General features: G+C 42.1%; 2 protein-coding genes across 2 annotated transcripts; one reads left to right on the forward strand and one right to left on the reverse strand.

Moving 5' to 3' along the window:
- Positions 1-1,707: 1,707 nt before the first annotated feature.
- TM4SF4 (transmembrane 4 L six family member 4) lies at positions 1,708-5,643 on the forward strand. The gene is made up of 5 exons (XM_010087540.1): positions 1,708-2,038; positions 2,296-2,385; positions 4,436-4,569; positions 5,149-5,338; positions 5,626-5,643. The coding sequence occupies exons 1-5, from the start codon at positions 1,865-1,867 to the stop codon at positions 5,641-5,643; spliced, it is 606 nt and encodes a 201-aa protein (XP_010085842.1). The 5' UTR covers positions 1,708-1,864.
- Positions 5,644-13,421: 7,778 nt separating this feature from the next.
- WWTR1 (WW domain containing transcription regulator 1) lies at positions 13,422-37,843 on the reverse strand. The gene is made up of 5 exons (XM_010087543.1): positions 37,681-37,843; positions 24,367-24,566; positions 15,528-15,661; positions 14,876-14,988; positions 13,422-13,808 (listed from the first exon to the last, which is right to left on the reverse strand). The coding sequence occupies exons 1-5, from the start codon at positions 37,841-37,843 to the stop codon at positions 13,624-13,626; spliced, it is 795 nt and encodes a 264-aa protein (XP_010085845.1). The 3' UTR covers positions 13,422-13,623.
- Between the last annotated feature and the right edge of the window lie 27,574 nt (positions 37,844-65,417).

Raw genomic sequence — 65,417 nt, forward strand, 5'->3', positions numbered from 1 at the left:
GGTGGGGGCGGCGCAGGGGCGTCCGGCCGGCCTCCTGCGGCTTTGCTGGCCCGCGGGGCAGGAGGGACCGAGCGGGACGGCCGTGGGGCACCACTGAGGCCCTGGCCAGAGCCCAGCAGAGGCGCCGGCTGTTGAGGCCCCTCAGCGGGTCAGGACAGCAGGGTGCTGGCTGCAGCGCCGTCTACGCTCCTTCCCCTTGCTCCAAGCCAGGATTCACAACGGCAAAAAAGCCACATCCTAGTCTGAGAGGGAATGGGGAGAAAAAGATTTACGTCCAGCTGCAGCAAATATTTTCCCTGTGCCTGTTACTGAGTCACTGCGCTGTAACTGGGAGAAAAATACAGACGTTCTGTCCCACTGGGAATGTCAAGAAAGTCTATTTAACGTATCAGGTGAAGTACAGAGAGTTTTCAAGTTCGGAATCTTTGACACAGAGGCAACAGCAGGCTGCAGACAGTCACAAAAACCACTTGCACTGGCCTGACGACATCCTGCTGACACCCGCGCAGGCTGTGCTGCCAGGCAGGACTCCTGCGCTCCTCGCTCTCCTCTTCCCCTGCACAACAGCTGGCCTTGGAATGAAATGTTAAGTTTATGAGGGTGAGCCTGTCAAAACGCTCTCCTCAGCAGTCAGGCACACGTTGCTGTTACGCAATACCGGTACTTTCACCTCCTCACAATGGTTTTCACCGTTATCAACCAGAACACCATCAGGGACGCTCCATGATGCCGGTGCCTATTACTGACCTTGGAGAGGTCATGCCCAGTATAAACTTTCTAAGTGATAGCTTACTAGCTTCCCCATGATTTTCTTACTGGTAACTGTTGTCTGTCTCAAAATACTTGGAATTCCCACGTCCGCACGGGAACGGCAATGCAATTGCATCTCTCACGATTTGCTAGGAACGAAGGTTGGTGCGAAAATCATCCCCACACGAGTTCTACAGGACAATGTACCAAGTCTAAATATGAAAGAGAAGGTATGCAGTATCTGTACAAGAGCTGCAGAGCGTGTTTTAAAAGACATGCTTGCTTGAAGAAAACGTTTGGTGCCAAGGGAGTGAGGCTCTGCCCCAGCTCAGCAGCCTGCCTGACACATCAGTGCAACTTCAATGGGAAATTCTGCCTGAGCACAGACGAAACGCTGGGCTTTGAGGGAACACGTTATCCTTAGAGAACACAAAATAACGCTATGTAAGGAGCAAGTCCACTGAAACTTTTTTGGATCACTTGCCTGTATTCAGAGATACCAGCTGCAGAGCACGGCCTCCACAGCAACTCACTGCCCACTGCACATCTCTACCTTACCTGAGTGCTTCAAAACAATGAATGACTAGCTCAACTTTCCCAAAGAAAAGACAATTCACAATAACTTTTCCATTGCACACAGCTGGTATTAACATCAGCTGATCCTGATGGGTGTTTGTATCAGTCTTTACAAAGAAGCACTTTGCAGTGTGAATAAGGACTGCGTGTTGTAAAAACGATGATCCAGAGCTGAGAAGGATATCTACCCATGACCTGAGCCCAGATAATGAAATGGCTCATCCACATTTGTAAAACATTAACAGAGGTTATGGGTTGTCACAGTAAAATGAGAGGCAGCACTGAACGTAATTTCATTTATGGACGTTCAGAAAATTGACATCATGGCTGCGAGAACGTATAAATAACCAGCGCGCTGCACTTCTGATCGACTGCAGCAACGTCTCTGAAGGGAGCATTCTACAGGCTCAGCTCCTCCAAAGGCACAGCAGAAACTGGATTTTGTCAAGTACACAGAGAAGCTCCTTTTTATAAAACAGTTCTGAGAACGTCCAAGAGATTTTTCCTCTGCCTTTGTTTGCCATTTCTTTAAAAAATCATGTGCACGGGAGGTTGTGCCAAGTGCCTGGGAATCACCCTCATCCCCCTGGCTGTGCTGTGTACCCTCGTCAACATTTTGCTGTTTTTCCCTGGAGGACAAGTGGTTGACAACAATCAACATATTACAGATGAGGTTTGGTACTTCGGAGGGATCTTGGGATCTGGTGTACTGGTGAGTATATAAATTCAGACCTTCTCCCCTACCCGCACCATGACTTTGCATTGCTGAATTTCCTCAGAACCTCAAATGCAGGTTCCAACCTGCCAATCATTCTTTGATAAACAAATAAGTTACAAGCCATCCAACAGTTTTGCAATAAGCAACTTAACTTAGTGATAAGAAAAAAAAAAAGACATAGAACTATTATATTTAAAAGCAAATGTAACTTGAATCCATCCCAATTCAAACTGTAATTCTGTTATTGGTAGATGATCTTTCCTGCCTTGGTATTTTTGGGCCTTAAGAACAATGATTGCTGTGGATGCTGTGGCAATGCGAGCTGTGGAAAGAGGTTTGCGGTAAGTGAGAGGAAACGTGGGAAAAAATAAAAGCTAAATTGTAACTGATTGATACATGTACCTTCTGCTCGCAGCCACTGTCCGAGCGCTGGGGAGCAGAACAAGCCGGCTGCTAAAGGGGGCTGCGGCTTTGGCGCTGTGCTACAGGCAGCAGAACTGCACTGCCTCGATGTGCTCCGCTATCACAAGATCCTTACAGTTGCTATCACAATTACAAGTAATTTCTGAAAGATCTGCACTTTGTTTTGCAGAGCGTAACCCTTCTCTCTCTGGAGCCATTTTTTGCTGGCAGTGTTTAACATTATTCTGACAGTCAGGCACCACATTCCCAACTCACTGCAGTCCCACCCAACATGCTGTGAGTCTCCCACCAGGTTCGTAGGAAATTTCAGCCTGGAAGAGACCTCAGGAGGTCACCTAATCCAACCTCCTGCTTAAAGCTGGACAGACCAGGCTCCACTCTGAATTTATAGCTTCCTTTGTCATTAGAACTGAAAAGTTTCAAATGGATACCTTCAGATACTAGTAAGCTTTTCAAGTGTTTTAGTTTAAAAATTAGATTAGGGAAAAAATAAATATATTTCTACTAGGAAAGTCTGTCCTTTGAAATAAATTGATTGGCTCAAGTACATCATTACCCTTTTTTATCAAGGAACAGGTTTCCAATTGAAAAAAAAAAAAAAGAAAAAACCAATAGGAAAAGAATCGTGGCTGTGAGGTTAACCAGGAGCATTCCCTAAACCCCGTCTTTGATGCTGTCTCTGTGCAATCCCAACAAAGCAGGTGGAACTTCGAGGGGTGGGGGCAGCGGAACGGAGCCACATATTTCTCACCACCACCCTGTATTATCAATTTCTGTCAGCAGTGAACATATCTCAGTTTAGCTTTACAGAGCACACACAAGCCGGAGGGTCCCAGACCCCCAGCATTCTGCTGCCGGGCTCCGTGTGCCCCTGCGACGCCGTGGGACGGGGCGCAGGTCACCCCGGGGTCCCGCTGCGCCCACCCGCTGCAGCTGCTGCTGCGGGGGACAGCCTGCAGGCATGGTGCTGCCCGGGGAAGCCACCCAGGATCCGCAGCGCAGCACCCTGCTGACGACTCGTGTTATAACGAGCACAGCTGACTGAGAGACCCGGATATTAGTACAGTCACAAGTGCTAATTACACCGTACTAAACCGAGTCCTGGTGGCCTCACTGCAGCATGACTGAGAGCTGAATTTGTTCTCGTATGTTAGCACAAACACCATTATTAGGGTGTCTGCTACATACACACCACATTTAAGTCAGCCCCATCGGATATATCAACATAAAAATGAACGTTGGCACTCAAGGCAAGAGTCTTGTGATGAGCTCTGAATAAAAGCTCACAGACCTGAAAGCACATTTCTTTATCTACAAACTACTACGGCTGTAAGTGTTTCAGAATTGCAGCAGGGCATTAGTTTTTGCATTATTTACTTACATATTAGTATATATGAAACTGCTGTAAAGGCAAGCCAGGAAAACAAAGCCATCCTTTCCAAGCCGTTCCAACTGCACTGCTACGATGACAAGTTCCAGCGAGGAGATAAAGTAGACTAATCTGAAACATGAAGTGGAGACTCAGGAAGGAAAAATATAATTACTTGGTCCAAATATGACCACGATACCAAAGCTAACTTGCAAAGGGTACCATAGACTTTTTTTTAATGCCTTGAGTGGTCCCAGACTTACTTATAATCTCTTGAGAAAGACAATCCACTTCAGTGAAACACGGGACCTTGAACAGCAACGAGGTCCCTGGGACCGACACTGTCTGGAGGGGAGCAGTGCCATCTACTGTGCCACCATCCACCCCTTGGGGTAAACGGTGCCAATTCCTTTAAAGCTTCTAAATACCAGCGCAGGTATGCATTATAGATTTATTATGCAATTGCAAACTAATATATTTTAGCTGCTCAGTTGACTATTTTGACTGCTAAGAGCTGAATTTAGGGAATGTACATTCACATTAATAGGGTACATTTAATTGTTTGAGAGCAAAAATAACATTATTTTTCTCTTCATCAGATGTTTTCCTCTATAATATTTGCTGCGGTTGGAGTTCTGGGAGCTGGATACTGCTTTGCTGTGTCAGCAGTAGCCCTACACAAAGGCCCCAAGTGCTACACTGGAACAGAGTGGACCTACCCTTTCCAGGATGGGTAAGACAGGACAACCAGAAAAAAAAGAGTTAAACATGGTTTACGTTTGTGGTATGATTCAACTCCCTGTAGCATTTGGTGCTTTGTTAGGAAAACTGAGTTTATTCATCTTTTATCATATTGTTTTGATAACTCACTTGTTTTGTTTTTGTTACAATGTAACACAGTAAATTAAGGCAAATATTTAGGTGCAGACACCCACAAACCCCCACACGCCCCCCGGGGTTCCCAAAGGTGCCGCCTTGAGGGAGACCCCCAGGGTCCGCACCTGGGGCTGTGATGTGCACTGCATCATCCCGACAGACCCACTGGGACAGCCTCGGCCAAACGCCTCGGCAGGGACCAGCACCCCTCGGGCACGTGCTCAGCTGAGATCTCGCGCCCCAAACAGCAGAACTGTTCAGTTTTATCTAGCACACGCTCGTCTCTGATCTCTTGCCTTTTCCAATCCAATTTTGCTTTTCCAATTTTGCTTTTTTGGGGCTCACAGCTCATCCCGGCAGTGGCAGCTCGTCGGCCCCATCAGACCCTCCCTGCCCACTCATGTCATCTGCTTCACAACTGTTTTGTCCCCCCCAGGAATTACCTCACCAACCACACATCGTGGAGCGTGTGTAAGTCACCCGAGAACGTCGTCACATGGAACCTGACCCTCTTCTCGCTGCTGCTCATCATGAGCGGGGTCCAGGTGCTGCTCTGCGCCATCCAGGTGGTGAACGGCCTGATCGGGACCATCTGTGGGGACTGCAAATGCTGCGGGTGTTGCGGGGTGAGCAACCGATGGCTTGCGGTCATTATTTTTTGTTCTGATGATAGTCATATACACACCTGGCTAGCAGTCTGAAAAACTAAACCAGACTTCATTCAGCACCATGATTGCGTTTTCTAAAGTACAGCTGAAACCCTACAGTGTTGTCAGGTGCTGCAAATATGATCTCAGTCCATATTTATGGTGTTCATCTGACAGCTTCCTGTAGCCACTGGGAAATAATAAAAACCTTTGGAAGCCACAGGAATAGTAGCCACTAAATTACCTCCATGTTTTTATTCTTCCAGGGAGATGGAACTGTCTAAAGAATATGAACACCACAGACAATCCTCCTTATCTCGGGGTGCTCCCTTCTGCAGCCGTCCCACTGAGCTGCCCTCAGATGCGTCATCCCTGGCTGAGAAGATGAGAATGAAGGGCACTCCGCCCCACTAACGTCATGAAGCCCTGACTCCCTTTCTATCCTTCCTGAAACTCCTCATCATGGAATAAAATAAGTGAAATCCAACTCTCGCATGCATATTTATTTTTGTAAAACAGTTTCCATTCAAAAAGAGGGTATTCTCAGGCAAAATACCTTCTCTCCCAACTCGGCTTTCCAGCTGGGGAGCATCAGAGGCTGCTGGTACAAGCTCAGCTGTAATGCAGCTGTGTCTGTTTTCTTCTGAGGTTTATCAGATGGAAATATCACAACTCTAACTTTTTGAGTACATGTTTACGTTACCTGGATAAGTGAGGAATTCTCTCTTCCAGACCTGCTATGACTCAAGTGCTTTCTGTAGAGTCTCTGTGACAGAGCAGATCCACAGATCTCATGGTGAGGTCTCTCCTTGTCCGTGTTGGACAGGCAGCACATTCAGCAGTGCTGCTGCGCAGGTCAGTGTAGGGCCAAGGTGACAGCCAGAACAGTGCTGCGGACCCCCCGGTTACCAGTCACCTCGGACACCACGAGACCCTGTGCGACACCGGGAACCCGCTGAGAAAGGCCAGTTCACAGCCATCTCAGCAGGATGGGGATCCCGCTGCTTCACCAATCCCTCATCAGCTTTCCTCGTTCGCTCCCAGCAGAGGGGATGTGACGGCACAGTCCGGCTGTGGGAGGTGACATGAACACAGCAAGTGTGAGAATAGGGGAGGCGTGGAGCCTCCAGCCTGCAGTTTTTGTACTCCAGGGACCTCCTGAGACAAGGGCTCATCTCCGCATTTAACTCTCCCTGAGGGATTCCTTCTCTGTGAAGCTGTCCATTTGTTCCTTGGATCACAACATCCCTTCCATAGTCTAACTCCATGCTGAGGGACGAAACTCCTTTGTCCTGACCCTGCCGCCTGCTCCTTCCATGGGATGCCCCCCAGTTCTCGCCTGCGAGAGAGGACACAGCCAGCCCTGCCCCTCTGCCCCAGGATAACTGATGCCATGGGCTCTCACATCTCCTCGCAGCTGTCTCTTTAGCCTGAAAAGCATTAGTATATTTAGCTATTCCTCGCACAGAAGCTGTTTCGCCTTTATATGAAGTTTTTTCACGCTTCCTGCCTACACGCTGAGATGGGAGGGAGACCCACAGTGTTCCCGGTACAGACACGCTGCCTCGTCCTTCATTCCAACTGCAAAGTTCATGAGCCACAAAGACGGGGATGAGCCACAACCTGACCAGTCACTGCCGTGAATCCCAGCAGGGTCCCAGCTCTGGTCTTGTTAGAGAGCAAGCTGGTCTCACGCAGAACATCACCACCAGACACTGGCTCCACACAGACAGCGAATGAAACGTCATTTTAGAAAAGCAAATAAATTTCCACATCCCTCATACAATATAAAATCGGTACTCATGGGAAGGAGAAGGACATATCCTATTTAAATCCAGCTACACAATGAGAAAACTCAATTAAAACTCCAACATAGGTATCTATTCACATGCAGAAACACGTCCTATGCTGTAATCCTTGTCTTCAATCTTTTACAGAAACTGCACAGCCTGCATAACTTGGTGCAGAAATATCAGCAGTAAGTGACCAAAACTGTTTCTACGTGTGAAGCAAAAGGGCTTTTACCTCCTGTTCACAGCAGCACCTAACCAACTGTGATCTCTTGTCTAACAAAGGCGATGCGCCGGTGCAGTCACAGGTATCAGGTCTGGGAGGCACCGCTGGAGCCCACCTTTGTACACAGAGGCAGTGCAAACAACACTTGAATAATTTGCAAGATGTTTTTAAACTGTTCTTAAAAATCTCAAAGTTCAGGGATCCAACACCTTCAGCATTTTGTAACACTGCTAAGTGTTCTGAAAGTTATAAAGACATTCTTAACACATCATCATGCACCCCTGGTACATGATTCCCACAGAATAATGATCTGTGGCCTGTGCTTTCAGCAAATGTATTTCACATACTCGGTATCTACACTAAAGATATGTGAAGAACTTAAAGTACTCAGAAGCACTAAAAGCCAGTAAGTAATATGCAAAAATGTTAAATAGCTAGATTTAGGTACTAAGAGTTACAATAATAAAAGCAAAGCAGCCTCAGTGGTACACTGTGCAAGATTATAAAAGGAAATATTAAAAAACCCCCCCCTCTTTAGAAACAGCTGTCTCTCCCACCTGTTCTACTGCATTGCTAGGGAATCTGAGAATACCCTTTTTATCACCACCCACTGATGCAACCATCTTACAGCTACTCTTTCATCTGCGGTTAGCAGCTGTCCTGCACCTCATCTCGCATTTGTCTTGCTTTATTTATAAGAAGCCTTTGGGAACATGGAATGTTTCTCATCAGTATTCAGCAAAGGGACGGGTAGCTGCATAGTGCACAATTTTCAAACATTAATAAACAGAAGACACAAATCTTTGTGGGACACTTGGGATAAGAAATAACAGCCAGGAAGCTAAGATACCTAAAACCAAAACCAGTGGGTGTTCCATGAGTCAGTGCTTCTAAGATACCCAGCTACACGGTGGTTTTCTAACACGAGCTAACATACAGCAGACACGGCGACAAGGCGCACACCCTTCATCCTATGGTCTGGGCTGCATGCGCGCCTCGGCCTCGGGGTGGATGGACAAGCGCAAATGAACCAGAACCAGCAGCTCCATGGATCCAGCATTTCAAAGCACCAACACCGTGTTCCTAAACCGCTCATTGATGGTGAACGATAGGGGAGAGCCTCAGATGTTCAATTCCACGGCAATCACACTTATCTCCAGTGCCAGTTCTGCAGTAACTGGAGAGTGCTCTCTGCGCTCCCCTGAGCAAAGTGCCCAGTGCAGCCAAGGAGAGGGACTGACCGCAGATTGCTGGAACTGAGAAAGACACAAAGGGCCAGGGGAGCTGCTGGGAGACGACTCGCCGGTGACGAGCCGACAGTGCCAGGCAGGGACAGAGAGACAACATCAAGAGAGGAACCACGAACAGGGAGAATTGGAAGTGTTGAACCAGACCCCAGCAGTCCCCACGAACGTGAACACCACACTCCGTTTCAGCGTGTACAAACGTCAGCTGTTAGACAGGTGTAGAAATCTTGGCAGGCTAAGGGAAAAATACTGTTTGTAAAATCTCAGAGATGCATGTTACCTGAAGCTTCGTTATTCCCCCCAAAACCCGGCTGCTCAGCCCCCGGGTGCTGAGAGCACGGCGAGCCTGACGTCGTGTGGCACCGCTGCAGCCGGGAGCTCACACAGAACGCAGCACGTGGGTCACGCAGCAACTCTGATCACAACACGGAGCGCGCGCCTGGGACTCGGTCCACGCACTCCAACAAAGCCGGAGCCTCTGCGCGGCCACACCACAGGCGGCTGGAGCCCAAGGCACTGATGGTCTCACACACGGGGGCTGCAGCGAGGCAGCACGTCACCCACCGTGCAGCATGTGACCCGCAGCTCTGTGCCAAAGGCTTGAGCCTAAGGTTGGGCAGCAACGTACACAAAGGGAAAGACATTTGCTCAGCCAAGCACACAGCGGCGGCACCCTGAGCGCACAGCCTCCCCCGCCCGCCCACACCTACCTGGGGGGCTGCTCCTCTTGAAGAATCAGAAGATGCCCGGTGGGGACAGGGCACTGCTGGTGGTACCGGGAGGAGCGAGCTTTGAGGACCAGGCAGAATAAGACTGTAACTGAAGCACCACACTCAAAATGGATTAACAGTTAAATCGCCCGTGTCACGCACCGGGACAGCAGAGACCAGACATTCCAACACACGCCCAGGGTGCTCAGGTGTCGCAGTATTTTCTTAACACAGAAGTTAATAAACTTCTTGAATAAGGAATCAGACTGAAAACAATACACTATTTAAATCCCCAAAACTGAACTTAACAGCAAATGGACTTGGTTCCAACTCTTCTGCTTACAGATAACAAGTTACACAAACCATAACAAAACACATGTGTCAGTGAAAGATGAATGAGGAGGTGCCACAAAAAGAAACAAGCAATGGTGGCATTGGGGAACAGGCTGTAAGCATTGTGAGTGAACTGTAACCATCACTAACAGCCACAACAACCACCAATAAACTGAAACATAATGGTAGAGTAACCCACTCCATCTGCCAGGTGCTAATCACGTAACTCACAATGTAAACGTACGCCTTTTACACAGAACAGGAGCTCTGTGCCTTTACTCCAAGCAGTGTTACACAGCTCCCTGGGAAGCAAATACTAAAAACCTCCAAAGAAAAAAAAGAAACAATTTAATAAACCAACATGCATCCAAAAGTTTTAAGCTCATTTATATTTGTTTTTCATGTACAAGATCAAAGAAATAAAAAAACCAGAACCAAATCCTGGATACACCAGTTTGATTTGATTGCTACCGGTACATACAATCTGTTGCAAGGTACTCAAAATTAAGAACAAATGCTCACACATGTCATATAACAAAATGAAAAAAAGTAAATAAAAAAGTTAAAGTACTAGCATGTACATGGATGTAGTACATTAGGAAACAAGTTTATTTGAACACCCATATTTTTCTGTATTTAAATTAGACATTTTAATCCTTCCTTTCCCCAAATTGCATTTGTTCTCAAAAAGTCAACCCCAGTCCCCCCCTAAGTTACATTCTAACAGCATTACCAAAACACAAACTGTAATTAACAGCGTCCCATTACTCCTGTAACACCAAGACTGAGGTACGCCACCCTCAGTGATGGTCAACAGCAAAGCTGTCCAGCTGGCATATTTACTGTATTGATACTACAAGCAGACAGTGTCCATTTAGTAAAGTAAATATTCAAAACCTGAAACAGCACAGTGAAATATTGTCAGCAATAAATTGTTTTATAAGAATTACATATGCTTTGAATACTTAAAAGTTCTGCCATAAGCCTGCTTAAAGCCAAAAACTTGTAAAAAAAGAAAACTTTAAAAAATAATTTTATTGTAGCTGCATTTCATTTGACACATCCTCTCCATTACAGAAATAAAAAGTGTACAGTGTAACAAATCGTTTTTACCTTAACCATGATTTGGTTGGTGACTGAGTAAAGATCTGACCCTGGATGTTGGCAGCTGTTTTAGATGGGAGTAATGTTCCACATCGCACCCTCCCCTTCCAAATCTGCTGCTGGTTTATTTTGGAAGTAACATGGAAACATCGTTTCTAACTTCTTTACCTCTTTAGCATCTTTGAACCACAACACTTAGCCACATGAAACACCGATGACAGAGGAATCGAATTTGCAGCTTCACGATTCTGACAAACACCTGATGTGACTCTACCAGAAACCCGCACCCGCTCTCACTGAACGAAGCGTGGCCCTGGGCTGCTGAAAAGCAGTGTACCCAACCAGAACTCAACACAGGGCAGCCAGTTCATGCCAGCTGAGGACCTGATCTGCTTGGAATATCTTTTATTACGAGAAAACCTAAATTTACAACAGTACAGACTTACTAGCAAATGAACCAAGTGCATTTTCTAAACATAATGTAATGATGAGCAACACCAACGGAACCACAGCAGAGCTCAGACCTGCAGCTACTGTGAATCGCTGTAGCACCAAAGGCTTTCAGCTTGCCAGGCCAACCCCGCAACGCTGCAATGCTGGCGAGCTGGCCTTGCAAGCCGGCATCACAACCAGATGCCAAAAAATCTCCAATTCTTTCACCAGAGTCAGTCATGTCACTAAAGAACAAAGCCTTAAGACCATCTGTTTTTCGTTTAGGCTGACAACCTGAAGAAATCCTTAAAACAGAGAGATTAATCATAATTACAGTAATATTGGTCAGCCCTGCCCGGTCCCCTGTTTGTTGAAAATAAATTTCTGCTATCTCAACAGTTAGAACTAGCAAAAATAATTACCCCCTCCCCCCAATAGCCCCTCCAAAAAAAAAAAAAAAAAAAAAAGAAACACAATGCCCATTCAGTTATTCAATTCTGTGCAGACACAACTCTGCTGTCACATCTCATTTTCTATTAAAAAAGCAAACAAACAAACACAAAAAGAGCTACCTTTCCCTATGTAATACAACTTCATGACTGTAGGTCTTTGCCTTCCATCTCTCTTCAAAATTTTGGTATGTGTGCTTTTTATTTTCCATCTTCTGACACCATGTACACTCAGCAGTTCATCGCTGACAAGGTAGTTTATTGTACCAAGCTCTTTACCGCGTTTTTTACTGAACACTGGTGATTCGCTTTCTGTGTATCCCTATCTGCAGCCTCCCTTCCCGGCAAGCATCTACATTTGTCACATCTTCCAAACCTACTCCATATTCCCATCACTTAATCACTGACCTTTTCACCTACCTTCACCCAACCAGATGGAAAAAAAATCTTTAGTGATCAATATTCTGGTGCATCAGTAAGATCTTGTGAAGTGTTACTAGACCTGGCAAACACACATTTACACCAAGTGCTACATTCCTTCCTCTCTCTCCATAGCCTGGGTTAAGCTTAGAGAAAAGTTTTAATGCCTCATAAAAAAGATGTGTTTTTTCAATATAAAAAGCTTAAATTCATAATTATAAATAGTATAATTTCGAAATATTTAAGAATTCTAGGACTTCATTTGCATTTCAGGGGAACTGCAAGCTTAATGTCCTTGATGCCTTCTCAGTCCCAAACCTCTGACAAAGAAGTGTTTGTAGGATATACACTAGGTAGGAACACACAGAACACGCCCGGTGTCCTGGACACCCTTTACAGTAAGTGGAAGACTTAAGAACTAAGGAACTTTACCGGTCAGTTTACAACACTGTGTTAGCATTGCCCTGATAAAGTCACCATCTTTTTTCATGTATACAACTACATGTATTTTGACATTGTCAGTTACAAACATTACTGAAAACAGTATGAGCAAGGGTTTTTTCCCCACTACATATGACATTAAAAAGTTGTGCCACGTTTTTCAGACTTGACTTTAAAAGCATGTTTTTGCATTTACTTGCCACAGATTTTATGTATATAAAAAAATTGTTTGTTCATGTGTTAAGTTACAAAATTGTAGTGCTTAATATAATAAACTTCAAAATCTAAGATCTTTTAAAAAATGCTTATTTATAATACACTGGTTTATTTTTAAAAGGCAGCAGTCAGCACCAGTCTGGTTTATTTCGCAACAATATTGTAGTGTAAAAAATGTTGCTCAACAGTTCTGGCACTTTCAGATTGGAAGTATTTATTTTCCAAAAACTATACAGTAATATACTGGAAGAAGAAACTGCAATAGTACTGTTTGTGCCTTTACAAATATATCATGAGAATTACTATGGCTGATATGGATGAGATTTAATCTATATTCCATACAGCACAGTGCTACTAAGAATGAAATAAAGATTTTTAAAGCTTAAGTAAATTGATAAAAAAAGCTTCTGATACTGTTGTTATAAACATAGCAATAAAACTGCTCTCATGGTCTGATGCTGTGCAGGTTTTTTGAACCAAGTGACGCAGTAGTTAGCTTTTGTAATTCATGAAGGGTTTGTGATGTCAATCAATGCCCAGGCATCAGCCAGGGATATGCACAACCACCACCCACTTTCTGTCCTTAAAGTGAAACATTTCTGCCTGGTCTGAAAAGGTAAAGAAGTGTACTGATGTGTAAAGTAGTGTGCTTTTTTTAAAGAAGAAGGGATATATATGCATATATGTATATTTTTATATATATATATATATGTATTTTATACTTAAGTTAGTGTCAATCAAATCCAGGCAGAGATTAACCTCACCATAAAGATGATGTAACAAAAGTCATTAAGGCAGTAAGTCATATCTTTTGAGGATTTTCATATATTCTACCTCTATCTCAAGAGGAAAAAGAAATGCTGAATCGCACTGTAGGCTGAATCAGCATTCAGCGATTACAGCCAGGTAAGGAAGGGCTCGTTTTTGTTGAGTACTGACTCCACATCATTGAGAATAGGGATCAAGTCTTCTGACTCTAGAGTCCCAAGATCAACATTTGTTCCTGGAAGACAGTCGAGGAAATCAGGGAAACGTGTTTGTTGTGGATTGATGTTCATTGTTGTCTGTGCTATAGTTTCTCCTAGGAAAAATAAAGAACAACTTTTGAAATAACCAAACTCTTCTTGTGGGTAGCTTAAAACAACACAATTGATACAAAAATTAGACTCCCCCTTTCCCATATGCACTTGTGAGCAAACACTACCTCAAAACTGGATTTGCTTGCAGAATGCATATTCTTGCAAGAGTTAATTTAATATCCTTGCTTTGCTCTCAGAAGCACAGAAGGCCCTTTCCAGCAGTGTCCAAAGCAATCAGCCTCTGATCTTCCACTTGGGAAGCATGATTGTTCAAAGTTCACTACTCTGCACAGGGAGCAATGCAACTGAGGCTTATGCAAACCCCCTCGCCTGCTCTCTGCACAGGGGTGAATGCAGCCCATGGGGCGTAATGGAAAAAAGTGTTTTACAGCAATTTAGCTCTGCAATATTATATTACTTTTTTCACTAATTAATAATAACAAGCACGAAAATCTTTAATAGAGAAACCTTTCACTCTTTGCATCATCTAGAACTTCTCATGACTTCAAAAGGAAGTTGAGGTGAGAAAGTGCTGAGAATTTCACTGTCTGGAAAAACCCTGTTGATTTCCTAGTAATTTATTTCAGTATTTTAAACACCACAAGAACACCGATATAGAAATAAATACATACTAAAACCCAAACCAGCTAAACACATTCTGTCTGAAGGCAAATACAACTTTGCCATTGGAAGAGACTTATTAATGAGACTGATTTCCCAGAGGTAGAAAATGCAGTGATTTGCACCAAGAATGTAAGCCAAGATGAGATTTTTCCTCCTCCTACCTTGGGACTATGGCATGAAAACACAACTTAAGGCAGACATTTTCCAAGTTTTACTTACTTTGTTTATATCAGTCTAAGGTAAAAGGGTAGAATCTGAACCTAACTTAAAGCTGAGAATCCTTTAGGCACTAAGAACCTTTTAGGCATTTTGCCCCACAGTCTCAGTCTGTTCTCTTGCATAGGAAAGCAAGATTATTGTTGAGTTATGCAATTATAAAACATTACTGGTTGTAACACAAAGTTATTAGTATCTTTATAATTTAAGCTAAATCAGAGTATTCTACCTGTATCCATCTCATCCACGTTGCTGAGGAAATCTTCAGGTGTCGTTGGTATACTGTAGCACCCTAATCCCAAGCCACTGTCTGTACTCTGCTCCCTGGAATGGTATGGCCCACTATAAATTGAAACATGAAAAAGCCTCAGTAAAGATGTTCTGTTAGACAGAGTTCCTGACCAGGGTGTTTGAAAACAGACAGCACAGTAGGTTAGATATTAAATACTGAGTCACTGAGCCTCATTCTCAACTGTTCGCCACTAATGTGGTCATGTCACATTAACCCAAATATAAAGCAACTGAAGTGAGGCCACTCCGAACTTTGGAAATACACACATATGCATGTAACTCTCTAGACAAAACCAGTTCTGAGAGCACAAAAAACCTGCATTTATTTATACCCAGATGATGTATCTATTCCGCATAGAGTCTGCTACATACACCTACAGAGCAATTAAAACCATCTGTTACCATTTGCTTGATTTTTCTAAGATGCCTTCTTGAAGTATAAACAGAAAGATTTCAGGTCAGCCACTCGGCTACACTCCGTTCTCAGTACGTACAAAAGAAGATGATATAGGGAACCGCTTTAGAAAGAGCTTTAAACATGTAGAGAAGGCAACAGAACCAATTGCCTAATGAAGGGGACATGAACTCGCCTGCTCAAGAAAGGGTCGGATCCGTTATTTGTAATAGGTCTCATGTCTTGGGCCATGGCAGGTGCATTCACAGCTGTCTGAACGGGGGCCATGCTTTCTGAGTCCATGGGAAGTTGTCTGCACAGAGCAGCTTCCTGAAAAGGCAAATACACACACGGGAAGGGTTATTCCAACAGCTCAGAAGTACCACAGTCCTGTTACAAGCGAACATGCACTATATACACATCTTCTTATTTAGGAAAGTAGTTGTAAACTATGTAACTGGTCACTGGAGACACTGGTGTGAAGAAAATCAGAATGCAGACAGAGCAACTTTCATGCCCACTTCTGCTGGCTTAAGCGCCGCAGAACCCACCCCTCGGTGACCACCACGGCCAGGAGCCAGCCCCACCACCCAGCTGGCCGCAGACATGCTTCAGGACCTTCCAGTCAGCTTCACAACTCTTTCTGAAAAATGAATCCTTCCAGCATTATCATGTGCGACAACCGTGATATCTAGCGGTGCAGAGATCTACACAAAGGTTATCTGGCTCCACAGGGATGTTCCCAACAAATATCCTAAGACCTTAACGTAATAAATCTGTATCTGTTTTTTACCTAATTTACTCAAGTTTATTTTTTTTATGGAATAAGAAAATAAAATATTTTATCTAAATCCTAATAGAAAACTTTTCTCCACTGAATCAGTCATTCATTCTCCCAAGTACAGAAAAGATTAACATGTTTTTTGAGGCTAGAATATGATGTTTTACTATGTTTTCAACTGATGAGGAGAACTGGTCTGGTCTCTTCATTGAATACTGTAAAAATTATTCATTGGGAATTAACATATTGGTGCTCATTAATGCAATGTTGCCTTTATAATCACATTACCAATATATTCACTGATAAATAATAATTTACATTAGATGGTGCAATTATTTACTAAGTGTTTAGAATAAATAGCCTGAAGGTTCTTAATAGGTTATGCATGATAGCCTGTGCATGTCATTACATTTGTCAAGTGACAATTCTAACGGTGATGTTTCTATTTACAATTAAACCATTTGAACTCAGTGAAAACGTACAAACCTCTGAAAATGGGCAGACTGGTTTCTTTAATGGTCTACATGAAGATACTGAAAGTATTTCTTTAAATATAAGAAGAGCAGCAACTGCAGCAACACAGTAAGGTCAATACTAGAAAGAGAGCAAGAACGAAAAAGAGAAAAGACAGCCATAAAGAAAGAAATACAGGAAGAGAAGAGAAAAAGAAGACAGCCAAATTGAGGCAGGATACACTTAGCTAGGATTTTTCTTTTTTTTGCTAAAGTCCAATCCAGCAATGAAGTTCATGTTTGTGACACTTGAGCAGTGCATTTTTGAATCTCACTAGACGTTGTTTCACACTAATAATTATAAGATCAGAACAGGAAAAAAAGAAGGCAAAAAAACCCTTTCCCCTAGTTTACCAACATGGAAAATACATGTTGGTTATCATTCTGGTTGCTGTCATTTCTAAAAATCAAATGCTATTACTAAAAATAAAATAACTCAGAATATTCTGTTCAAGACCCAAGTATTCACCTCTTTCAGAATATTGTGACTAAGTCTTAATTTGATGGAAATTATTTCTCTTTGCTACTTTGCACATGTATTACCGCACTGAAAATACTGCCCCAATACCACCCTTTGTGATTGTAAGGGCGATCGAATGTTGGGACAGCTTTTCCAGAGAGGTTGTGGAGTCTCCATCCTCAGAGATATTCAAAACCTGACTGGATGCAGCCCTGAGCAACCTGCTGCAGTGGCCCTTGCTCTGAGCAGGGCAGTTGGACCAGACCATCTCCAAAGGTCCCTTACAACCTCAGCTATCCTGTGTCTCTATCAAAGAACAACCACGTGCATACATACATCCTATGTACAAGATTCTGCTTTTCTGTTTTGGGCAATGTTCTTAACAATTTCTTGACAGCTGTCATGCCATTTTTTTTCAATTATCAGATTGAAATTCAATTGTATTGCTCAATACAGCAGCACTGTATCAGAAATAAGCCTGAAAATTTATTGCCTGTAGGAGGTGGTGGAAAATCTTTCCTGTATCCAGCAACTTCTCAATGGATCATATAGCACAAATCAGTGTCTCAGCTTGTGGGGGACTGTGCATGCGTGTGTTGGGGGGTAGGGGAAGGCTTGCCAAATTCCCTGCTCATGAAAAAGAAAACTAACCTGAAAATATGCTGCCCAGAAAAATATTAAAGCTGAAAAGTTGATACTAACAATTGACCAGAGATGACAAAGTCTAACGACCAACTGTCCTACCAGAGAGATGTGCCAAAGAAAATCTATGAAGGAAAAGTCATGCACCTGTAAAGACGAAAGTCCATTATTTAAGGGTGTATTTGCTGATAATTAGCAGGTGGATTGACAACAACAGTTTTGAAACTCTTTTGATTAAGAATGCCAGAAGCCTAGCAGGGATGACATCTAGTGCCTTGTGTTTCCAAAACAGGTAATGACGTATTGACAGCCTAAAGTTCTATCCGACTAATTAATTTTACATAATTGCTCTCACCATACTGCCAAAACCAGCTTATTTCTGAAACCAGTGAGTTCTGTTACTCTGAAAGACTTGTATTAACTCCACAGCTCTCCACAGCCATCACAGAAGTACTGTAGTTAAGACAAAAGTGTGAACAAAGTGAGGAAAGGTTTCCAAGCAACACTGAAAAATCTGTACAAGTCCATGGAACTGTTTTAAACATAAACAAGAGATAAATCTCTTCTTTATAAAACACATTTAACTAAATGATCACAGGAAACATGAGGCTTTTCTCAGTCTTCATGTCATGCCTTCTTCCTTGGAACTCAACCCAGAAGCACAAACACACCTCGATTCCTCCGGTGCTGCTTTCCAGATCAGCAAAGCACAACGCATGGGTGGAGACTTCCGAACCTCCCACTAATTAAAAAATGTGGTTGTACATAAGATCAAAGTACACTGCAAAAACCACAGTGCTGTTCACAAACGGAGTTTCACACCATTAACCCTCCATGCAATAAATACTCTCCCTCTCACGCTAAGTGCACAGGAACAGGGAAGAATTTCCTACAGCTTTCCATTTCTCTTACAGACGGACTCAAAAAGTGCCCGGCCAAATAACCAACACTGGAAAGAGCAGAGAATTCCTTACACCTGCTGCTGCCGGCTTGTTCCACCTGGCAGCAACCACCAGCCACGACGGCACCCGTATCAGCAGAGCTGAGGGTAATACAGACCCAAGGGCTGCGCTCTAAGGACCCTTCTCCCAGAACACGGGGCCTGTGCCCCCCCAGTGACTGCGCTTCGGACACCTCTCAGTGGCTGACAGGAGCCGAGCGACGACAGGAGAGGTTTCCTTATGGGCTAGATGCCCAGGTCAGTGCCAAGGGCAAGCTTATCCAGGCCAAGCTGAAACCCGGGCTACCTCCACGTCACCGTTCCTGGCCTTCTAACCGGAGGTGAGCTGACACCTGCTGCAACCATTCCCTCCACTGAACAGACAGGTACTGCCTTCAGACTGACACTGGATTTTTCAATATCATATTGTGAGAGGAAAAACCTAAACCATTGGTAACTTCTGTAACTTACTCCCTGTTTCCATGGAAATTTAATTTCCAAAAGTAGCTCGGAAGAGACTATTAACAAAAGAAGAGCAAGGGCTCAGAGACAACATGACCGCTGCGCATCAGGCTGTCCATCCTGCGGTCGGGAGGATGGGCAGTCAGCCCTTTGAGAAGGACTTCTGCTAAACTTTAAGGTTTTCCACTTCACTGCCTTCCAAAAACAGGAAAGCATTGCAAAATGTCCATTCTTCCCAGGGCACTGGACTTACTACTCCTGCACAAAGTGCCGTGAATTTCACAGGTATTTGCAGACCTTCCTGCAGGCTGGCTGCTTCCTGTCCCGCAGCTGACCTGCGCAATCGGGGAATGTGGACAGCCAACTCCTTGGGAAATACGGTGCCAGCAACTGCTTGGTCCAACGGGGAGACATTCATTAACCATGCCCCCAGATCAGTAACGAGCCCTCCTAGCCGCCAACCGCAGCAGGGCTAACAATCCATTCCAGGAACATTTAATCTACTATGTGACTTAGACAGGCCTCGTGAAGCAACCCTGTTTGTGATCTGAAAAGCCTCCAGCGCCCTAGAGACAGACTCACGCTGGCATTTGCAAACTCTAAGTCCCTGTCTCTTCTTTGCTGCAAGAAACACTACATTTATTATAAAGTTACCTGAGCTACGCTCACTTGGGGAATGGCATGGCACCTCCCATGTCTTAATTCCAACATATTGCACGTTGCTGGTAACACTAAAGCTCACCGTGTAGTTTATAACACAGACCAACAGATTACTGCCCGCCGGGGTCAGAGCCAGGTGGGGGAACAGACAGAGAACTGGCTCAGCCGTACACTGACGTGTGCTCCTCCTCTGCTGCTGCCTGACGCAGGTGACTTGCCTAGAAGCCACATTACAACTTCACCACTGCTACAGGTGTCAGACTATTGCTTCTTTGACATTATTATAGCAGTGGTCAACAGTAACGAATCAATTACACAGTCACAGAAGCTGTGATAGCTTGCTATGTCCCGTTCCCTATTCAGAGCATGGCTACAAGGTTCTTATGAAGAATATTCAGGAATCTCCTACCCTAGGTTAAAAAGTCTGGCAAAAATACCAGAGACCTCTCGCAGCCCTGTGAATGGTAATAGGACAGTTACAAGCTACACGAATAGCCTGAGCTATTGTGATCAGCTCTTAGCTCTCCAGAGCAGGCGTGCTGCCTCTTGGCCAGCTGAGCCAACCCTCAGCACTCAGTTCAAAAAGCACCAAACGCCCACAGTGATCTGCTTGGCGCAGCAGCACATGCTATTTTAAAAACCCAAAGGGGATTTTCAAAATAAATAACAAAACAAAACAAACTAAAAACACTCCCAAAAAACTCTGATATCACAAAGGCATGTCAAAAAGCTTCATCAGTGGTTATTTGCACAAGTCCTTAAAAGCTTCAAAGCCTTGCAGCGAGTTGAATTATTCACTGCCTCTGAACACAATCCTGATGTAAACCCCCTTTTAGCTGTATGCCAGACAAACCTAGAAATACATTGCCACATGTCCGGGAACCCTCCTTGGCAGAACTGAGCTGAGCTCCACGCTTCGTTGCCATACAGTCATTTCCAGCTGGGGGGTCGAGCAAGGGCATTCTTATGGTGAGTTTACATTGCTAGTCACTGAAATCTATTTTCTGCCAGTTCTCATACTTAGGATGGAAAGTGAGACATCTAGATATTGCCCAGGCCACCAATAAATCAGACTACGGGCCAGTCTGCGCAGTCAAAAGGGCACCAGCAGGGCAGAAAGGTTCTGCTCTGAGAGGACAAAACAGGGACAAAACTTCCTCTGCCTCCCCATACACTGCTCCTTCTACAGCCTCTTGTGAGCCGTGTCTTTCTGTGCACACATTCATGGAGCAGGACTGGCGGATCAGGAAGGAGCACATTGCTTTTGTGGCTGTTTGCACCCATCCAAACAAGCTGCAGGTCGGCACTCGTGAACACAGAGGAGTGCCGAGACACCTTCCCCGTAGGAAGGACCCTTTCAGAGATTTTTTACCGACATCAGCTCTAACTACTTCCATTTCCCAGAAGCTCCTGAGCAGCAAGCAGATTCTCCCTTTTCCTTTGGAAAGCTGACAAAAACCCATCAGTAAGAAAAAAAAAACCCAAACTTTTTCCAGAATGACAAAACTGAGTAGGGAAACGCTTAACAAGAAGCTGTCCGAAATGCTGCCTGTCTTGCATGTACTCAGTCTGCAGTTCCAGAGGTTTTACCAACTAAATGAAGAGGAGGACAAAGAAGGAAAAAATTCCCTAAGCGGAGCACTTCCAGAACCGCGCATCCCCCCGGCGGGTGTGTGGCTCCACCCGGGCAGCTGCAGCCAGGAAGGGTGCGGGAGCCAGCAGCTGCTGCCGGGCTGCAAGGAGGCTCATGCCCCAGCAAGAATTCCTCCCCGCTCACTCAGACTTTGCACCTCCTTGCAGTTGCTAGCAACAGCGTGCATGCTTACTCAGCGCTTTTCCCTTAGATAGGTTACACTAGAAAAGCAACAGCAGCAGTGAAGGGTCAGGGTAGGAGTAGCTGTGCTTGAACACTGATGACTCCAGAGGGATTTGTCACATTCCTGCAGCTGCCAGGGTTCAGGAGCGCTCAGGTTACCGGCAGGAAGTTCACAAAATTCTGTTAGGAACGATGGATTTTGCATCTTGGTTTCCTTGGGTGGGAAATGTTTTGTTTCCTAAGAGCTACACCAGTTCTGAGAACTTGGTAACACGAAGTGATGCTGTCCTGCTTTATCCGACATGGAGCTCCAACAAACACCATAGGCGCAGGGTGGCACTGGGCAGAGTAAGCTGAGGCTTGATTAAGTACGGCACAGCTGCAGAGTGGTTTGCGTGTATTAGTTTCAAAGTAAAATAGAGTCAGCATAGCAGGGAAATCAGCCCTTATGTTCATGGCACAACTGTTTTGAAGCTTAATTTGCTCTTATCCTGAAGCAAGAACAGAGCCAAAGAGAGTAAAAATAGCTGAATGTGTTATTAGCACAATGACAATTATGACTAAGCTCATACCAGATATCCCCACTCTCCTCCCACACCCATCTCTACTATGTTCTGAGCTCTTGACAGCAAAGGAGAAGGTATGCAAAAGGCTGGAGATCACTGCGTAGGTCAGAGATAACCCCCCTGCACACAGCTCCGCACACACAGGTAACCTGTCAGAGTGTAACTCCCCAAAATTAAAGGTAATGGAAATTGAACACAGGCATGAGATGCTGGTGTCTGTGCAGTTTCCAGACTCAGGTCTGAATCATGAAAGTCAAAAGTCAGCCCCAACATGAGCAGGTAAAAAAATTCAGAAACTTTAGTGAAATCAGATCTGCCTTTCACCCCTGTGCAGCAAGAGCACTGAGCACTGCTGAACTTTGAGCATGTTCCCGTATTCACCAAGATGATGGGAATAATCACATGCAAAGACAGCCAAGTGTCGCTGCAGGAGCTATAAAAGCACATAATTTTAATGCTTTTTTTTATTTCCACATGCAGCTAGGTGGTGTTGTACAGTTTCAAAAGGTATTAATGAATTTTTGTTAATAACTTTTGTTAAGCATTTAAGTTCTTAGGGGAAGGAAGTGAAAGTAAAAAAAATAAATGAAGCAAGTACATTGTTGTAAAGTGTTTTTACAAATATTCTCTGTTTTTTTTGTGATTCTACTTGTCAGATATCCATTTTCATTTTGTTATCAATCTTTTACAGAAGCCTACTAAGTGGCAGTACGCACATTCCTCCCACAGTTTGTCTTGCTGTCTGCACAAGATGAAGTTACTAAGTTACTCCAGTCTGTTTTCATCACTCAGTCATTCTCCTCCAGACTTGGAAGAAAACGTGCATCACTCCTCACATACCTGTGACCATGACATACACTCTGTTGCTCCTCCTCAGAGGGCATCTAAGCGTGAGGATTTTTCTTAGGCTTCTGTTTGCATTTTACACAGGTCACCAACATTTCAAAACATTACAGCAACTTATCGTTCTCTAATAAATCATCAGAAAACCTCAGACAATTCTAGAACCATAGAAGGGTTTGGGTTGGAAGGGACCTTTAAAGATCACCAGGTTCCGACCCCCTGCCCCGGGCAGGGAGATTGCTCTCATTAGTCTAGTAACAAACATGCTTCTACCTGCTGCAGAGAAATGTCATACTGTATTTCTACCTTAAAATAAACACAAATTATGGTACAATCCCAAAGGCAAAAGCACTGAAGGCATGACATAGTAATTCCACTAAATTATTACTTCCACAGAGGGTGGAAGTACGGATGGGTAACCTGGGAGGAATACAGAGACAATGTCCGAGCACGCAGGGATGAGGTTAGGAAAGCTAAAGTGTTAGACCAGATAACCTCCAGAGACCCTTCCAACCTCAACCAGACTGCGATTCTGTGATTTTGTGAAAGTCACCATTTTTAAAAGTACTTAGAACTGTAACTGCAGCATTTACAAGGCCACCAATAATGGCGTTACTCTTGATAAAATGTACTTCGTTCACACTGCTCCTGAGAGAAATAGGAAGCTGATTAATATGCCACGCGAAACACACCACTGCCAGCGGAGCTGTCCGCAAGAGAAGAAACACAATTGTTAAAACTTTTTATTTCCGTAAGGCAGTGTAAAGGAAGTTACATATCTCTTTTTTAAAATATGAGTCATTATATAAAGCTGAAACTCAAGAAATAGAACAATAAAGACATCCACAAAGAACCATCTCTGGAAAGTCTTCAAATCAGAGGTATTCACGTAAGTCGTGAATGTGATTTTGTTTTAATTCTAAGGCAAAGGGTGCAAGTTATAGAGTTGGGATCAGAGACAGGAACACCTCCATATGTTCTGCCTTTATATTCAGTGAAGCATGAACACAGTCTAATACGCAAACCAAGTTAAAATGAGAATTCAACAGTGATGGCTGCTCTAGATTTATAAACTGATGCAGAACAGAATTTGGTCCTTACGCTACCATTATAGCTGGTAAGAAAGACGCCAGGTCTGTAACTCCCGACAGATGGCCATTTTGTGTTCTGTTCAATGCCAGTTTAGAGAAAAAAATGAAATGTTTTATTTCTATTAGCTTTGTGATTACCCTTACCTAAAACAACGGTTAATCTTGACATAATGTAACAGAGCTGCTAATTGTACCTGGCAAAAATGAGGATGCATTGAACTAAAGGCTCTTGAACAAAATAAGAGAATATCCCTGGTGTTACCTGTCGCAGTAACTCCTCCTGACGCATCCTGATTCGCTCCCTCTCCATCTGGATCCTCTGGAGCCTCAACTTCTGCTGCTGCTGCTGCTGTGTGGTCAGGGCACTGGGCAGGTTCAACAGCCCCGGCTGCGGAGTCTGGGGAGGACGACTCTGCTGCGACATGGCAGTGCTGGGTGTTATTTGGTGCTGGTGATTCATGACTGTGGGAAAGAAAATAAATCGTGGCTTGTTAAGCAGAATTGTACTTTAAGATAATAGAGGGTCTCAGACACATGTTGCCCATTCACAGAACAGAGTTATTAGAATTACTGTATTTCAAATGACTGAGATAACGACTCTATCTGGCAAGATCTGGTACTGGTAATTGCTTAATAAATGATTTTTAGTATTTCATATATGTATAAAACATGAATACCTGTAATACATAAAGTATTTATATTCAACCTGTTATGTTCAAATATTTACCTAACGATAGGTAGTAAATGACATGCAAGTTTTTTTAACTGAAAATTCCTCTACAAATGTGTGCCTATAACACACAGTAAGCTACTAAAAATGTTTTCAATCTTAACATTTTCTTTATTGACAGATCTAAATTAATTATTGTAAGAATTATTTCTGGCACAAATACTGAGCAGTGTGTGCGTTCTCCATCACTATGAAAGCGATACACACTCTTCTCAATGACACACAGACGAGAGATGTTCATAAATAAAAAGCAAAGTGGTGAGAATACTGCTAACTTCTGACTGATGTCCTTGTCGCTTTTGAGCAAAGACCGCTCTTTGTTCCAAATGGCCTCAGCCATTCCGTGTTTCAGGATGCAGTCAGTGTAAGTGAGCTATCTGAGTTCACAGTATGGGAATTACTATCAATAGCAAAACAGTGCACTTGCAAGTTAGTGATACATGGCACCAGCTTCATAATCAAACCCAGCAAAAATCTTTTATCAATCTTGTATGGAAAGAACCGCCCAAATCCCCAGCTGCTTTAAACAGTTACATCAGGCAAGAATTTAGTTTAATGAGTTCTTAAATGCAAGCCTGTTTTGGCCTGCAGGCAAAAAAGATGCCAAGGTCAGGCCTGGCATAACTCCTCTCGGGAGTTACATAAATCAGGTACAGCTGAACTTACCACTCACGGCTTCATTTCCAAATGAAAAAGGTCTAGTAAACTAGAGATTAAGGTGTCTGACTTTAGACCTGAGTTAACACAACAGAGGCATTTGTAACTCTCTTGTGAGTTCTGGATGTGTAAGCACCATATTGTACAGTTAACATCTGATGCACGCAGTAAGCTACTAAAAATGTTTTCAATCTTAACATTTTCTTTATTGACAGATCTAAATTAATTATTGTAAGAATTATTTCTGGCACAAATACTGAGCAGTGTGTGCGTTCTCCATCACTATGAAAGCGATACACACTCTTCTCAATGACACACAGACGAGAGATGTTCATAAATAAAAAGCAAAGTGGTGAGAATATGATTAACAACAGAAACCTCATCTGCATCCAGATTTGGAAATGACCCATTAATTCCCCACCTCTGGTAGGATATTCAAAAGGTTGGTCTGGGGAATAACTCCATAGACAGCAGGCGAAACAGGACCTTTTGTAAGCAAACCCAATTTATACCCGTGTAAACCAGCTAAACTCTCACCTGCAGACAAACAGCTGCGCTCAGATAGTTCATGTTGCTTAGACTGTTAATGTTACTTAAATCAACATAATCCTTTCTGGTCAAATTCAGAAACTATAAATCAGAGCACAGTTTTCTGTTGGATGGGCATTTTTATTTACAGAACTGTTATGAAAGAAATTGCAGGTCTTTGTGCAGCTCCACAGTCACTGGTAACCACGCCACAAAACTAAAACAATCCTTTGGCACCTTTGACAGCAAGTATCGCTCGACCATGGAAAGAGAACCACCCCTTCTCTCTATAAATGCTTCCCTCAGTAATAAGCTTGGAAAAAAACAGGAGGAAAATGAGACAGAGGGGAAACTGCCTCTGCTTGTGCCTCCTTTTAATTTTTGAGTAAAATGAACTAGTTCCCAGCAAGGCAACCTTATACCTTTCCTGAACCCCGGAGTGATCAGTTCCTTCTTCTCCTTCCCTACCTTCTCATTTCCAGGAAAAAACACACACAGTACCTGAAGCCAGTTTGGATTGCATGGGGTAGCTGTGCACTGGTTTAGAAAGTAACTGGTATATTTGCAAGGATTCTTTTACTAATGGGGCAACAGCACAATAAACAAAGCTCTTACCTTTTAACATGAACACCTCAGATACTAAAATACTCTCTAGAAGAGAGACAGTATTTTTCTGCCCAAAGGACTAAGATTTGTATCTTCCTTTTTATCCGTATGAGAACAGAAATCTCAACTCAGTCCTGTGCCTCTCAGCCCTGAACATATTTCTGCTGTGCAGACGACTGACCTCAAAGGACACGGGACGGCAGGACACAGTAGGCATTGTTAGAAGTGTGCATGGAAAGAAAAGGGCTGATGATTTTACAGACTGGATCAAATGTATGATACCCATAGAATATAAATTCTGAACTTAACTCACTCCGCCAGTTCCAAGCTAAATTTTTTTTTGAAAGGTTAACTTTGTTCTAGGCAGCTGTCTGACAAATCAGGTACCGTCCTGTCTTCCTCCAGCTGCAGTAACACAGGTATGTGGGCATCTGGCCAGCATAAGTTTTGCCCTGCTCTGTTTGACAGAAATACTTCCATGTGCTCACATCAGATCTGAATGAAATTCTTCCTTCTGGGTGATCAGTGTCACATTGGTCCAGCCTGTGAAGACTATGGAACCATTTGACGGTGCAGCTGCATGGTATTTTAGCTTCAGTGGCAAACCCAGCTCAAGAAATAATCCAAGTTAAAAGCAGCCCTGCAGTAAGACAACCTTTTCACGGATCCAGTTTAAAATAAGCTGGTTGTAGGAAAGACGGACCAAAGCCAGCACTGATGATCAACTTTTCGGTGGTAAAAACCCAGAAAGGTTAGCAAGCTGCAGTGCTGAGAGGGAAAAGGTTGGAATCAGAGCTGGGTGCAGAGTTCAAACCACTTTGGAAAACAGCATGTGGAACCACATTTTAAGATGCAGTGAATCTACTCTTGTTCACATTAAAATGAGTAAGTACAATTACATAAATTTTATCAGTGTAAATCTGGTGTTAAATTGCCAGGACCATAGGAACTTAGGCAGGAATTTAACTCTTCTCGCATGCGTAAGCATGTGTTTAAATTTTTGGCATGTCAATGGTTGAGTGAATAGAACAACCTTGCTAGGAATCCAGGCTGGCTGAAGGACTACCACAATACAGTAAGTTCTCCATAAGAAAACTGCTTTCGTCTAAGCAGCACATGCAAATGACAGAACCAGGCAAAGCTAGGTAAAGATTCATAGCCCGTATGGTGTGTCAGGGACACACTCGGGGCTAGGGTGTCAGTTGTAGTACTATCCGTCACAGCTATGTGTTGCCTTTGCCATACTAAATACTCCCTTCGTCTTCATCAGCTTCATCATGTACCCATGTCATACCACAACTGAGGTTATACCTGCAAGAAGGCAAAGAACAAGACAATATGAAAACGCTGAGGAATACTTCTCCCTGAGCTACGGTCCCCAATAACCCTCCAGGTCATTTCTTTCACAGGGACAGAGTGCTTGGTCCAATGAACTCTACATGTTGGAGTAAATTACTTTTCTTCCAAGCAATACTATCCATTGTTACATACCATCAAGGAACTACAGGAAGCTCAGTACAGCGCGTAAAGCAAGCTTTCCTACACCTCGACATTAGGAGTGTAGAAATTACAACACACAATCTCCTACAAGTCAACTATACCATAAGCATGTGATCATACTTCTAAGAAACACCAAAAATCCATTCTACTTCCAAAAAGAGTTATTTACATCATCTGGGTTTGATAAAGCTACAGCTTTGGCAAAGTTTACAAGTTTCAGTGCAGGAGATGCACAGAAGGCAAGGAGCAGGCAGGACCCATCCTCAGCCAATTCCACCCCCTGCACTATTTGGCTCTTCTCTTTCCATCAGTGCCTTTCTCCTCTGATGTTTGTAGGTCTGAACCTCTGGACACACATCCACAGAAAAACAGATCTGTTCAAAACTACCACTGATTGGAATGGTTTTTAAAGAACCATTAATTTGTCACAGTGACAAACTTACTGAAGGTTGGTTGAACCCACTGACACCACGTTTTTGTCCAGCATACACTGCTTCAAAAAAAATCTGGGGTTCAGGTAACTCTCCATTCAGTCTGAACACCAGACACCTACTCTCAGAGCAGCCCAAACTGGACAGACTCAGAAACACTACGTACAGAGCAGCCACACATCTGTGCTTTCAAACACGTACAGACAGCTCTGTGAAGGTATCTGGACAGAGTGTGTTTGTGGCAAAATCTAACTTAAAATGGAGCATTAAATTCATGTGGTGACAAAATCAATGTTCTTTCATTAATATCATTCAAAACCAGTTTATAAATACACAGATGCTAAGGCCCAGGCTTTGATCCTACCAACCACAGAACAGCATCATTCCACTGGAATTGTTCTTGAGTGCCATCACGATAACGCCCTATAAGCAAATTCAGGATGCGTGGTCTACTTTTGTGAAGTCAAATCTAATCTGGAGGCATGTGCATGCACACATATAAGGCACACTAAGTTAATCTAACGTAGGTCAAAACAAATATCAACTGGAAATAAAAATCGTATAAAACACAAGACTGTCAGGCAATTCTTTTTTTATATCCATTAAAGAAAACAAAATTAAACCAAAACCTGGGGCATTCTGCAGCACTTCCCACAACAACTGCTGCATTCAGCTGCTCTAAAAATATATCCTAAGGGTCAAAATGCTACATGTACAGCAATAAAACAGCTGACTGGGAACTAGCTGAAGAGCAATCAAATCACGGCAGATTTGCAAGTACTCTTTTGCATCGGTTCCACTGAAAGGCACTGAAATCATTGTGAGCAAGCCTTCAGTTAACGTATGAAGTTTTAAGGTGTTTCTACAGCAGCAGTTCACATGTGACGGCACGGGGAGCGCGTCCTCCGCAGAACAGCCAGTCCAAATGGGCCTCCAGACTGTGGAGAAGCACTGCCCACCACCTTCCTGGGGCTGCCGAGGGCTGGGCCATAAGGAACGCAGCTGGGAACAGGCCCTCAGGATACCCCACGAGGCCAAGGACACACCACGCACAGCAGCAGCAGCCCCTGCTCCCTTCCCCTCAGCCACTGCCACGCTCCTCGGCACCCTTCTTGGCCCAAGTGAGGTAATTTGGGCACTAAAAAGCTCCACGCAGTTCGTGCACTAGCCAACACCCACAGGCAGCAGATGAAGCCTTCCCGCTTGCCATCCTCCCCCCTGTGCAGGAAGCCAGCTGACCCCTGGCCTCACGCTGGTGGAAGGCTTGAGGCTGTGTGTGAACACGCACACACGCCTGCCGGCCTGGGACTGGGGCGTCACACCACGAAACACGCTTTCCAGGACCAGAGAGGGGTGCAGAACGTCCTCCTGGGGAGGGAGAGTGCAAGGAACAGTCCAAGGAGGTTCTGCCCACAGAAGAGCCCTGCTGCTGCCGCCGCACCGGAGAACACTCTGCAAACACAGGATCTGCAGCTGAGGACCTCACCTTGTCTACAGAACTGACCACAGGAGATAAAGATGAGAAAACAGTGGAAAGGTTTCATTATCTCCCTGGGAAAAGTGTACCAAAATGAACGGGACAGTATGACCGGGAATAATCCCCAGAAGCAATAGAGAGGCAGCAGATCCACTGCAGAGACAGTAACTGATGGGCGAACTCCTGCACATGGAGAGTCACTGCTTCCAGGCAGGAAACATTCACAAAAGCATCACTGCGGCTCTCAGGAAAACAATACAACTGACAGCAAAATGTCTTAAGTACCAGGAAAATCTAACTGAAATATCCAGGAAAATGAAGAAAACAGTAACAGACAGCAGTGCTGAAGTGCACATCAGCTCCAGCTCAGGGAGCAGTGAGCAGAGAAAGAGACGGAGAGCAGAGTTTGGTAAGCACAGGTAGAGAGCAGTGAAAATTCTCAGGCTGTACACAACAGTCAAAGTGCTGTGAGGAGCACAACAACTTTAAAATTTTTGGTGCCAGAGGTACCAGGGCGTCTCACAGTGTTGTATAAATGTAGTGAGTGTCGGTATCAGCGAAGAAGTCTGCAGCTGCAGGAGGGAGCCCAGCACTTCTGATGGCAGCAATCCAAGGCACTGTACGGGCTCCTGATTTACCCAAAAGTTCTTCCTGTTTACGGCACTAAGAACTGCATCCAGCAGCGATATCCTCCAGATCAGCCAGGAGTGAAACACAGCGAATTGTCAAAGTATTAACTGTATGGCTTGTTCAGAGTGCAGATTATGTTATTACTTAGGCAGATCTGTTTAGAGCGCAGATGTTATTACTCACTAGCTGCATCGAACAGGCATGGGTTAGTCCTGTGCAACATCCAGGGCCAGTCTGGGTCTGGAGGCAGTGTTATTACCTGTAGGTGGTGCAAAGCCCACGCTAATGAATCCTCCTGGACCTTGTAGAAAGTCTGCAGGGACAGCTGAGCCATCTTTGCAACCTGCTTTCAGGTGTTCAGGAGAGTAGAACACAGAGACGCCAGCGTGCTATCCAACGCGACCCCTCCAGAGGCACGCAGATGTCATTCATCCCCAAGTTAAGTCCCCTGGACCCCACAGACTGCAGTACCGAGGCACCCACTTCATTTTGTGGGACTATATTAGCACCAGCTTTGAGGGAATCACTATCAGACCTGGGCTAGATCTCAACACAGTTTCAGATTTGGCATTCTCTGCACAACGCTCTCAAGAAAAAGACAGACGATTATACTGTCAGAATGCAGACAGGCTTACACTGACAACAGCAGCTTCCAACATCAGCAGTGTTATCTCTGGGAAATTCTGACCTGAGAAAACCAGAAGACCTAAAGAAACGTCCAGGTCAAAGAACATAAAGAAAGTCTACCAATGATAAGTGATCTTTCCATGTTCCCTGCAAACTTAGTGGCAGCTGGAATACTTGAGACAAACGACAAACAAAAAGGAAACGCAGTGACGTTACGCACAAAGCCAGAGGCACAGGGACAGGCACAGGCAGCGCTAACATGAAACCCACAGCCCTCCAAAGAACTATCGGCCCAGAAATCCTGCTGTTGGGCAGAGCGGTTAAAGCTACTGAACGAAGTTTCAGAAAACCTAACGCAGTAGTGCTGCGCAACCCACAACCAAAAGCGCAGAAGCGTTTGCCATCAGAGTTCTGACAGACGGGGAAAAGGGAATTCTTGGTGAACTGAACAATTCTGCCAAGACCTCTGGCTGCAAGGCTTTGGAATGTTCGGCAGAAATCTGTGTGTGCGAACACACAAAGAAATCCAACAATTTGGGACTTACTGGGTGTAAGTGGTTCAATGCAGTGCAAAGGTGCAGCAAGGCCACTCACAGCTTTTGAGAACGGCAGCTGTCCTGCTGTGTCCCCCCCAGCCAGCAGTCAAGCCCACACGCAGGCAGTCACTCCACTCCTCCCCCTGCCAGCAGGATGGGGGGGACCTGGAAGAGCAAAAGCGAGAAAAACTCGTGGGCCGAGATAAAGACAGTTTAGTAAGTGAGGCAAAGCCGTTCACGCAAGCAAAGCAAAATTAAGAATTTATTCACGACTCCCCATCAGCCGGCAGATGTTCAGCAGCTTCCCAGAAAGCGGGCACCCAGCATAGATCAGGGCTACCTGGGGAGACTTGGTTTGAGAGAAGTCTACCTAACCGCCTTTCTGGAAGTAGTCAACCGAACCAGAGATTAACTCCTGTACCAAACAGCCAGTTTTTGAATACAGCTGATAGCTCTCTGCCACTAACAGTCTAAATGAGCCCAGTGAAGTCAAGGGAAAGCCTTGTGTCAACTCCAGTGAGAAACTTAACCGTACAATGAAATTCTGTAAATCTCTGGTCCTTAGGACATAATAATATGGCACATTACGCAATTTTATTAATGCCTGCTATTATTTATATTTGCATTCTGAATTTGTATTTGAATGCTATGAGGAACACAACGGAGTTGGGGTTACAAAAAAACCCTGCAGTTCATGTTCCAAGTAGACTACCCAGTGTGAATACTGATTTCAGCACAATGACACTTATCTCATGAATCAGCGGTACTTTAACAAGCCTTTGAGCCCGTGGTCCACGGAGCCTTCGGACCTCTGGACTGCTGGAGAGATCAAAAGGTAACTAAGGAAAATCAACTGGTCTCCAGTAAGCTTTAATTCACTAGGTAGGGTGTGGCACTCCAGGGTAACATTTCTAAGGTTCTGCAAACAAAGGAAAATATAAAAAGCTCAAACCTACCACTCTATGCTAAAGGAGATGGGACACATCAGGTGAAAAGCATTCACCATTCTAGCAGACAGACTCAGGGTGGCCTTGAATTCAGTTCTCTTGGGGAAAATCTAATTTATTTTGCAAAACGAAGTAAGTCTCTTCAATAAACAGCTATTACACAATTTTCCAGCTCAAATGAAAGAGAGTAAAAATGTGAAGCTGAGTTCCAAACCTGGACTATGTGGCCAGTTCCATTGCGGTCCATGGAATTACAGCTATGTAGTTCACATTTCAAGTTAGACCCATGTAATTTTCTTTTTCCAGTTAGACGAAAAATGAAAAAATTATTTTATTGCTTTTAAGTTAATAATGATATTCTAGTGAATTAAGTTTTCTGACATCGTAGGAGACCTTTCTATTGATGACTTGCTGGACACATACTAAGCAAGGGTTATTTTGTGGGCAAGAGACTCTGCAAGCTGCAGAAGCCAAAACATGCAAGTGGAAATTGTTTCTGACATATGCATTCAACTAATTGCACCAACTTTTATTATTTTAGCGTCAGAAGTGTCTGGATGCAACTGTGGATCTTTTTTTCCACTCTGTTTATAGGCAGCCTGGAGCCTAATTCATACGAACTGGCCAGCGTCAGGTGTCACGCAACACAGCCTGATGAAAACCAAATGTCTGTAGAAGTTAAAAAAAAAAAAAAGAGGACGAACCCAGCCATATTACAGTTTTGACTTAGTCACGACATTGTGAAGAAAAAAGACTAGGCTCCCCTCCTTTTCTCTCTCCGCTTCTGCCAACAAAGAACTGCTTGTTTCACTTATTTCCCAGAAAGAGCATTAGCCTTCCAACAAGGTCAGCAAAAAATGCTGCTTTTCAGTTCTGGTGCATTTTGTTCCAAAAATCTGTAAAGTATTAAATCAAAAAGTTATACTATCCCAGTGCACAGAGACTCCTTTATTCAGATTTCTGGGCTGAAAACAGCTATACAGAAATTTCTCTACAGTTTAAACTGTTACGTTAAGGTCTGTGATATTCACATTTAACTAATCTTCCCTGTCTTCAATGATTCAAGCCTAAAAAATCCCAAATGAACAACCTGCAGGTGTAGCATCAAAGCTATGATCTAGCAGGAAGTTATTTAAAAGTCGGAGACCTTCTCTGTAAGCATTTTTAACAATAAATCAGTAACAACAAATAACCGTGAGGGCTGCTTGATTGAAGAGACAGCTTTAATGTTAATGAACAATTACTGATGACCGTTATTATTATTTAAAATATTTACTAGATTATTTTTACTGTTGTTTTACTCAATCTTCAGCTTTTGCATTTCATTGACTTTGGAACTATGAAAATGACACTCCACTCCTGCACTGCCACGTCTAGATTACTAATCTGGAAGGGAAATGCTTGCACAACAGGAACTTCTTTGTGCTAAAATTAAAAATTACTAATTTTGAAACAATACCAACATCTCTTTTGAACACGTGAACCTTTAACATTTCCGATTTAACAGACAGTCAGTTGCTGGCTTAAAGGTGTGTGTCCTTTGAGATACCTGGACTTAATTTACCTGACACTGAAATTAATTCGTATTAGTCTCTGTAAGTATTAGCCACTGTCCTTAAAACATAAATAAGGTACTCCATTTGAAACCTGCCTGACACCTTACATCTTAGAGGTTTTAATTGCAAATAACAAAAAAAAAAACCAAAACCAAACCCTGTTATTTTCCAGAGCTGTGCCACAAAACTCTCATTTACACAGAACGTGCAAGTCGTCTACAACGCTTTCAGCTCTCCTGTTGGTACTATTTCATGGTCCAGAAGCAGGTGCCAAAATTATTCACATTGACCACAACCGAACTGGGTCCACTTCTTTCAGGATATCCATTAATTAAGAATGACCTGGAACAGGAAGCCTTTCTGCCGTGCAGGGGGTGTGAGGGCACGGGCTACACCAAGGGAAAAACACGTTCCTCTCAACGTTATATATTCGCAGACAAATTTCCAGCCAATGCAAACCAAGCCTTGCAAAATTGAGACCATTTCAAGCACGTTAGTTTTCACTACAATACATACCACCTGTTTTTAAGCACTTCGGGAGTTTCTGCGTTCTTATCTCCAGAGACTCACTTTAACACAGCAACCAAAACTGCATTTTATCATCCCCAAACAATAGTGGCTACACCTCTTTTATCATGGCAGGATATGGAAACTTTGGTTCATGTGTTTATTGCTCTTAGACAGGATTATTGCATTGTTTTATTGGTTGGATTTCCTGTCTGATTAAAAAAAATGAAAGCAGAGGCAAAGTGCCACAATCCCCAGTTGTATCCAGACCCAATCAAATTACCATTAGCAATATGGCTGAAAGCTACACTTTTTAGATTCATGGATGAACTTCTATAACACTAACAGTTGTCACTGTCAGAGGCTCCTCACGTTAAATTCTACTGTGCAGCACATAATGTCTTTCACCTTAGAGAACCAGCGTACTTAGCAGTTAAAACGATCCTGCTTGTACCATTCCCCATCGGAGAAGGGGAAGAGCACCTCTGGTCACAGGCTGACAACCTGGTGAAGAGGGTTTAAACTAAAGGTGCCAGGGGAGGGGAACCTCAATCCATCCCAGTCACACCAGTTTGAAGCCAGGGCCAGCAATAGATGCCCAGCCTATTTTATCTCAAAATAAGTTGCAAACTGTTAAACTTGGAAAATATTTAAATGAAGACCAGACTGTGCTCACCAAGTGGATGAAGAGTACAATCACAAAAGAAATCTCTTTAAAACAGTCCCAAGGAAGCAGGATGAAAATAACAATGGTTTAGGGTGTTGCATAACGTAGAACAGAGAAAGACTACAAAACAAGCAGCATTAAATTAAAAATAGTTCCAAAAGAAACTTTTATAAGGATCTAATTTTTTCCCCTAAATCTTGGTACACATAGCCAAAACCCATACTCCACAGAATTTGGTGGTGGTGTGTCAATGAGCACAGAAACCTGCCTACCACGTATTAGCTTTCTGTGAATTTAACAAGATGCATCAAAGGAAGAAATACCTTTGGATGTCTTTGTTATATAATATTGCAAAAGCTATGCTTTAAATGTTAGTGAGAAAACTAACACTGCTGAAGTTGTAAGAAAACCAGTATGTGTAGCTTATAGACAGACACATAAAAGCACAGTAAGAAAGAAGGTAAAAACATACAGCAGATTCTTAAAGATATGGCTACTAATCTCAATCAGCTTTCACTATATGTTCCTCTGTCTCAAGCACAGGCACACTATGATTTTGCATCACTTGGTCACACTCTGTGCTTTTGATAAGATGTTTGTAAGTGCCTTTGTACATTTACCAGCAAATAAATGTTTCCTGAATATAAACCAAAGCAACAAGCAGTACAGAACAGAACAGATTTTCCATCTCCTCATAAGAAGCATAGCAAGGAAAACACATGTGTTAGTAATTGGAAGTGCAGACCAGTATGCAGACCTGGAATACTTAAATCCCTTTCTTTTAAGTGGCACATCTTCAAAAGAAAAACTTATTTTAATTCCTACAGTACCAAAAAAACACTAAGGCAAAAGACATGCATAGCCTTCATTTGCTAAAAAGTTATAAAATTCTGGCCAGAAGAGTGGCTTAACTCGGTATCCAGCTCCCATTGCTCCTCTGATGTCTGTAAGATGTTGGCACAACCACTTCAGGCTTAGAGATCTGACTGCCAGCCCAACCAATTGCTCACTTCAGTGTCTGAGCAGACCCAAGAAAGCAGGTTTAACAGCAACACTGTTAATGTCACAAAGAGCAGAAAGGCCCCTCCTTTTGGCCAAGATAATTTCAAAATACGGACATTCTACTTCAGTCCTGGGAACTGCACTCACATGTATCTTAAACCACCACATGAAGTATTTAGAGGTTACTGTATCCTGTTCAGATTATTGCAATCTTGTAATTGCAATCAGTTTCTAGGTTACATCTTTTAAAATAATTTTTTAAATAAAATACTGTCACACTTAGTGTGTTCAAACAAGTGGGTTGGAAAATCAGGGACTGTGATGCTGAGTTTAATAATACGGTGCTGAAAGTGCTACTCAGCTGAGCAAACAGATCTGCTTGCTCCCAAAGTGTCACAGCATGCCTTCTGAAAGCCACCAGAATAAGTTCACCAAAACATATTGGCAAAATATTTTCTCAATTAAATAAATAAGGACACTGTGGAAATTTTTACATACTATTTCTACTGGGTTAATACTTAGGAAATCCAGCCACAGATCTGCACCACTATGCCAAGCACTGTACAAATACCTACCAAAAGTGGAACCTCATCTATAAATCTGAAGGGTTATGAATGAAATACAGTCTGTCTCCGATGTGACAGATTTTGAAGCCTGTGGAAATGCCCCTGTTGAACACCTGAAGTCCCTTTAAGAACAGACTGTTAATTAGGTGTATACTTTTGCTTCTAATCCTTTGTATGAGAAAGTCCCTCTTCTAAAATTCAGTACACAAGTATTCCAGTACAGGATTTGGCTTTGATTCACTTTCACTGACAAATTGGGGGAAAAAGCTTGCTGTACACTGTGGGCTTGCAGAGGCTTTATACCACCTCCGAATGGAAAAACACAGGAAGAGTTCATTTTTCTATTTTCAATACTACACCAAAAATTTGTCACAGAGGTTCTAAAATAAAATGCATGAGATGTCAGAACTTCACCTCAAACAGTGTGAATTCACTCAGTGACAACTCTAAGAGGGAAAAATAAGAAAAAGAAGTGGAGAACATACTGTTAGGCCTGATAGGAGAATCAGAGCTGCCCCTGAAGCAAAAATTACTTTGGCAAGCTAATCAGTAAAAGGGCTCTCCTCCCTCTTCTGTAATTTCACTACAGAGGTGACATCCAGTACTCACCGAGATTTGGCTGAGACATTGCCATGGACCTCTGTTGTATCGGTGTGGAAGTAGCTGCGGGATGGTGGCTCATGTGATTCAGTGTCTGGTTCATAGTTTTTCGAGGATCTTGCCATGTTGTAATTTTTTCTATGTGACTGAGAAAGGAAAGATAAAACACCATCTTAACACCAAATATCCAAGTGCATTATATACATGGTTAGGCATAATGTCATTAAAGTCCTATTTGCTTTTCTTATCCCACGTTTTTCTACTCTTCTCATCTCACCCTAACTCACTTGAAATTAACTACCATCTTGTCATTGATTTTCTTCTTCTGATCTTCTGCCCCTGCCATTTTAACTTTTTATGCACTGCTGTTGAATAATTGCTTTAACAGTTGGTGAATTCTATTATGATAATGAAAACACACTCATCTTCCAGATTATTTAATTGTCCCAAAGTTGATTACACTTGTCCTACCAGTTGTCTTTATGTACTCAAATACACGGGCACTTTTCATTCAGCAATATATGGACATTTTGCTCAGTTTTGAAAAGGCAAGCGTTTGCCTTGCCAAATCTAACTGCTTTCTTCCTTACCGCACCAAGAAAACTAGCCTGTCTGTATGTGTCCAAGACCATGAGAATATGTTCTCATTACCTGATTACATCCTCACGACTCGTTCGTACTTAAGAGTTTGAGGATCCATCCTTCTGGTGTAAGTATTTGGCAAAAGACAACAAATCTACAAGCACAGTGCCCAGTCACCCTCACAGTAAATTAGTGTTTTCTGATAACGGGATTGTGGAATGGTTTGGGTGGGAAGGGACCTCAAAGCCCACCCAGTGCCACCCCCTGCCATGGGCAGGGACACCTCCCACTCCCAAAGCCTCATCCAGCCTGGCCTTGAACCCCTCCAGGGATGGGGCATCCACAGCTGCTCTGGGCAACCTGTGGTCTTGAAGAGCCATCTTCAAGAGGTTCTGAAATACCATGTTCAGGGATTAATCTCTTGGGAAAAATGGAATTAAGAAACTGCCAAAGCAACTCAGATGACCAGGAAACTCATAAAACCGAAGTCTGCAAACCACTGGAGCACACATTGGTTGTCGCAGTGTTTCTTCTTGCTACCTTCTTTGTTACATGTAAGTGCTAAAAGATATTAGTGTTTAAATCAAAACATTTAATTCCTAAATATCTCAATGATGCTATTACTTCCTGCAAATGCAGTGTAGAGAAAAGCAAAAACGATCTGCCATTCTTTGCAAAATACATCAGCAAGTAGTGAAAGTAGACACTGATCAAAATATAGAATTTGTCATTTAGGCCTTGATCCTGAAACACTGAATTCACCAGGAGTTTTGCTACTGATGCCAGTGGCAAGTGGGTCACATCCCTTTAACTGTGCACAGACTCGCATCACTGCAGATATTTAGGAAAGAGCATGGGAGCAGGAACTCTTGGTTGCAGCTGGCAGTCTGTGCAAACATGGTAACTTCTCAGCAGCCACAGCCAGGATCCAGGAGTGACCCTGCTTACCCTTCTTGGTGCCATCCCGGCAGGGTACAAACATATCTTCTTCATTAAAAAAACGCAGACAGTGTCTGAAACAAAACCCTCAAATATGGCATTGATATTATGATTCAAGATCAAGCAATGGCTATTTGTTACTGGAATTTATTACTATGACCACTAAGCCGATTTGGTTTTATCCAGTTATTAAAGAAAGGGCTGTTAAACATTAATTAGACAATGCTTATTTAACAATTTAAGATAGTAGACTTGAAGCCCCAACAAGTCCCTAAAATCAGCACTACGATTCTAAAATAAAGGGCTTGGTTTCAGGCCAGAGAAGCCTCCCCCAAATCTTTTTCCACTGTTCATGTATCCCCCCCCCCCCCTTTTTTTTTCTACATAGGCATGGAAAAGGTTATGTTAAACCTTTGCAGAAACAGGTACCAGCTCATTCCACTTGAAATGTACTGGATTTACACTGGGACAACAGATTTTGGCCCAGTATCTTTTTATTCGTACAGGAGAATAAAAGAAAATGTAGCAGTGACAGACATTAGCCTTTTTTAGATTCTTTTTTCTTAAAGGCCAATGGGTGAAACATTAAGCATCACAGCTAGATTTCAAACACTAAAATGCAGAATACTGTCCTAAAATCCAGGACCTCCATTATCAGAACCAACTCAAAGGCAGTGACCAGGCTAGAACCCCCCAAAGCCAGGTGACCCAGCCCTGTCACAAACGTCCAGTAACACACGCTGTGCTGAGCAGACGGGTCAGATTCCATCACAGTGAGCAGGCGTGAGAGCAGCATTCAGCTTTGGACTGTCCACAGGATCAGTTTTGTTTTTTTTAAGGCACGATACAGTCCAACGTTAGAGAAGGTCAGGCTGAAGCTGCGATTTCACAGCCGGCTGAGGATGACCCAAGCCCACACTGCTGCTCAGAGGGGAGTCCCGTGTCCCCAGCCACGCGTTCTCATCCCTTCTCTGGGGCTGACAGGAGTGATCCTGCGGCCCTGCAGTCTGCAGATCAGGCTAAGCAAACCCTTATGGCTAACACTAATTTCTTACTCTTCTCTGTGTCGCCGACTCTGTTTTTGCTGGACTCTCCTCCACCCAGCTGCACGGCTGCGTGAGGAAGGGAGAGGCACTTCAGAGCCGCCGTGGAGAAAGAGCCGCGCTTCTGGCTGTGAAACCACACCCTTTAACCACTGCTTATTTCAACCCTGGAAAAAAATGATTTTGCCCATACGTGTGAGATTTCATTGTAACAAAGACCATTGGATTGTCTCTGAATTGTGTAGCTGTACACAAGAATCCATATCTGGGACTGGATCAATCCATCTGTTCCTTGTTTCATTATTTCCAGAACTACTAATCCCAGAAGGGCTTTTTTCTTGGCATAGATCACATAGCCTACAACGAGACAGAAAACAAAGCTCTGGACAAAGGCAAGTAACAGGCTAGAAATTTTGCCTTTATTGCTAAACTGTACAACAAGGGGGACCTGCTTGGAAGACAGTAAAATTTTTACTCTTCCCAACACCTGAGAGTTAACTCTGGTACTGGACAAAGTAAGCGTTTAACTTCCAGGATCCCTGAGACAAGCAGGCACCACGGCACTAAACCCCTGGTCTAAACGTCCCCGAAGGAACTGACTTGTATGCCGGTTTTACCTGCTTTGTCAATGGAATTAGATTGTTGTAAATCACTTTACATACTTAATTCTGGTGTAGCAACAGCTATATAGAAAGACAGCCTGTTACACTACATCTGTCTAAATTCATACTTAATAAATACCACAAACACATCTTTCAGTCCTAAGAGCCGTATTCTGTTTCTGTAAGTTGTAAGAAGTTTCTACTTCCCTTAAGGAAAAAGTATTTTTCTATAATTATTAGTTTATGCTTTTAATTTTTTGCACAATTTTCTGCAAATGACAATTAAATTCTCATTTTCAAAAGTTTTTCATAAAATAGCTCTGAAGTATAATAAATAATATTTTTCAATTTCACTTGTCATTTTTACTTTCCTTTTTCTCCTAAAAGGCAGGGGAAGAGGAAAACAGAGATGCAACAATAACAGAATTTTTGTTTAAAAATGTCTATGAATAAAAAGTGCTGATCATATTTAAATACACTTTCTGTAACAAGTACTACTGTACAGATTGCTCAACCAAAGGTGAAGCTGAAACTCAGTGGCAGAAGAATTCTGAAAAATACTAATTTTGTGAATACTCTAAATTTCTAATTATTTGCTCTTTTATTATTATTATATTCTGCTACTATTATAGAACTATTATTGCCTCTTTTGTTGTATGCCATTTTCTGTTCATCATCCACACACATTATCCACAGAGACAGCCTAAGAGCTTGGGAGAGAATAAGTGAAACAGTTCTTTTGCTATAAGTTTTGAAGAGAAGTGTCTCCATTACACGTGTACGGATCCAAAGAGGAGAGGCCCCAAACGTCAAGGATATCTCGCCTGATCTGTAACATTGACGCTTGGCTACACAGCAAAGAGAACTGCTATGTAGGAACATAACAAACTTCTAAGAATTGTTTTTATAAGATTCTTATTTGAGGAATATTCAAACACATGACAAAGCAGCCCCAAAATACATATTCAAATCTCACTTCCAAGTTTTTCAGAAGCAATCTCTGCATTTCTTCTTATTACAAACCCTAGTACAAAAGCAGGCCATTTCTCAACAAGGTCTTCATTCATAAATAAGCAGTGTAGGAAAGAAGAAATATTCATTTTCACTTCTATTTCTGCATCACAGATGCTACTGATGGGGGGTCTTCACAGGCAAACAAGAAGTTTCAGTGTTCCCACTGAAATCAGGGCAAGGTAAATATTTACAAGTCAAATGAGATACATATCTGTCAAATATGACACAGAACATGCTATGATAAATGGTGTCCCCAAGCTGCCCAAATCACGGCATTCACACCCAGAAAGTCCTAGGATGCACAAGCTCAGTAAGTGGTAAATTGTGCCCCAATGGTGGCCCCTCATCAAAGAAAAATCACAGCAAAGCTTGGATCTAAACAACTCAGTATTTCGCTAGGACTTAATGATTCTGCTCCACCTGTTGTACCTTCATCTTTTGTTAAATGCTTCCTGTTTGGGCGCCTGCTTCCCACTTTTAAATGTCAGCGTTCTTCAGAATTTGTGCTGCTGCTGTGTACGGCATTTTTTAACTGCGAGGCTCTCATCCCCGACTTCAACTGCAGCCTTGCCAAGACAGCTCAATTAGTTTAAATTTGCAAGCAGCAGCATGAAGTATACTAATTCTCTTTCTGCTTGTACTAACTCCAACAACATCTCAGTGCGTCCTATTTTCAGACCATCTATTTTTTTCTAGTATGAGGAAATTCAGGTCTACTCCTATAGAAAGGCTTAAGGGGAATTGAGGAGAAAGAACTGATTTGAAATACGTTATTCCAGAAGTGCACTCTCACCTGAAATAACATAAACTCAGAGTCTGGCTAACGCCGCAGTACTTGTTCGGGTCCTTTATCAGGGCTTTGTCAGATGGACCAAGAGTGGATTTTGCGACTGAGCCACATCAAAGTAAAGCTGCTTCAGGGCAAGTGGGAAGCTGGTGACGCACCAGCACGACCAGCCCTCATGTTTTGACTCATTAACAGCTCACACTGCGCTGGAGAACGTCCAGCCATCCGCTTCTGGCTACACCACCGTCGCTGAACATTGGGAAATCTGTTTACATCTGCACAAGCAGAGCCAAATCATTGCCCAACTTCTGCTCCTTGTAAACAAAAAAGGGACAAAAAGGAAGCCTGTCTCTCAAGTAAGAGCCCGCTCACGGTGCTGTGACACTGCATGATGTGGCAGATACACTGTTATACACATGGGAAGTTTTTTAAATTTAAGAAGATGACCTGGGGGCCACCACAGCCCAGCCTATGGTGTGAGCTGGCTCATGGTGCTGCAGTGCTATTTCTGGAAAAACCGCAGCCACAGCCAGGCTACACAGTTCTTCAGTAACCGTTATCCTGCAGCATCCAGCAGCAAAAGCCAAATGGTGTGTAAGCTTTTAAAGCAAGTCTCTAAGGCACTGAAAGATGCTGGTATAAAACAACCCATTGACACAAACCAGAGGTGCTCCCAGGAACCCCCGAACAGCCCCTCACCCTGCTGGTGCCCTCGGCCATGCTCTCGAGGGGAGCTCCCTCTCACAAGCTAAGGGGGGTTTTCTCCCTGGAGTAGGGGCCAGTAATGTTGGCCCCCCTGTGATCCTGACTAAAGCAGCCATTCGTGTCACCTGTCGGCTGGCGCAGGATTCCTGAGACCAGGACCCACACGAGCTGCCCACCTGCACTGTGACACCAGCTCAGCATGGCCCCAGCGTAGCCCAGGGACAACGAGCAGAAATAACAAAGAAAAATTCACGTTCAACTTCGTTAATGCCTCCATCGGTGTAGGGGCCTAGCCCACAGGGCTGCTGAGCAGTCAGCCCTCCCGAACACAAGAGGTGCAGCAGTCTGAAGCCACCACCTGTTCCAAACACAAGGTCACCGTCCCTCCCGCACCTCCGTCAGGACCCTCCTGCAGTCACCCTGTGCTCCTGTGGGGCTGCACTATAATCCTACTCCACAGAGCTGAGCGGGTGGAAGAGAACCCTGGATAGGGAGGGGAGGAGGCTCAAGCAGCTGCCTTTGTTTACCTTTTAATATGCAAACTCCTCTCACCTACTTTTCAGTGAGATGTGACTTAGGGCAGAGATGAAAGGATCCTTTCCTATTACTATTACAGTTGTTCCCTTCCCCAGACAGGCCAGGGCCTGTTCGGGATGCTGCGCCCCTCAGCTCCTCAGACGCTCGCTGCCTGGCCAAAGCAGGCCAGAGCACCAACTCACAACGCAACGGGCAATTGCTGAACAGCAGTGCGTTCTTATGTGCTCCTCAGCACACAAAAAACATTTCTGTGGAAAAAAGAATCAAGAGTGAACTCTTTCCAATTATTTTCTAAATTAAATTAATTTTTTGAATTCAGTCTAATTCAAATATTCAAAAGTTATTGGTCTGTAAAAAACCTGAAAAATTAACAAACTGATCCAACTGATCCTGCAGCCCCACGACTGCTGGTCAAAACCAGAGAAAGAAAAAGGTTTGGCAATATGAGGGCAGGGCCAGGCGCCCCTGTTCAGCAGCACCCCGCAGTCAGAACAGCTTACCCCGCCAGACGGCTGGGTTAGTTTCCATCTATTTACTGTTCAGAAGTGGTCTAGTGATTTCTGACAGAGGAAGGAAGAATGGGAAAGATGAATGGAAATCTATGGTGATATTTTCATTTTATACCAAAACCAGACACAACAAACACAGGCTTTACCAGATTTTTAGCTGAAGAACTTTTACAGCTTCTCTCCTGAACGGCAGCGGCTTGCCTGTTCTTACAGCACTCCCCAAGCACTCACGGGCAGAGGAAGCTAGCGAAGCTACTCCAGGTTTACAGCTGCTGCAAAGCACTCCGGGTGGCCCCGACCGACATCCTCCAAACAACTGGTGGTAGGCAGGCAGAACAGCTGTTAAGTATTATCTTCTAACTAGCATTTTAATTATCTGCTGACATTATTACCGTTCATCACGAAAACAAAAGAGTTCGCCTTATTCAAAGCCAAAACATTAAATAGTATTTTGCAAAAGATCATGTGCACAGTATACACATACGAAGAGAAAATACCTATCAGGCTGAAGGGCGTAAAGCTGCATGCTATTGATTTCATTTACACTGTTCATTTCAATAGTTGGAAAGAAAAATATTTTCTCTTTCATTATATCACTGAAAGCAGACACAAACACACAGAAAAACCAGTATCTCTCAATCACTTCTCCTTTGGAAGTGCAGAAATCAATAACTAACACTCGATAGTTCAGCTATTCGTTACTGTACTAGGTTCAAGTGACTGTCTCCAGTATTTCAGTCTGCAGGTTTAGCTAATAAAATCCACGGCACTTGCTTTTTCAGACACTGATAATATTTCATGAAAATTTAATGAAGCTTTAACAAGGAGACACAATGTAATGATTAAACTGATTGAACCATGGACTTTGTTCTCCTTCTGCATGTTCATAATAATTTCTAATCTTGAAGCTGGAACATTACATAAGTATTTGCATATTTATGATCCTATGCTAAGTACTAATTAAAATAACTTCTTCTGTGAAGAGGGTTGCTCTTTTCCTGAATTACTTTCAGCATTACTTGCTACTGTGAAGAGACCTTTAAGAAGCTCCTGCTAAGCTTCCCTGTAACTGACTGATTCCATTGTTAGCATATGCTGGGGACTTTAAAAACATTAAACTAGTTATACAAATGGAAACAAAACAACCCTTGAGTTGTACTGACAACTTAACCTTTAGAATTCGGATGGAATCCCAATTCTTGAGAGAAAGAAAAAAAGGGTACTGAATTAAACTATTATATAGAACACTGTTACGGGATTTTTTAATGTATACAATATATAATGGCATTAATGCATTTTTTTTACTTGATGAGTGCCTGTAAGCACTCATATTTAAAGAGATATTAATGATTCTTTTAAAACCATGTTTATTTCATTTTGGGGAAAAACATAATAATCTGAACACAAAATATCCCTTTGTGAGAGATATATGACATTTTCAGATTCATGAAGTCACAGAAAATGTTAAATAGGTTACAGAATGAAAAATAATTAACCATCCTCCACTTGAGCCAGAGGGCTGTAACCAGGTTTTGTTGTGAATGCCTCTATTTACCAGCAGAAAAGCCATGTCAGAAGTCACCATGTTTATGAGCAGTCAGGGTTTACATGCACGAAATACAAATCGGTGCTGCCTTGTAACAAGAAAGGGAGAAGCAGCCCAGTCTAATAAATATTCTTGCTGTTATTGTTTTAACATATTCCATACTCCAGTAAAAATAAACAAACAAACAAACAAGAAACCCCTCCTTCAATAATGCTGAACCCTCTTATAGTGAAGTAATCAAAATCTTCCCCAGGCAAGAACAGACAGCAGGACAAAAACCTAGAACAAAAGAGTTCATAAAATCCCTATGAAGTTATAGAAAAAGACTCTTCTAAAGTTGTATCCCACTGCACTGGCCAGAGGCAGAGAAATGTACGACACTGCAGAATTCATCCCGGAATTCTCTTCTACAGCCTAGATTTTTATTTCATGTTTTGCTTTCTGAATCTGTCAGAAAATCACCCTTAACGTTTCCAGAGCATTGAACATTTTGTATGTGGGTAAAAAAAAAATGGGTTTTTTTCTAGTCCTGATGCCCTTTTGATTAGAGAATAAGTAGGGTTGAACTCATTATTATAATACCAATATCATACAGGGACCAGCATTTCTTAAAAGCACAAGAAAATGGTGTTACCGCAGTCTCTACAATTTCTTTCCACAAATGCACAGCAGTTGTTCTAACTTTTTTCCTATTACAAGCTCTCTTTTTCCAGTTCTGCTTGGTCAGAGTTTCCAAACAATAACATGAATTGGCTTGAGGAATAAATTTCCCAAACAGATGGTTCTCCCTCACTGGAAACTGAGCAGTCTGGATCAAAATGCACACACTTGTGCAAAGCAGTTCCTGGTACTGCAGCTCCCATTCAGAGATCATTCTCACAACCTCAGCTTTCAGGTCAGTACATTTATTAAGCTCCAAAAAAAAAAAGTCAAAATAGATTCTGCTCTCTGAACTCTACAGGCAGCAATCTTTGTATTTTAATACAAATGCCAATGGCTACAGCATCACAGATATGCGGACACAAACTAGATCCTAAAATATATTTTCTGTTTTGCCTCAAAGCCCCAAGTCCCTAATTCTTCAGACCAAGATTTACATCTTGTCAATAAGACTTTAACTAGTTTTCCAAAATTACTTTGGCAAAAGCATTTTCTCCTACAATATAGTTACAACATAATAAAGTAAAAATAATGTTTAGGCAACACTCTTCATTCATTGTATCACAGATATAATTATTCAGGTGAATAAAAACTGCTTTGGATAGATATTTATCTACTTCAACAGTGGCTATGAGGTAGCTAGAATTATTTTGAATTTCAAGCCCTCAAATCTCTCAGTAATTTTAGAACTAATTTTTTTGTTACTAACAAATCATCAGGAACAGTGTTGTGACTGTTAACTGTAAGTGCTGAAGTTTATCAACCTGCCCGCAGTGCAATGCATCATACTTATTTTGCAGATTTATTTAATGAAAAGCAGACACTGAGAAATGGCAGCTCACAGTCGCGTTACAAGGTTGCCTGCCGCTTGGGGAAGCAAATCTTCTATTGATTTCACAGGGAGTCACGCTTGTACAAGGAGCACGGAATTGCTTAGAGAGATAAGAAAGAATCTGTGCTTCATTCTGCTTATCTAACCAAACTCCATTTGTCCGTCCCTGCTCTCGATTCAGTGTTACATGGTGTAGAATAAGAAGCATTCTTTCAAACCTGTGTGTCTGACGTTAAATAAGCACTTCTAAATTTCTCTTATAATGCATTATATCCATACATAAGGATGTGGACATGAGGTTACTTGAAAGAGCTGCACTGTCCAAGCATTTCCGCAAGGTTTGCCCTCCGGCACCAGGGTCTGTGCTGACCAGCCTGCCAGCCAGCGCTCACACACAGATCACGGTCTTGCAGACAGTCACAGCCAGAGGGGTGGCAGATCCAGACAGATTTAAAAAACAACCCATTAACCAGCTCACCCTTGCCCCCCAAAACCAACCCTGCTGATGAAAAACTTTTAGATCTCATTCATACAGTGGAAAAAAGTTAGAATCTATATGGGCAGAGAAAGGGGATAGCAGGATGCCTTTGACATCTCCCCCCTAAAATAAATTCAATGGGAGAAAATCTGCTTCATTTAAACTAATACTGAGACTCCCATGAACCTGAACAGATCAGGACTTCATCTTCCTCTCTTTGGACCATTTTTATCACTGCTGAGAACACAGTAAAGACACAAGACTATACAGGATAAACATAATTTTTCACAGACAGAAGGTGACAGCATGTTGCCCTCTTTGTAAGTCCTCATGAGGTGAGGAAAAGGAAAGCAATCACCCGAAACCAGATGAGGTATGCTCAGGAAAATGGAGCATAGCTCTTTTCCCTGTAAGATTAAGAACAAATCCATCAGGACTCCAGAGATTAAAAAAACACCCTCACTTTCAGGACCCAAAGAAACATCTTATAGATTCCACAAAAATAGTGACAAAACCCTGTCTCTCAACATCTTCTCTACTATTCCATATTACCCATATGGGGGTTCCCTCAGAACACGGGAAAATTACGAAGAGTTCTCTCTCTCTTACATGGCATACGCACACGAGAAAAATCCTACCACACCTCTTCTTCCAGTGAATTGACTCACAGGGAACAAACTAAAATCGGTCGAATTTCTCATAGCATCTGTGGGTTCACATGCTTTTATTACTCCCTTGCTTTTAAGGTCAGCTTAGAATATAAAAATAGTTCAATAAAGAAATGGTTCTTGTCACAGTCAGCACGGGTTATCCTTTGCCTTCTGCTCACCCAACTTTAACTCGTGGGTTATACGCTGCAAGGTCCTCAGTACCTCACTCTAACCAGACAAAAACGGGATCACGTTATAAATAACTTTTTCAAGAGTTTCTTACAAAACCTTGACTCCCATAATATTGGTTCCAGCTCTTCGTAAGGTTTTAGCACACAAAGGTCAGGAGGTGTCCCATTTCGATCATTTTTTTTTCTTTATGATTCGTGTGGAGGTGATTAGCTAGCAGATGAATTTTTCTGGACCCCACTGCTACCCTCCATATGATGAGCTGATTAGTTCCCATGGAAGAAAAGGCAGTACAAACAACCATACTAATCGCCAGAGTTCACAAAATTGGCCTTTTACAATCTCAAGCGACTGTGTATCCAGGAAATCCTGCCAGACAGTCACTGTTTGCAAATGGTTGGGAAATGTGATCGTTTGCCATGAAAAACAGATGAAAAGCAGGATCTGGTTAAAAGACCAAGTCTTTGCCCAAACAAAACCTTTCCAAAGTAAAGAAGCAACGTCTGGTAGCTGACAGTTGACCTCAGCTGAGGAAGGGTGACAGTTCTGCATCGGTGCTCTCTGTACATAACCTGAGGACTGTGCAACGAGGCCAGTGTTGGAAATAAGACTGAGCTGAACGTAAGGAAGTACTGTCAGTTCTGGCACTGTAGTAATATTGCGACCAAATGTAGTCTACTTGAAAGGAAACCTGTCTTTTTAAAATTTAAGTACAAATATGGACAAGCAAGACTTCCCTGAGGCTGAGGACAATGTACAAAAATATCAGACATTTAACAACGTCGGTGCAGGCCACGGATGGAGTACGCTGTTCAATTACACTTGTTTGAGGATTGCTGGTATGAGAAGTTGTGTACATTTCAAAGGAATATACTGTGCTGTATTTAAAAGGAACAATGCTGTGATATTGAAGCAGCACGTACTAACTACGTTATTAGCCTTTTAGACACTGGCCCTAAGCTTATTTATTTAATAGGGCACAAGGCTAGTCATTACACCAATTACAAATGTTGGGTCAACAAAAAAGGTACTGTTTTGGTCTCAGGCAATCCACAGAGCATAAAGCACCGCCTAAAAGGAGGGAAACGTCTGTATGCCTCACTGAAGTGCATCAGCTTCAGGGGCTAATGCTGGAAGGGGCGTCCAGCTACAAAACCCCATCAAGACAATGGCAGAAAGAAATACACTTGGAACTTCAGTCCAACCATGCAGTTACAACTGTGGTCAGAGAAACAATGGTGGTTATTCCTAGAACAAGTGATTTTCACAGATGCTCCTAAGGGTTGTCATAACACACGATGTTCTCTCTGCATCTTGTGCAACAGAGGTCCCTTTCTTTCTGACAACTGTGATGTACCTAAAAGCAAGACTGTGTCTTAAAAGAATGGCTGTTATTTATCAACCTTCAACAAAAGAGAGATTTCCTAAGTCTTCATTAACAGTTCTTTCACTAAAGAAGAGCTACCAGTTAACAGTAAGGTGGCTGCCAGCAATAAGATGAACAAGTTAAGCAAAAAGTGTAAAAAACCCCACTGCATTCATCAGCAATCACGAAAATCTTCTAGGTTGCAGGTTTAGTGAGCTCTTCAGAATTTTCTTATAAAGATGCACAGAAGGCATTGTAAAAATATAAGAAGTGTTTCCAACGAGAAAATCTCACATTCTCCCTCTTCAAGAAAAGCCTTTAAAGGCATTTGTATTCATTCACATCACTAGCACAGTCCCTAACACTTTAAGAATTAAAAATCACCACCTTGCACTCCAGCAGAGATGTATTTAGTGAGGCCTGAGAATCAGCCCTCCTACAAAAGTTAGCTAGAAATGAGTTCACTATTCAAATAAATAGCTCTGGAAAGAAAGAGTTCAGTTCACAAGGAGGAATTGTTTAAAGTGGGTAGATGTGTTTGAAAAGGGATCTTCTTCACTCATTTCTGTTTAAGGCATTTAAACTAAAACACTCTTCATGGATAAATCTTTCTCACTGACACAGAAAAAATACATTATTTGTACCTTAGCAGTTCCATTTTTTACTAACCTCAAGAAAAATATTCTGAAGATTTTTAGTAACAATTGTATTATTCAACAGCAAAGAGAACGTGGGCTCCACATGCATACAAACATATCAGAAAGTATGTCATTGACCAACTCTGGATTTACATTTGTAGTCCTTTTTATAGTATAACTAGTTCCAATAGCTGAGGTTTGACCTCTTACAGAAAGGAAAGGCCAAACCAGGTGTGTGAACTGAAGTATGTCTGCCCCGCTTGTGTTTAAAGTGATCATCATCTTGCTTTACATTATTTTAAGCAGATAAGCATTAAGCGAAAGGAGAATTAGCTTAATAATGCTAATGGGTTAAGGACTAAACCACAGTCTAGTCACTACACCAATTACAAAAGTCATGGCAACAAAAGAAAGTACTATTTGATCTCACAGACATAAAGTGACACAAAGACACGGATCTGTTAAAGGTGACTCTCAAAATTACAAACTAAAAATAATGGATCATAATGATTTCAGCGGCATTTCTATAAAGATTTCTATAAGGGAAGAGCCTGCAGGATATATTTAGGTCTAGCAGAGATGATCTGGCAGGTCAAGACTCCTGCACATCCCACCTGGAATTACACTGTGAAAGGAATACTCATTCAAATGACTCAGAGGAATGCATCCTTTGTAAACTCCAATCTCTCAGCAGCTAACTGTTTTTTTAAAGTTGTGGTTTACATAAAATTTCATGTATTGATTAAAATTCTAAAGACTGGCATAGCTTTGTCTCTAAGCCCCTAAGGTAAAACACCAAAAGCAGCCTTTGCAACTTTTTTTTTTTTGTAAAAAGGCTGGACACGACCGACTAGAAGGCATTTCCCTTCTGTCAGTATCTGAAACCCTATCTAAAAAGGCAAGCTGCAACACTGACATGCACAACAGTCAGGACAAACATCATGACTGTACTGGGTGGAATTGTCGCAGTGAAAAAAAAGGATGGCCCCAAGAGGAATTTTATTTAAGACTCTCTTCTTCCCTGCTGTTCCTAGTACAGTCACCAAGAAAAAAATACCACTCCGAAACAGACAAATTTACGTATTATGAGAAAATTTGTGCTCTGCAATCAAAAGCCTAAAAGCAGTTGTGGAGCTTGGGATCAAGATGCCTGAAAGACTTGAGCTGGTACCAGTCAAGCAGGCTGTTGGCAATTACGAACTATCAAATATATTTGAATTGTTTTGTACAATGAGTCTGCAAAGGCTGTGAACAAACCGGCACCGATCCTCATTTGGGTATAGATCTACAGTTGCCCTCAGCACTACCTCAAAGGCACAGACTTCTGCTGGTTCTGCACTTTGCAAGTGCTCTTTAAATACACTCAAGATGATCTTTCCACAGAGTATTCTTTATCTGGAGAAGTGAAAACTGAACTTCACATATTTTCAATACACCTATTTCATTACAGTTTTTAGGGAGTTCATCTCATATCTGTCAGAGGGCGAAAGCATGGGTATAACAGAAGTTTTTTAAAGCGACTTTTCTTTTTCTTACGATGCATTCCTGTTAGATTTCTAAGCTTCCTTCCACGGTCAGGGGTATAAAAACATGAAGTGCAATCTTTGTTTTAACAATGCCTGTGTTAAGAGAATAATCTTTCACCAAGATACACTGCAACAGTAAAGACTACTGCCCCCAAGGAAGAAGAGCAGTAACAAGAGTAGGAGTGCAGCACCAGGTTATGCACAGCAAGGTAAGCACAAGACTGGTACCAGGGACACACCAAAGCGCCAACACCTCATTGCTTAGCTATTGCTTGGGATTGCATGTACCTGGAACCATCACGCTGCTGCAGTGGTTAGGCTGGTGTGTGATCTTTCATACTCCACTGTCCTTTCAGCATGGACTCATTCTGCTTTTTAAAGGTGCAAAATAACCTTGGGTATTTCCAGCATACAGGAACGCAACAATAACACACCTGTATGCAAATGTGAGAAGAATTTGCCTTCAGGAGTCACCATTTCTACAGCAAAAAGAGTCATGCTCAGTGACATGATTATTAATATGCAGGTTGGTTTCCATCTACTAAAACTAATTGGAACATTTTATCCATTAATCATGTAATTCTATTTCAAATAAATCTTAAACTCATACAAGCCAGAAAGAACTTTCAACTCAAATTTCCCCATTTGGTGTTTTCTCCTGCTTTGAAAAGCGCTTACAGTCAGAATCTGTACCGGCTGTAGAGCAGCAGCAGGTCTGGACACTGCGGTCGACAGCACAGCTCACAGAGGTGCACAGACTGGATGCTTTCCAAGTCCATGCTGCTGTCCTGAAGCTGTTTAATTGGAGGTTTTCATACGTTTAGGTGGTTTTTCAGTTTTGATTTTTAACAAGCTCATCTTAAATTGTTCTTCACATGAGGTTCAGATTATATGAGGAAAACCATAAAACTGTAATATCCCCTCAGTGTCTAACAAGTTACTTCCAGTTTGCTTTATACCTTTATAAATTAAATTGTAAGTAATAGCATGCATTTCTTTTTCAGTCTGTCTTCTTTACAGCTTCCTGCTTTTTCTAGAAAAAAAATGAATCAGACATTTGTTTCTCCAAGACAACAAAAAGACTACTGAAAATATTGTTCTAGTAGAGGCCCTCCTGGCAGAAAAAGGAAATGTTCCTGAGACAATATCCTCAGCAAAAGGCATGCTTTCAGTAGAGCAAACCAGACAGTACGACAAAACTACTAAAACAAATGCAAATGTATGTCTATATCTACAGGAAAAGTAGCACAAAACGGAAACCAACAGTGCTCCCGTGTCTTAATTGCATCGCCATTTGTTTTACATGCAAGCTTACGCTTCTCTTTCGCCATTTAATGTGCTGCTCTCTCTCACAAGAAAGATCTGTGATAACTGCTAAAAAGCAGCACATCAAAACCCCAAAATTTAATGGATGTTTTGAGAAGTATTTGACTATAAATATTCTGCACCAAATATTGGAATCAATTACAAAAGCTAACTTTTGGCAATTATTTCACAAGAAAATCAACACAAGAGTCTCCATAGGATAATCTAGTGAGTCCCTTACATCTGAGCTGTTTTTTTAAAAAGCAGACCATCAACCATGAATAGGATTACTCCTTTTATCCAGCACAACCCCAGACCATGCAAGAGTTGCTCTGGAGAACGTACAGCACCTGAAATAATTTCTGGTGCCATGGACCATTCGTACATTGCCACGCGGCAACACAGAATAGTGAGTGACCTGCCGCAGCAGCATGAAGCTTCATCCAAATGTTTGGCAATGGAATGCCACGGCAACTCTGGCAGATAATTCACAGGAGATGGCAGATCTAGCCAGATAATTAAAATTTAAGGAATCAAAGTTAGATCATCCCTCTGTCCTCAGAACAAGTCTACCGTGGAAAGAAAATAGAATAACATGAATTGTTCAGTCACTGCAGACGACTGCTGAAAATTATGTTTCTCCATAGCTCTGGGTGAGTATCGGCATGGTCAATGCCAAGAGCCAGCCTCTTCTTCACAATTTATGGACTAGGACTGCAAAGCTATTTGTGCAGTTACTGTACCCTGAATTACAGCTGACAAATGGATATAGAAGCCTACAAATACATATTCCTATTGTAATATTCTCATTACACACACGTAAGAACACTCTTTACACACTGTAAAAAGGTGGGATATTAAAACAAGATCTCTGCCTATTACAGAAGTTTCTGCAACTGTGTTAACAAGAAGAGCAGGGTCAAAAAAACTGAAGAAATTTTTAAGAAATGAAAGTGGATTATATGAAGGAGTTGACTCTCAAGAACACGAGTTTTTTTTAATATTGTCACAAAGAAGCAAGGTTGACAAAACTCTCCCGTATTGCTTACATGAAAAAACTTAACTCTCAACATTTTTGCAAACTTCTGGTCTAAACTTTATTTTTGGGGGGAAGCTATAAAAGGCTGGAGCTGCTCACTTGGATGACAATTCGGACAATTAATCTTGGGAGCAATTCAGGTCATTTGGACTAACTACCCATTGAAGCATTCTGCTTCTTATTAGTTTCATTAAAGTAATACAGCAGCATATATTTTGAGAATTTTAAAGTTTTCTTCACTCAAAAGCAGCATGACAATTTGCCTCACAACCTTCAGGTGCACTTCCAAGGTGCCGCATGCCCCAAGCCCACAGTCAGCTACAAACACCTCTACATTCCTGTACTACCCTTTCAAGACGCTGCTGGCAGGGGTCCATGCTCCATACACCACTTAGATCGGCACTAGACTGATATTTGCTCTGGAACCTGAAAAGTAAAACTTCTACACATATTTTAGCTCCCTTTCCTTCTATCTTTGTTCTTTCTTTATGCTTTCTCTTATGTTCATAAGAAGTTCACAATAATTCTGTTTAAAGCAAAACCAGGTAGACTCCGTTAGAGCATGTTTTCCAGTGGTGTGCCTCTTCACATGCTATTTACTTATTTAATAAATTTAGGAAAATGACCAAGCATTTCTGAACATCCCTTTTTAGTAGCCTAAAATTAATTAATTAATTATAACAGTTCCATCGTATCAAGTACTTTGCACATCCTAAATTAGGATTGCTGTTCTCACAGAGAGAGACACTCCAAAGAAGAAGCTATCCATTTGTTACCTGTACACTTGCTGTGTTTAGGTACTCCACCTCTGAAAAAAATCCCACTGGAAACCTGAGGAATAAGAAACCCCACAAAAGTAAAATTCTGAGGCAAAAACTATTACAGCATGTGGAACAGAATTATTTTTTTCTCATAACAAGATGGAATACAAGGAAAAAAAAACCCCGACTCTCTCAGCCTGTCCTTGGACGGGAGATGCTCCAGCCCTCTGACCACCTTGGTGGCCTCCTCTGGCCCTGCTCTAACAGGTCCGTGTCTTCCTTATGCTGGGGGCCCCAGAGCTGGATGCTGAACTCCAGGGGGGGGTCTCATGAGAGCAGAGGGGGAGGATCCCCTCCCCTGACCTGCTGGTTATGCTACGGTTTCACACCTTTACGAAGCAAGGAGGTCTGGGTCCTCTGTTTCTGGATTGGATCTGGAAAATGATTAATTAAATAATTCTCACTCGCAAGAGTAATCTATCTCAAGGATGGATTTCTTAGATTGAACTCTTCATCTGCAATGAAGAAATCAGTGTAACAATCACCAATTTCACTTTGAAAAGCATGTCTTCCAAAAGAGATGTTTCATTGTACCAGGAAATTGTCTAATTACATGCTTTGCAACACTTTTTGTTACATTTTAGAGGTGATAAAGACACTTCTACAAACTATCACAACAACTGAGCTTCTGCCTTCCCACTACATCGACTCCTTTTCTTCTGCTGCCATAAAATAAACAGTAATAGAAGAACAAATCCAGCAGCACCTCCAAAATAGTCTTAAAAAAACCCCAATTAAAACCAAACCCACAAACAGGGAAGTGAACTATTAATTCAAAATTAAAATATTTGTCCAATCGTGTGTCTGTGTATGATACTGAGAAAAATGACCTGTCGCCTAACGTCTCAGACTTCCCAGAGAACCTTATTTTCCTTTTCCAGATGTAAATTCAAAGCAAGACAAAAAGAACAATAACAAGTGTTCCCAAGGGTGGAAGAATGTATAGAATTTTGGCTGGGTGACCTTCAGCTGAGGCTCCACTACAGCTGCTCACATCCACAATCTTTGTAACAACAATTGCCTACAGAGGCCTCTATAAGGCTGTCAGAATAACTTCGAAACTGAACCTTTTATATTCTTAATCTACTTTTTGAGGGAATTTATAGCAAATCACACTAAAAAAAATCACGGAAATGTAAACAGAACATAATCAAAGTAAAATTCATATGAAATTAGTAGCTCCAGAAATTTTCATAAATAGATGCTCTTTCTTTTTAATTGGAATTGTGCCCCTCTTTTTTTTCTTTTAATATGATGACTGATGCAACATTTTTCTGCTTTCAAGTTTGGCAGAATTTTAAAAAGATACTTTTGTAATCCTGGAAATGTCACAAATCAAAAACCAGATCTTTCCGAGCTTTGACAAGACATCTTTTACAATATAGATACCTTTTCTCACTACCCTCAGTACTGCATCTTTAGCAAAACCTTAATTTCTCTTAAATGTCAATCACTTAATATTCCACTTTCAATAAGTTGTAAATAGTCTCAATAGAAATCTCTTTTATTCTAGTTATTCAATTTTACATTGTCCACCCTCTTGTTGTGGCACGATTTCCTTGATTCTCCACTGCCATAAAGTCTTTCAGTAGCAGATAAAAATAAAAATTCCAAATATAAAACATGAATAAAGCAGCACAACCCTCTGGCACCTCTAATAAAACTTAGTTTTGTCTAAAATTATAATCTACCATTTGGTTGATGTCAGGGCTGGGAGACAGCGATGGGAGCACCTGCGAGACCACCCCATGACTGGAAAAGTCTCCATTAAAGGAACGGCTGTCAAGCATTGTACCAGGTCCATCCTCTGCAGCAGGAAGGAATGGTAAGAATCATTGGCATCACTACATCGCTCCTGCTAGCTGGGCTGCCGTGTCAGTCAGAGGAGCTGCAGATTGCATATACACACACTTATTCAACATTCAAATCTGGTCCACAGTTTTCACATTAACTCCACATCACATCAAATCCTCATTTTTGAGAGGTGCGTGTGCAATTAAGCCATATACATTTGCAAAAAAAAATTTTTTTCCTAACCTCTCAAGGCAAAAGCAGTTACATTTCTGTTTAAATATACACAGTAGAACGAGTAAAGTGACAAACATGACTAGGAAAATGTAGTGTGAAAACCAAATGTGAAATGAAAAAACCCTTTGTGAAGAACTCCCACACTAAATTCTGCCCATGTAAGCTCAGAAATGTTGACCTTTCCCTGCATTCCCCACAGAGCTTCACAGGGATGACCACAGTGCAGGCTGTACTCAGTCCCTGCTGCAAAGCCTGCTTTGTGTGAGTCCCAGATACCCAGCCCAGGTGAGTCACGGCACTGCCCAGGGGCTGCAGGGAAGCACATCCACACAACGGAACTTCCTCTGCGGCTAAGAGAAATCACACAGAATGGATGCCAAGATCAGAAAAGCTACTTTTGCCCAAACTGTCCAACTGAGCAGACAATCCAAAGCCCTTCTCCAGTGGTAATTACAGGTATTCCTGAAACCTTTGAAAATAACATATTTTGAGAAAATTCTGAAAACAACATTCACATTTGGACCTTCATGTGTACAAAAGGCTGCTTAGGCAAACAAATCACACAAAGCAGCTTGGTTTTGGTCTTTTCCTTTCTTCTTTTTTTAAAAAAGGAGACTCCAAACACACTTCACCCAAATGATTTATCCGGTCAAGAGACCTTTGACAATACAATCTGTAAATCTAACAAACTCCAGTTGGGCAAGGTGCCTTCCTCTTGTGAATTCTGCTCCTATGAAAAATTCTGTTCTACCTCCAAATGTGTTTGGGGTGTTTTATAGTTTGCACAAACTGTAGTTAAGTTTTCGTAAGCAAGCCCACAGGAGAGGCATATGAAACAGCAATCTACAGTCCTCTCCAGGGATTTTGAACTCCTGCCGCTGGTCGAATGGTCACGAATCACCAAGGACTGCCCTACGATACGCTGACAGCTCTAGTCTGAGCTGCCTATGGAAACACAAGCTTTGCATCCACTTAGAATGGTAACACTGCAAAAGGATGTATGCTTTCATTATAAGAAACAACTTCCACAGAGCAAAAATTTAGTGTTTATTCCTGTACACTACCGGCTTCAGTACACGGAAGTTTTTCATGCATAAGAATGGAGGCTGATCAATTCCTGACACATACGCCCTGCATTATCAATACCCCTACGGACACTTCTGAGCTTTGTGCTAGTGCCTCCATCTTTAACATACCATTTCACATGCGCTACTAGAAAGTGGGAAAATGTCTTCTAGCTTTTCACACCGCAGATGAATGCACAGAGAGATTACGTGATTTCCCAAGAGTCACACTGCAGCACAACAGGAACCACACTGCTGTTTCCTTCAGCCTAGGTCAGCTTCCCAATGACTCGTACTTCCTGCTGTTCTGATGCTGACGTATTTAGGGACTCCACAGTGAAGGTGAAGCCTAGGAAAACATGTCTACCAAGAAGTTTTGAGAATTCTTTAAAAAAAACAAAACACACAGAATTTAAGTCTGCTAGTGGTCTTTAAGAATGTCACATAAACAGAAATCTCACAGTTCAAATACAATTTTTGTTCTGGAAACACAATACACTTCAATACAACCTTTAAGAATTTCTTGGTAGAAGACAGTTACTTCATTTTGTGATGCTTACACCATTGCTCACCATAGGAACGTAGAACATTCAATAAAAACACCAACAGCAGCCAGACTAGGAAAATCGATCACAGGTAGAAAAAAAGGATTACTCGTGGTACAGGGAAAAACTCAAATGTACCAGGGAAGTGTCCTCCTATTCACAAACCCGAGAGTCTGTCAGAACACTGAACCCAAACAGGATCAGGGACAGACCAACAGCCAGTGAACACAACAGAGCACTCTGAGCAAGAAAATAGTGAGGGGCCAGCAGACGTCACATAGTGTACAGGGTACAGGCAGACAAGTTACTGGAGGAAAAGCTGTGTCTGGCCTGGCAGCTCCATGACTGCTGTGCTTGCGCTGTAACCGCCTACGTGCACGCCATTAGCCACGCCGAAGCGCAAGACAGCTAACTCCTCTTCTGCACCTCCCCTTACCTTGTAGTAACTCATTGTGACACGCTAAGCACTTATTTCACTTTTGGCACAATACATTCTGTTCAGTTCTCTGTGCAAGCCTGTATCTGTCTCTTCACTGTAGCTTCAGTCACATCTGCCTCTAAAACAGTCATAGGTAGGGAATCCTGCAGCACAGCGCACTGCTCCCAAGTTCCACATTGAAGAGTTCATACACCAGTCACAGGCACTAGCACTCAGGCTACGACTGGACTTTGATTTAACCAATGTAAAAAAATCCCCAAACCAGAAAAACCCCACCTCTCTCTAAAACGAAGGGGAAAATGCCACAAGTCTGTATGTTGAAATTCAGCCCACATGACATTTGCTCTGGATTTAATTGCTTCCATACAATTTGTATCTGCTAGTCACGCCAGCCCCCCAAGCACCAAATGCGCCACGACAAAGAAGCCCTTGTCCCTATGAGGAGGTAATAACCTCATTAATCAGAGAGATGGAATCATGGGTAAAGCCAATTTGCAGCTTCATCCAAAGCATCCCAACAGGAAACAAGTCAAAGCCTAGCAACTGAGTCTTCCAATGTGATCTGAAGGAATAACAGTAAAAAGCTGGAAAGGACAGACTGCAGATTCTACACCGTCAAACCTGTTCAAAGTTGGACACGTTCATCAAATGCAGACACAGGTCTGCAGACGGTCATTCGCCAACTATGGAGCGAACCTGGTCAGGCAGCCCATCTTTTAGATGTTGACTACAGCAGCTCACAAAAATTATAGAAATAAACCTACTATTAATTTTTCTTTCTTTGAGCACACAAATCATTAGTAAAGACAATATCCTTTCAGATGGCTCAAAAAAAACCAGCTGGTTTTCATGGTAGCATTCTTAATTAACACCTGTATGTATTCTATACACATTTTTCTAAAAATATGCTAATTTATCCTTTCTAATGACTCATGCATAAAGCAATTGTATTTTCAGCTCATATCATGAGATGGATACATGACAGCTGTCATCCATTAATGCACAAATAGTCCTGGACTTTGGGTCTAACACTAAGACTAAAGGATTAATTTAAGACAAATTTCATTAAGTCAACAAAATTCTCAGCACGCACATAATTCATTTATTATCTGAAAAGTGTACATAAGTCCAATATATCAAATTTTATATCAACACAACAGTGTGCAGAGCAGGGTTATCATTGACTTCCTTAAATAATTTGGAAGTGCACACACTTAAATTTAGTGCACCTTTTGTGTCTAGACAACCCTTTACAATAAGCTTCTTGAATGTTTCCTCAAAGGAAACCCTTCGTGGTAACACTTGGAGGGTCAGCGTAGTCTTGCTTACAGCTTTCTTCACTGACTCTTTACAGCCAAGTCAAAAATGCAGCTTGTGTCCTAACTCAGAAAACCTGACAAGAGAGGGAACTGGATCTCATCCTGTGAGTGGAATGTGTCCTTGAAGCAAATTTGATTTCATATTTGCTTTCGTCCTCAGATTTTATTAAGCACCATATGAAAAACTGAACTTTATTAAGCACCACAGGTGACATGATTTTAGCTTCTGAGAAGACAGTCTATTGATCATGAAAAGACACCATCTTGGACCAGAAAATGAATAATTATTAGCTTTTATCAGAAACTCTGTAGCCACTCCTACTACCAAATTCAGAGGAAAAAATGTAGCTCATAGATCCGTGGTGGATTTTTAAGTTTTTAAGAAGGACTCCAACATGAACGTGGAAATTAGTTTAATTTTTCTTTTCAGCTAGGCTTTACAAATTTATATCAAAAGTTATTTTTCATCCAGGTCAAAATTTCCTTCAGTGAATCACTCTGATTTTAAAGTAACCTGTTCCAAATATTTCTAATTGTCAGTGGGAAGAAAAAAATTTAATTTCCACAAAGTTAAATAAGCATATGAATAGCTTCTTTTTCTCTTCACTGTAAGTCATAAGCTTACACCTGACAGATCTTAACTGTTAGCACTCAAAGCAGACTTCGTTAAATAGCCTATTTACAACCAGGGTCAATGAACACAACCCACCGCTCCGGCTGCAGCCGTCTGCGCAGTCAGTCTACAATACAAAAACTAAAACCACCACGCTCTGCTCTTTTCCCTGGCTCTCCTCAGTCGAGATCTGAAATAGATGTCACCCAGCTCTGAACAGGACCATCCAAAGACCCTAGAAATAGTTTTTCACATATCACTGGATATCTCCCATCAGGCCTTTGTTGCTGTAACTAAATCTGCATGCCTGACACATTCACGAGCCTTCGGCAACAAATGCAGTTACCTCTAAAAAAAAGTGTCTTAATCCAAACCCAAAATTTTAAGCTCATGAACCAAAATGTGGTGCATTATAAGGTTAAGTTTAAAATATTTCTGACATTCTGATTTTTAAAAATCAGTGTTTTCAATTATAAAGCTCTTCCCATAAAATGCTAGGCGACCTGCTGTTTCACCATTTAGTCTGAAAGCAGGAAGTTTCAGAACACTAGCACAGGCTACCCAGAGAAGCTGCAGTGCTCAAGGCCAGGCTGCATGAGGCTCTGAGCAGCCTGCGGCAGGGAGGGTTGGAACTTGACGAGCTTTAAGGCCCCTTCCAACCCGAACCATCCTGTGACTCTGTGAAAATTAATCTGAAGATACTACTTGTAAACTACTGTCAGCAAATGAATGCATAAACTCGACTACACTTTGGTATTGTATCACAATCCTTTAAGGTGTGGATTAAATGCTCTAAAAGCTGTATGCTTCTGTAAACGTCTCTTTCCAATGCATGACACCAAAACCAGCAAGGATGGACGGCCTCTTGCTTTGCACCATTCTTCCACAAGGACCAAAGAAAGGCACATCGATGTAAGCCCCACCTTACAGGGCATGCATCCTGTCCACGAGTAACCGCAGAACACTGCAAAAGCGTCGTACAAAGGTGTCAGTGTTTTCCACATTTTTATCAGAAGTTAACAGAGTAACTGTCTCATGCATCATCCCTCTCCTCCCCTGTTTCCAGTTGTGTAACTCCATTCCTGAGGCAGAAGAGTATCTCTGAGCACTGTACAGCACCAAGCACAACATCAATACAGAATAATAACAATCTCTACAGAGTTAACACAAACGGCCCTCAGGGAAAGGCTCTATTTGGAAATCATCCGAGCACTTCAACTATCTTAGCGTTATTTCTTTTGTCATTCTCAGAAAACAAGTATGTTCATAGTATCTACATTACTTTTCTTCTCCTGTTGTCCCGCTGAACATGCTCAGTAATATAAAACTGATCATGTGTTAAATCAAGCTTCTCCACCACCAGAAACCAGTAGGAAAAAACTTGAACATGTCGAGGAAATCAACTATTGAAAGTAATCAGCCTTCTTTCCCCTGAAGTAGGATTTACTGGCAAATAGGTCCCTGCAACATTTTAAAAAACACAGTGTGATAAAGATAACAGCGGCAACAGTTTCACAAATCTGTTCAGCGCTAATGCCTACTCTCTATATCCTGTTTACCTTCTGGAGTGAAATCAGAGTCTGACCAAGAAGCACCGTAAAACATTAAAACCTCACTCTTCACTTGGAATATGAGGCTGTGCCACCTAAAAACAAGTCGGTGGAAAGTAATACTCGAAAAATTCTTTTTACAGAATATGTGTACACAGCTCAGCGTGGGGATCGATATGCAACTGGTATTAGCACTTACCAACATAAGAGCTACACAAGGCAGTTTGCCTGTCTTTCCAGAAACCCTTTTTATCAGAAATAAATCACACTTAATTTTTTTTTCACACATGCACACACAGAAAAAATGTTTCAGATAACCCTGCTGTAAGTGTGTGTTCATTAGTCTTGTTTTCCATCCCCCACTTCTGCGGTTTGGTATTTAATTACAGGGTGGAGTGGTCCCCAGGCTACTTATGTTTCTTCCAGTCACAGCCAGAAAATTTCTGCAGGAACTGACATGCAGAAGCACAACTACTTCAAGTTATAGCTGGTTCCCTGTCAACAAGGTTAGCTCACTATTCACTGAAACTCCCATCACTACTTTTGTTTAATAATTCTTGAAAATATGCTTAAGTACAACAAATTGGATTCTAAACTTCAACTGATAATAAAGGCTGTAACAGGACCTAAATTGGCTATTTACTCTTAATCTGCTTCTCGGTTTTCTTCTGCTAATGACTACAAACAAATCTTTTATTGTTAAGCTGGAAAGAAATGGCAAAATTTTTTTTGCCTTGAATATAGGAAAATATAACCCTGTATGCCTGGTTTGAGTAAGTAGGATTTTCAAGCACATCACCTGACTTGAACCCTATATACTACTGCATGCAGATTTAAATGCTGCTTTCCATAAACAACCTTAAATTTCTGCAGAAAATTATATTTTCATGTGAAAAACATGACACCCCTTGTAAAATATTATAATTCACATGTGATCACTTAATAGCTAAGTATTACTCCCAAAAGCACTGAGGTATAAAGAAATACATTACAGGTATAAAGAAAAACATTCCAATTAATTTTTATAGAAATGAGAGAAATTCTGTTGGAACTGTGGAAACAACATAGACTAACCTAGGGTAAGAAATTACATTCACAATTAAAATTTTATTTTGTATTTTAAAAGGATGTTGTTAATCAGAATATTACTGTTGACAGGATTGGAAAAATAAAGATGCTGTGGGTTTTTATCATGCTTTTTTTAAATAAAGGACTTGCACTTTTGGCCTAAGCAACAAGAACCCACCAACTTGGAAAACTGTCTCTGTGTCAGAAACGCATGACAGGAAGGTGAAAGCACATGAGCTCATTTTGATGTTAGTCAAAAACCAAACAGCAGACAAAGGTTATGTTATGTAATTTGTAGCCAGAGGTATCTGAAAACACTTGCTGGCCAAGCCCTGGCAAGAATTTATATAAAATATTTATTTATAAATGATCTTTTTTGGTGCTCCTACCAGTCAGCTGCTTCTTCTCTGTCCTGTTCTATCAAGATAAATACATACAAAGTGCAGAGCAACAGGATCTTCTCATTCAGGTGATAAACCAAATTAATCAAGAACTCCTAAGTCTGGACCCTGGTAGGTCTCCACTCAGTGTTACAAACCATGTACAGTAACATACAGAAAGGCAGAAAGAAAGGAAATGGATTTTTGTGCTTTGCTAGTAACTCAGAGTGTGACAAGGGGCAAAAATATAAACTCTGTGCAGAGTAATTCGAGTAATCCTTTGGAGATTCCAAAGCCACAGGGCAAGAAATCACTGTTGTCTCATGTAAATTATGCATCTATTCATTCTTCTGAACAGTAGACACTGTCCATCTTTCCTGTCATTGTCTATATGTCATTTATTATGGCTGAATACACACACATACGGTTGAATATAAACTCAAGCTGCTACTCTTCTAACTGAGAGGGCTGAAGTAAACGAGTAAATGATCTCCTGTAGCTCCGGCAGTTTAACTCCCTCAATATCCTTAGGGACGTGCTTCATCAGTAAATGTTTTATTTGATTGGTAAACATTTTGTCCCTGCATATTTATTGGGTTAATACAGTGTCACTTAATTTGCAATGAATCTGGAGCAGGGAGACACAATCTATAAAAATAAGGCACTGCTGCGTTACCACGTGTTACAATTAGTACATATTTTCAGGCCTATTAAACACCTTTGAATCAAATCCCAAATGTCACAAATAGAACACTGGCCAAGACCACCGGCCAGAAGGGATAGTGCTACCACGCTTCTCAAAATCTGTCAGTAAAATAAGGAAGCCTCCTCCCGCGCCCCGACAGATATGGATGCTATAAATATAATGCACAGCGCTGGCACTGCAGCCCTGCATTCCAGCAGCGAAAAGCCACCCCCGGGCCGCGCGGCGGCTGCGCACTCGGAGCCCGAAGGCGCTAGAGCCCGGGAGGG

Source organism: Pterocles gutturalis, unplaced genomic scaffold, assembly GCF_000699245.1.
Source record: "Pterocles gutturalis isolate BGI_N339 unplaced genomic scaffold, ASM69924v1 scaffold16546, whole genome shotgun sequence".
In the NCBI taxonomy this organism is placed as follows: Eukaryota; Metazoa; Chordata; class Aves; order Pterocliformes; family Pteroclidae; genus Pterocles; species Pterocles gutturalis.

Bases quoted from the DNA above. Each gene is read 5' to 3' on its own strand.
- WWTR1 (XM_010087543.1), bottom strand. From the start codon at position 37,843: ATGGTGTTTTATCTTTCCTTTCTCAGTCACATAGAAAAAATTACAACA. The intron at 24,567-37,680 runs GTGAGTACTGGA...TCTTTCCCACAG, and splicing joins AATGTCTCAGCCAAATCTCG to TCATGAATCACCAGCACCAA. The intron at 15,662-24,366 runs GTAACACCAGGG...TTGCCTTTTCAG, and splicing joins AGGAGGAGTTACTGCGACAG to GAAGCTGCTCTGTGCAGACA.
- TM4SF4 (XM_010087540.1), top strand. From the start codon at position 1,865: ATGTGCACGGGAGGTTGTGCCAAGTGCCTGGGAATCACCCTCATCCCC. The intron at 2,039-2,295 runs GTGAGTATATAA...TGTTATTGGTAG, and splicing joins TCTTGGGATCTGGTGTACTG to ATGATCTTTCCTGCCTTGGT. The intron at 2,386-4,435 runs GTAAGTGAGAGG...TCTCTTCATCAG, and splicing joins GCTGTGGAAAGAGGTTTGCG to ATGTTTTCCTCTATAATATT.